General features: G+C 37.9%; 2 protein-coding genes and 2 pseudogenes across 4 annotated transcripts; 2 read left to right on the top strand and 2 right to left on the bottom strand.

Annotated features, from left to right (window-relative positions):
• The first annotated feature begins 12,166 nt into the window (after positions 1-12,166).
• On the top strand, positions 12,167-12,266 carry LOC113325466 (annotated as a pseudogene).
• A 17,280-nt stretch (positions 12,267-29,546) lies between these two features.
• Positions 29,547-32,714, top strand: LOC113320110 (zinc finger CCCH domain-containing protein 14-like). The gene is made up of 3 exons (XM_026568049.1): positions 29,547-29,990; positions 30,824-30,884; positions 31,729-32,714. The coding sequence occupies exons 1-3, from the start codon at positions 29,909-29,911 to the stop codon at positions 32,519-32,521; spliced, it is 936 nt and encodes a 311-aa protein (XP_026423834.1). The 5' UTR covers positions 29,547-29,908; the 3' UTR covers positions 32,522-32,714.
• Positions 32,715-34,263: 1,549 nt separating this feature from the next.
• On the bottom strand, positions 34,264-37,651 carry LOC113322968 (protein NRT1/ PTR FAMILY 7.1-like). 3 transcript variants are annotated; one of them, XM_026571176.1, is made up of 6 exons: positions 37,518-37,651; positions 37,036-37,077; positions 36,456-36,630; positions 36,156-36,373; positions 35,506-36,065; positions 34,264-35,420 (listed from the first exon to the last, which is right to left on the bottom strand). In XM_026571176.1, the coding sequence occupies exons 2-6, from the start codon at positions 37,072-37,074 to the stop codon at positions 34,556-34,558; spliced, it is 1,857 nt and encodes a 618-aa protein (XP_026426961.1). In that variant the 5' UTR covers positions 37,075-37,077; positions 37,518-37,651; the 3' UTR covers positions 34,264-34,555. The 3 variants fall into 3 exon arrangements, with proteins under 3 accessions (XP_026426961.1, XP_026426964.1, XP_026426962.1); XM_026571179.1 differs by having other exon boundaries at positions 37,588-37,640; XM_026571177.1 differs by lacking the exon at positions 37,518-37,651 and adding an exon at positions 37,302-37,427.
• Positions 37,652-47,716: 10,065 nt separating this feature from the next.
• Positions 47,717-50,098, bottom strand: LOC113324402 (annotated as a pseudogene).
• Positions 50,099-72,089: the final 21,991 nt, after the last annotated feature.

The raw sequence follows: 72,089 nt of genomic DNA, 5'->3' as shown, positions 1-72,089 counted from the left end.
TTCGGGGATATAAGTACGGTTTATCAATTGGTTCCTGACACCTTGATTTATCAAAAGACGGAACAAAACTCATAGGTATTTCCGTGGAAAACAGATTTATCTATTCCAATAGACTTTTCTGTGTGAGACAGGTTTGTTTATCAAGTCTTTGACTTTGGGTCGTAGAAACTCTTGGTTGTGGGTGAGATCGTCTAAGGGAATCAAGTGTGTAGTATCCTGCTGGTATCAGAGACGTAAGGAGCACAACTGTACCTTGAATCAGTGTGAGATTGATTAGGGTTCAACTACATTCCAGTCCAAAGTTCATTGGTAGTAGGCTAGTGTCTGTATCGGCTTAATACAGTGTGGTGTTCAAAGCTGGACTAGGTATCGGGGTTTTTCTGCATTTGCGGTTTTCCTCGCTAACAAAATTATGGTGTCTGTATTATTTCTTTTCCGCATTATATTTTGTTATATAGTTGAATTATCACAGGTTGTGCGTTGAATCGATCAATTAGTAAATCCAACCTTTGATTGTTGATTGAAATTGATTGATCCTTGAACATTGGTATTTGGTACCGTTCAAGTTATTTCTCTTATATTCAATCGGGCTCGCAAATTCCTATTTGCTGATTGCAGATTGAATTAAGAGATAGAGATATAAAAACTCTTTGATATACTTTTATCTAGATTGAGTATGACTGTCTAGTTGATTCTCTTGAAAGTATATTGGAGTTTGTCTATTCAGATTGCCGAACGAAATATTGGGTGTGGTTATTAGACCCACGCTTTTTCAATTGGTATCAGAGCAGGCAAACACGTTAAAGACCTTATAAATCTATGTTTGTAGCGATCTGAATATGGACAAAAGTGTTATCTCCATAAACGTACCACCAGTCTTCAATGGATCAATCTTGATATTCTTTCAGAAGAAATCTCAACCGGTCTGGAAGAAAAAATGAATCTACCTGTTTCTACTAGAAACCCTTTTTCTGGTTTTTCATGTTCCACTATGTGTCTAGCTGCCTACACATATCAGGCGTCTGAATCATATTTCATGTTGACATGCTCTTATTGTTCTCTCAAAGGTCATGATCTTTCAAAGTGTTTTAAGTACAACACAAAATGATGTATGTCAACAAACTTCAACAAAGAGCGAATCGATTAGCAAACAAGCTCAAACTTGTTCAAAAATCATCAGGTATGTAAACGCATCTCTTATTCAAAGAATTTAGTTTCCAAAGAAAATACTAGATCATTAGAGGAAAAATTATGTTCTAAACACTCTGGGAAACATGGCTCTATGAATTCCTTTCGAAAAGGTTATGATGGACAGATTATTGTTCACCCCAGCACAACTTAATTTTGTTGGTTAGTGCATCTTGTCTCATGTGCCTGATCAAAATATACAAGATTATGCACACCTCATGCTTTAGGAAAAGCAAATTGTTTTAGTTTGTTTTTATTTTATTTTTTCTCATTTTTTCTCTGCTGAGCTTTGCAAGTCTAGAATTCGTGTCTCTTTTCATATCTAATTGATATTGGAAGGGACTTCCCTGTTTAATCAATAAAAGAGGGTTATTCTCGATAATTATACCCTTTTTAGGGTTGAGAGTTGTGCATGTGTGAACTTGTGTGTTTAAAAGTTTCATAACCCTACATTCCTTTTTTCTTCACTTGAAACTCTTTTTATCATAAAACTGCTTGTTGAGATTATCTTGTGATTTCCTCTCACAATTCCACTCGTATGGATACTCAAAGCATTATGTCTTCTGGTGGAAAAGATGTTAATACGATTGTTAAGCCATCAATCATGAAGGAAAAAGATAAATCTCCGTTACCTCCAACTTTGAAAAGAAAAAGAAGGAATGTGAGGAAGCCAAGAGATGTTCCTTCAAATTCTCAGAAGTTTTCTGGTGTTCTTGAAGAGTTGAAGGAAACAAGGAAGGAGATTCATGAAATAAAGGCTATTGCTTTGAGAACTCTTGAAATTCATAAGGCCCTGGTTCGGCATCATTTCAAAATATTTGTTGGAATTGACTCCTTGCTTCATGAACCTTATGTTCCCATGGATGTTGACAACAAGGAGTTCGGGGACGACAAATAATTTTTCAGAGGTCTCAATGTTTAGGAAACTTCTTATGAGAATTTATTCTTGTGTTTTTAAGAAGGATAACTAGGGATTGGAATAGCTAGTATTGCGAGTAAACATAGCTATTGCCAACATTTTCATCTTGCATTGTTTTTAGATTTACTTGTTTAAATTCTAAAATTGATTTGGAAGATGATTTTTGCAATGTTAATCTTTATGGTTTTATATATTGCGAATTGTTATGGGATATGTTGTTTACGCCCGTGAACCTTGACTGTCCCATATTTGTTCAAAAGTTAACTCTATTTTATGTCATTATGCAAATATTGATGGAAGAAAGGATGAACTTTTGTTTACAAAGATTAAGTCTATTATATGTCATTGTGCAAATAGTGATGAAAAATAGAATGAATCTTTGATTATTCCGCAGTATTGGTCTTTCCATGATCCACATCTTTGTGTATGTACTGTGTAGCTCCGTAAGTTTTCTAATGTTGAGCATGGCCATTTGAATTGATCATTTTCCTTGTGGTTAATTCAATTAATATTTTTTGGATACAAATTCATGTTTCATGTGATTTGTTAATGTCCAAAGAAATCCTTCTTTCCTTGCAAAAGTGAGGTCGCTCTTGTTGTTCTTTCGGGAATGACATTTTATGGGGGAGAGTTTTTAACTAAACTTGTGCTTAATTGCCAAATCTTTGTCGGGAGTGCGGCTGTGTAATAATGTAGGAGTTATCTTGTATCTTTATAAACTCCTTGATGAATACACTAAGTTTCGACTATGTGAAATCATCGAAAAAATTTGGTATGTTGTTCTCTTTTGGTCATGAAGTATCTCTATGAAAATTTCATGAGGATCCCACTAGTTTTCGTACCTTTGCCAATTTATATTGAAAAAAAAGGGGAGAATTAATGTGTAGTTCACACTACAAATACATATGGTTTACGTATCATTATGTAAGGAGGAGTGGTTATCATTGTGAGATGAAGTACTGACTAAGGTGGAGTGATACATATCACCATAGTATTGTTGTCAAAGTTGTGATACAATTGAACTTTGATGCTGTGTAATATACTATGACACTGTATAACAATGATCGTGAGCAACTGTTTTCTCATTGTTATAGCTATGGATCTTCAACAACTATGATGGTGAATTGAACACCTTTAGAATCATTAGAGCACTGCTCGGTCGAACTCGCAAGTGTTGCTATCTCAAGCTTGTTTTTCAATGTTAGTGATCAAAACTATAGATTGTGTAGTTGAGAATTAGACTTCACGGCGTTCAAAAATTGAAGACGAAGAACTAGTAAAGAGAGCTTATGGAACTTCATCAACAAAAGGTATGTGGAGACTAAAACTCATCTATCACTTGGAAAGTCTATTTATACTCTATCTCCTATATTAAGACAAAATTCGTATTACTATATAGTTGTCGATTATACACATTTGAGATTTGGAGTTGAGTTTAACTCGCTTACATATTTCTTGAAATATGTGTTGGTAAGCTTTCGCTTCAACCAAGTTCATCTTATATTCTTGGCGAAAGTCAAAAAATGGTCATGTGAAAATTGACGAGTAACATCTTACATGGTTTGTGTGATACAATCATTTAGTGTAGAATTGGAATGTTTCGTTATGATTATTTCAATAACTTGAAAATTGCTTTGATGCTAATAGTGTGTGAAAACGGTTATTGTCATCCTCTAAGAAAGTTTCAATGACTGAAATAGAGTTTAGAACTATTAGATTATAAACATAGTGTGCATTCTTGCATGTATGTGATCCATGACTGGAACTAAAGTATGCATACCCGTATGCGTACTTGTAGTTGTGGAATTTCGGGTACCAAGTACACGCACCGGTACGCATACTTGCATAAGGTATAGGTCTGGCGAACCCAAACTCAGACCGGCTACTTAGGTATGTGCACCCGTATGCATACTTAAGTGGTTAAAGTTCTAAAATCGATTGGCTCATGAACTAATACATTTATATATTATGGAATGTATTCTTTGCAAACCGTGGCTATAATGTTCATGAATTGATTCGATTAAATCAAACCGATTTTGCTTCTATTGTGTTCTTGTATACTTCTATGAGAATATAGCAATTGAACAACTCTTTAACTAGTTTCATTTGAGTCATTTGAACTAGTTGTAGCTAAGATGAATAAGGTTAATATGAGAGTGTTCATATAGATAACCTCGGTTAACTACTGTTGAGCCAACATGGTATACACGTTTAGGTACGATTACTTAAACCTAAATGAAGGTACATTTCATTTGTGTATAACGAGATAAGTTCGATCTAACGGTCGAAAGATATTAGCTTGAATCTAATCAGGTTTTTATCTAACGATGAATATTGAATGCTTTGTTACTAAGGTAACTTAGATTGCAAACCCTGATTTGAAAACTTTATAAAGGATAACTCTAGCAACTAGGAAACCTAATCCCCACACCTCCTGTGTGATACTAGTTGCAGAATCTAAAGTCGATTCTCCTTTAACATTAGCTTTTTCATGAAACCATGTAGGTTAATGACTTAAAGACTTCATTGGGATTGTGAAGCCAGACCCAACTATTTTCTCTGTAGTTACGTGTTCTGATCTTGCCCCGATCTATCGTATTGAGTACTATCTTCTCTAAGATTTGCTCGATATTGATTCTCCAATAGGCAAGATAAAAAGTAGTCACAAACATCTTCGTCTCATCGTTTGTGACTCCACTATATCTTGTTTCGCTACCATACGATTAAGATTATTGTGAGGTAATTGATAATACTAGGATGTTATTTTGGAATATAAGTCTGGTTTATCAATTGGTTCTTGTGCACCTTGATTTATTAAAAGACGGAACAAAACTCGTAGGTATTTATGTGGGAGACAGATTTATCTATTCCAATAGACTTTTCTATGTGAGACAGATTTTTTTATTAAGTCTTCGACTTTGTGTCGTAGCAACTCTTGGTTGTGGGTGAGATCAGCTAAGGGAATCAAGTGCGTAGTATCCTACTAGGATCAGAGACGTAAGGAGCACAACTGTACCTTGAATAAATGTGAGATTGATTAGGGTTCAACTATATTCCAGTCCTAAGTTCATTGGTAGTAGGCTAGTGTTTGTATCGGATTAATGCAGCGTGGTGTTCAAAGCTGGACTAGGTGCCAGGGTTTTTCTGCATTTGGGGTTTTCCTCGTTAACAAAATTCTGGTGTCTGTGTTATTTCTTTTCTACATTATATTTTGTTATATAATTGAAATATCACAGGTTGTGCATTGAATCGATCAATTGGTAAATCCAACCTTTGGTTGTTGATTGAAATTGATTGATCCTTGAACATTCGTCTTTGGTACCGTTCAAGTTATTTCTCTTAATTCAATCGGGCTCGCAAATTCCTATTTGCTGATTGCAGATTGAATTAAGAGATAGAGATATAAAATTCTTTGATATACTTTCTCTAGATTGAGTCTAACTGTCTAGTTGATTCTCTTGAAAGTATATTGGAGTTTGTCTATTCAGATTTCCGAACGAAATATTGGGTGTGGTTGTTAGACCCCCGCTTTTTCCGATACAAGGGCATAACAACAGATTTGGAATATCTTTTGGGTGTTAAGATATGAATGAAATGGAACTGAAGCATAGTCGACGATGTGATTGTGAAGATGGAATTTCTAGGCTTAATTGCAAGGCGCATATGGTACTAGGAAGAAATATTTGGTAAGAATGTAGGCCAAAAAAGTTTGGTGATTGAGATTGGCTCAGATGCTTACAAGGCCAAGTAGTTTCAGTAGATCCCGAACTGATGTTGCATTCAACGAGGACGTTGAATGGATTGGGTGGGGGAGGTTTGTTAGCGTTCCCAATAGTGAAGCGCCAAGATGGAGCATTATTGAAGTCAGTGGCCTAGACGATGGAGCGCTATCATGGATGACAAGAAAGGCTACTTAGCACATGCAATATTATGCGATAACATTGCATATCCTTGATTCAGAATTAGCCCAGCTCAAGGAAGGAATGAAGGATAAAATGAAAGTTATGGAATGACTTAGGCATTGGCCCAAGCACTGGCCAAGGCTTCGACAATGCATAAGGAACAATGGCGTTTCCAAATGCGACATTGTTGTCTATTGCTCGGAAAAAAGAATACAAGTGATGCACTGATAGACACATTTTTGTGTCTAAGTTGTCCTCAATTTTCTGTATTGTTGGTACTCGATTTCGTACTTATTATGGTGTTTTATGTGTTTGTAGGTATTCTGGGGAAATAAACATTTTTGGAAAATTCGGCTCAAAAAATTGCTCAGGGCACCCCCGTAGGACATTTGCTATACGGACCCCCACTTTTTCTAAGGGGAACCCACAGCTATATGTAGCTGATTTGATTTGTAGATAGTGGTAAAAAGTGATTCGATTCTCGAACTTGTGAAGGATAACTTTAGACTTAAATTCAAAACTAAATATAAAACTCGCTAATAATTATAACAAACACTGACAAAGTTGGTATCAATATTAAAAGAATACTGAGGCTAAGATTCCACTATTTTCCAAGTTCAAAGTGATTTAGTCCAAATATTTATATTCATGCAATTTTCTCGTTTAATTTGATTCTAAAATATTGCAACTAATAGATTTTCAAAAGTAATAATTGTAAATACCAAGTATGAAGCATCAAGAGTCTATAAACTAAGCATACTCCATCAAAATAGATCACAATCACTCAAATAAAAATCATATTCAATAATAGTTCAAGGAAAATAATCATAATAATAATTGCAATAAATTAAATACAACAGATTGTACCGCTTTTTGTTAGAAAAATAGCTTCCTCTATCGCCTCAGCAATGGGGTTTAGCTCCTCATATTAATCATGATCTCAAAATAATTGTTTATGGCTCAAAAGATGATTAAAAAGATGAAAAGTGATAATACAGACGATTCGCAACAGTTTGTTGGTGTTGCAGAATCACTGTTACAGGGAGAAATAGTAGCTAAAGACCAAATGCAACCGCTGTGATGAACGACACATAGGTACTGCTGTGAAACAACGATAGTTTGCTGCGACAGTTGCTTGTGCGTCAATGTTCTTCGTGTTCTTGGTGCAGCAGCAGCAGAAAACAATTTTCAACTCGTGATTTCGGCTCTCTATTCTCCTCTAAACTTCTCCTAAGGTTTCGTACCCTTATATGACTTATCCCCTCTCCTTTAATAGGCCACAGCTCGATTAAATCTCCCCCGAAATCTTGGTTTATCTCCACAGCAAGTTTCGGAGTTTTCTTTCTACCAAACTCCCTTCACGCGTATTTTGACCTCTCCCAATACTTCCAAACTTTTTATTAGATAACTACGAATGTTGGGGAATCTTTTCTAGCCTTTAATCTCCCTGAATTGTCGAAAAATACTCCAACATCAACCCGTGACCACAACACCTCTGTTTGCTTCTCCCGGTCGGTATAACCCAATTCATTCGATCTAATCACATATACCGACCCTGTTATGCTCTAGGAAGTCCAGTCCAAAAAAAATCCGAGATTGAATCTCCTTAAATCTTCCCAAGAATGCAAACCCTAATCTGCATGCATGCTGGTTTGTTTTACCGCCAAATTTGAAATTTGAATTTGTGAAGAAAGGGGGGGCTCCCCCTATCCAGAGTAGGGGTGCCTTTAGCAACTGCCTTAAGGGGTGCCCTTTATCCAAACCGGGGGTCCGAATAGCAAGTGTCCTCCGGGTGCTTTCCGAAAACTTTTCGAGCCAATTTTTTCCAAAAATGTTTATTGGCCAAAAATACCTACAAATAAATAAAACACCATAATAAGTACAAAAATGAGCCCTAACAATATATAGAATCGAGACAAATCGGACACAAAAATGTGTCTATCAAATACCCCCAAACCTATTATTTGCTAGTCCTCGAGCAAAAATAAAATAGAAATAAAATCCTAACTCAATGTCGCAGGCATCGTCGATTGCATTTAGCGTATGCAATAAGCCTTTAAACCCCTATGTGTCTCTAGTGGAGGAGCGTTGTCTCCGGAGGGCTTACCAGAGGTATACCCACAAAACCTTTATACTCAAGACCCTAGCTATCTACACAGAACCTTGGAAGGCACTAAAGAATCTCCTTGGTTGGCATACTTATTGACTACAGGAGGAAGTACCCTGATGCGAAATTCCAATTGCTGTACACGAGTTCGCACTCAAGCATACTAAAATTCATATAAAGTGACATAGCTCTACTCAGATAGTCGCATCCAAACTCAAAATCAAACAAATCACATGGATAGATTAAGAAGATAGATATAGAAAAACATAGATGGTTTTGATGTTGACTAAGGTGAACGGTGTTTCTCATATCTGTCTGAAGGCCACTGCCATAATGAACCTATCTTAATGGACTGAGATACCGGTCTGACTAATATCAACACACTGGCATATACAAGGGTACCAGTGGTCGATAATCCTAACTCTAGGTCAACATAACTGGCATATACAAGGGTTCTAGTGGTCGACTTTATTGAATTTATTCCAGTTGGTCTGATGGTCTGGTCCCAATTTCTCTTCTTTTTTTTTTCAACTTTTTTTTTTCCATTTTTTTTTATTGGCTATCTCAATCACTCTATTTCACCCTAGCAATGGTAACAACTCGAATCGTGAGCCCCACCGAATCACTTAGAGAAACATATTTTAAAAATAAAAAAATAAAAATAAAAGTGAAAAGGACTCAATGAGGCATGGCGAAACTACCATGTTATTTCTAACACCTGAGCTCTGTGCTTTTATGAATAGACTCTTTAGATGTTTCCATCTAATCAGATTGGTCCCTCAACTCCTACAACCAAAATGCTTCCATCCACTTAGATTGGGTAGTGCCATCCTTAATAAGGATAAATTTCTAGGGTCTGGAGTTTATTTATTGTAACGAAAAGGTAACAAAAAGTTCTACCCTACCCCCAAACTTAAATCTAACATTGTCCTCAATGTTGCTAATTAAAGAACAGTACCAAAAATGTAAGTAACATGAGGAAATAGTAAAGAGAGAATTCGGAAAGATAGTACCTGGGTGAAGTGTAACAAAAAACCTACAAAAATAATATACAACATACAAAATCGCCTCGATGGTCAATCAAGGTAAACAGGGTCCTCCAGAGGGACCTCCTCAACATCACCTGTAGGAAAAGGCTCTATAAAGGGATTCAATCGCTGACCGTTAACCTTCGAAGAACTACTACCATCTGGTGTCTCAATCTCAACAGCGCCATGAGAAAAAACAGTACGGACCACAAAAGGACCAGTCCAGCGAGAGCGCAACTTCCCGGGGAATAGATGCAACCGAGTGTCATATAGAAGAACTTTTTGACCTGGAGAAAATGACTTTCGTAAAATATTTCTATCATGCACAAGTTTCATTTTGTTCTTATACTCCTTAGCACTACCGTATGCATCTCTACGAATCTCGTCCAACTCATTGAGCTGGAGCTTTCTTTGAGCTCCTGCCTTGTCAAGTGAAAAGTTTAAGTTCTTAATAGCCCAATAGGCTCGATGCTCTAACTCAATAGGCAGGTGACATGCCTTGCCAAATACTAAACTATAAGGTGACGTTCCAATGGGTGTATTAAACGCAGTACGGTAAGCCCATAAGTCATCAGTAAGCCTCGACGACCAGTCTTTCCTATTTGGATTAACTGTTTTCTCTAGAATACGTTTAATTTCCTTATTGGAAACCTCTACCTGACCACTAGTCTGAGGGTGATATGGGGTTGCTACTTTATGGGTAATACCATATTGTTTCATTAAAAGAGCAAACGATCTATCACAAAAGTGTGAACCTCCATCACTAATTATAGCTCGCGGCATACCAAAACGTGTAAGTATATTCTCTTTCAAAAACTAGACTAAGACCCTGTGGTCATTTGTTTTAAACGGAACCGCCTCAACCCACTTAGACACATAGTCTACAACGAAGTTAGGGTTCAGTCGACGTTGCATCTCCCTAGAAGGTTTGGAGTCTTCCTCTAAATGAATCTGATGCATACACACAGTAGGACTTATACCCTTAATGTCTGCTATAGTCCACCCTAAAGCTTCCTTATTGTCTTGAAGTACTTTTACTAGCCTACTTTCCTGATCACTATCCAAATCGGAAGCTACAATCACAGGTAAAGTCTCAGATGGGCCTAAAAACACATACTTTAGAGTATCGGGTAGTGGTTTAAGGTCCAACTTTGGGGGATCTTCTAAAGATGGAATTAGGGTAGTCTCAGAAACTGGTAACGGTTCGAACCTAGCTTTCCATCTATCAGTGTCTAACACAGGAGTAGAGTCTAATAGAGCATTCACTTGTTCAATAGTGCTATCGTCATCAAAATCTAAACCAAAATGGGATAGACAACTTTCTAATGGGTCTTCAAATAAAATGTTTAGTAATGACTTCTGAACTAAGGCTTCTATCATGTTCACCTCTTCAACACATGTGTCATCTAGCTCATAAGGTAGCTTACTGACATTAAAAATGTCCATCTCTACAGTCATATTACCAAAAGATAAATTCATCACACCATTTCGACAGTTAATGATCGCATTCGACGTAGCTAAAAACGGGTGACCTAAAATCACAGGTATCTGGTTCTCTGGGTCAGGGACAGGTTGAGTATATAGGACCAAGAAATCCACTGGATAGATAAACTTATCGACCTCAATAAGGACATCCTCAATAACACCTCGAGGAATTTTAACAGACCTATCATCTAACTGCAGTGTGATCTGAGTAGGTTTCATTTCATCAAGTCCTAGCTGCAAGTACACATGGTACGGAAGTAGGTTCACACTGGATCCTAAGTAAAGTAAAGCGTTTTCTACCCGGTGTTTACCTATTGTACAAGCAATGGTAAGGGAATCTGGGTCTTTGTACTTTGGAGTTGTAGTGTTTTGAATAATTGAACTTACGTGACTAGCTAAAAAGACTTTCTTATGGACGCTAAGTTTTCTCTTTCGCGTACACATATCCTTAAGGAACTTGGAATAAGCAGGAATTTGCCTAATTGCATCTAATAAAGGAAGGTTTATGGTAACTTGCTTAAAAACCTCCAATATGTCATTAAGGTTCGATTCCTTCTTTGTTGGTACTAATAGCTGAGGAAATGGGGCTCTAGGCACAGAATCATACCTCTCAGGAACTGAGTTGGCATCATCAGAAATTTTATCAGTTTCCTTAGCTAGTGGTCCTGAGGGGTGAATTACAGTATGTTCACTATCGGGCACGGTTACCTGATTGTCTACTATTCTACCACTCCTAAGGGTTCTAATAGCATTCAATTGATTTGATGGTTTTGTACCTACTTCATGAACTCCTCTAGGATTGGGATTAGTCTTACTAGGGAACATACCATTATCTCTCTCACTTAAGGTCTTAGCTATTTGGCTGACTTGAAGTTATAACTTAGCAAGGCTCTGAGCATTAATTTGAAAATTCTGCTTGGTTTCCTGTTGAAAACTAACATGGCTCTGTGCTAACATTTCCTGAGTTTTTGCTAACATATTAATAGATTCCTCTAAGCTAGTCATTTTATTTTCTGGGCCTGATGTATTCCTAGTGTAGCCAAAACCTGGGGGAGCATTAGAATTATTAGACTGACCCTGACTCTGGCCCTTAGACCATGAAAAGTTCGGATGGTTTCTCCAACCAGGATTATAGGTTTCTGAATATGGGTCAAACTTCTGACGATTATCAAACCTAGTGTTATTATATAGAGCATTGGATTTCTCTTCATTATTCTGGCCTTCCCAAAAAGGCTCCATTCTACCACTAGTGTTACCCACTTCTAAAGCTTCTAACCTTTTCGCTATAGCAGCAATTTTGGCATCTGATTCATAGCCTCCTTCTACCCTATTAACGTTTCCTCTGCCAATAAGAATTGTTTTCTGGGGTCCCCTACTACTTTCCCATTGTTGGGTCTTTTCGGTGACTTCATGCAAATATGTCATCGCGTCATCAACTGTTTGGTTCTCAAATCCACCAGTACACATAGATTCTACTGTGGTTGTGGTGGGATAATCTAAACCCTCATAAAGGATCTGAACTAACCTAACCTTCTCTAAACCATGATGAGGACATTGGGCTAATAAATCATTGAACCTTTCCAAATACCTATACAAAGTTTCTCCCTCCTGTTGAGAAAATGTGCAGATTTGCGTCCTAATAGACGATGTTTTGTGCCTAGGGAAAAACTTGTTCAAAAAGGCATATGTAAGTTGTTCATACGTTTCGATTGACCCGGAAGCCAAACTATATAGCCACGATTTAGCTTTATCTTTCAGGGAAAAGGGGAATAACCTAAGTTTCAAAGCATCATCATCTAGGTTTCTAATCCTGAGGGTACTAAGAATTTCCTCAAAGTCCCTAACATGGAAATATGGGTTTTCATTTTCTTTCCCTAAAAAGATTGGGAGCAGCTGTAAGGTCCCAGGTTTTAGTTCATAAGTTGCTTCCGTCTCAGCTAACCTGATACATGAGGGACGAGTAGTCCTAGTTGGATTCAACAAAGCTTTCAAAGTTGCCATTTCTGGCGCTATCGGAGAAACAAGGATTCTCTCCTCAGTCAAAGGACGTTCAAAAACAGACTCTTCAAAAGTCGTACTCTCTAGATTAAGGTAATCGGGACGATTAGAACTACTAGGTTTCTCTTTAACAAATCTACCTAGTGCGTCTCTTTTACGTTCAGACATACAATAGAATTTTCTAAATTGGAAGGGTAAGCAAACACAGATCAAGGACGACTCAACCAAATCAAACCTATTGATTTCTAGCAAACAAAAAGCATGATGGCTCCACTTAGATTGTTTCTAGACCAACTTATAATCCCCTCGAACGGGAATTCATTACAATTTAAGCAAACCCCTCTGGAATTAATCTGAGTTAAAGTAAGTTGAATAGAAGCGAGGGAATTTCGGTGGAGCTTTGATACCCAAGGCCTCACCGATATTACAAGGCGGCGCAGTCATGCATTCAACTTACAGAAACCGTCAAGAACTTTGAAGTATGCTTAAAAGAGTAACCAATATTTTTCGAATGACTTTCCTGTTAAGATCGTTACCCTATCGGTCTCGTTCTAGTCAAAATTATAGGCTTAGGTCGCGTTTGGTGTCGTTTTCCTAAGGCGGGCAAGAAGAGAACGATGATGAAATCCGAACCCTTATCTTGTATGGCCAATCTTTGCCCTTTACTAGGAAATTAAAGCAACCATTTTCAAGTCCTCAACATATATGCATATGAAAGAAGACAGTAACTCGCTGACAGGGGATTCGCGAGTGTTTCGACAAACTTACCTCCCGTACCAGACGGGGGATGAACCTTTGTAGTGGACTCGGGCCATTGACTCTGATGTCAAGTTACGAACCCAAGGTGCAGAGACAATATCGTAATTGTCGTCCTTCTCTGCAAACAGTTTATATTTAAAGTACCCTTCCGTAGGGTAATAAAAAATAATGTCCCAAAGTCCAAAAGTCCAAAAAGAAAAGAAAAATTACAAAAATAATAAACCCTAATACAGTTTTTTTTTTATAAAAGAAAATAATCAAACCCTAAACTAAAATTATCTAAAATAAAATTGTCTTCTTTTCTGTTCTTTTTGCTTTAATCTTTAGCTCCAAGTCTTTATGAAATCACCAAACTATTTGGCTCAGATTTCTTTATGATCCGGAACTTGTAGACACAAGATAAATACCCAAAAGCATAAAAAAGAACAAAAAAACCAAAAAATAAACAAGTAGAATAAATCTAAAACCCTAAAAACAAGTCCGCGTCGGCGGCGCCAAAAATTGATGTGATTTGTAGATAGTGGTAAAAAGTGATTTGATTCTCGAACTTGTGAAGGATAACTTTAGACTTAAATTAAAAACTAAATAGAAAACTCGCTAATAACTATAACAAACACTGACAAAGTTGGTATCAATATTAAAAGAACACTGAGGCTAAGATTCTACTATTTTCCAAGTTCAAAATGATTTGGTCCAAATATTTAGATTCATGCAATTTTCTCGTTTAATTTGATTCTAAAATATTGCAACTAATAGATTTTCAAAAGTAATAATTGTAAATACCAAGTATGAAGCATCAAGAGTCTATAAACTAAGCATACTCCATCAAAATAGATCACAATCACTCAAATAAAAATCATATTCAATAATAGTTTAAGGAAAATAATCATAATAATAATTGCAATAAATTACATACAATAGATTGTACCGCTTTTTGTTGGAAAAATAGCTTCCTCTATCGTCTCAGCAATGGGGTTTAACTCCTCATATTAATCATGATCTCAAAATAATTGTTTATGGCTCAAAAGATGATTAAAAAGATGAAAAGTGATAATACAGACGATTCGCAACAGTTTGTTGGTGTTGCAGAATCACTGTTACAGGAAAAAATAGTAGCTAAAGACCTAATGCAACCTCTGTGATGAACGACACATAGGTACTGCTGTGAAACAACGATAGTTTGCTGCGACAGTTGCTTGTGCGTCAATGTTCTTCGTGTTCTTGGTGCAGCAGCAGCAGAAAACAATTTTCAACTCGTGATTTCGGCTCTCTATTCTCCTCTAAACTTCTCTTAAGGTTTCGTACCCTTATATGACTTATCCCCTCTCCTTTTATAGGCCACAACTCGATTAAATCTCCCCCGAAATCTTGGTTTATCTCCAAAGCAAGTTTCGGAGTTTTCTTTCTACCAATTCTCTTCACGCGTATTTTGACCTCTCCCAATACTTCCAAACTCTTTATTAGATAACTATGAATGTTGGGGAAGCTTTTCTAGCCTTTAATCTCCCTGAATTGTCGAAAAATACTCCAACAACAACCCGTGACCACACCACCTCTGTTTCCTTCTCCCTGTCGATCTAACCCAATTCTTTCGATCTAATCACATATACCGACCCTGTTATGCTCTAGGAAGTCCATCCCAACAAAAATCCGAGATTGAATCTCTTTAAATCTTCCCAAGAATGCGAACCCTAATCTGCATGCATGCTGGTTTGTTTTACCGCCAAATTTGAAATTTGAATTTGTGAAGAAAGGGAGGGTGTCCCCTATCTAGAGTAGGGGTGCCTTTAGCAGCTGCCTTAAGTGGTGTCCTGGGGGTGCCCTTTCTCCAAACCGGGGGTCCGAATAGCAAGTGTCCCCCGGGTGCTTTCCGACAACTTTTCGAGCCAATTTTTTCCAAAAATGTTTATTGACCAAAAATACCTACAAATAAATAAAACACCATAATAAGTACAAAAATGAGCCCTAACAATATATAGAATCGAGACAAATCGGACACAAAAATGTGTCTATCAGTAGCCCATATTTGTCATTAGCACCCACTGGTTATTCGGCACCCAAGATGTTGGATAAGGGCACACCTTCTTCTTACTCGTGAAGAACATCTTTTGGCGGGAAAATAATATTTGAAAACTTGTGGAGTTTGTTGTTTTGAATTTGGAGGAGCTGTGGAGAGATTCAATCACTCCAATCGACTCATGACAGCCTGTTACACTCACACAAGACTGGTAAGTCCTTCAGATTCGAAAAACGGGGGTTGAATACGTGGGTTTCAACACAACAGGGAGTACGTGTGCGGATGGCAATCACGGGATTACATCGAGATAAACGAGTGCTACTCGTGTTTGGATAGATATTTGTCTCTGCAGAAGCATGGAGAGGTTAAGTAAGGAAGACTCGACAGCTACAGACGCGTGAAGAATCAACAAAAGGAAATTATCCCGTGAAAAATATTTGTTATTACTACGGAGATATTTGGGAATTATGACGGAAGATTCTTGTCGCTGTGGAGTATAAAAAGGGTCTTCGGGTATCATATAAAGGAGAGTTTGGAGAAGAACAATGCGTAAATCAGAGCTGCAGAGAAATCTTTTCTGCTGCTGCATAAGCTGAAGAACACGAAAAACATCGACCCCAACAGACAGTCGTTAATCTACAGTGTTAACGACAGAGTACTTGTATCGTTCTTTGTAACAGTTGGTTTGTAACAAATATAATTGTTACAAACCCGATTTTTCATCATTTCTCCCTTATTCATCATTTGTAAACCCTTTGAGCAATAAAGATGATTTTTTAGCGTGTTTCCAACATGATGATGAGCTAATTCTCCCACAACCAAGGCAATGAGGAAGCTATTTACGCATGAATAATTGGTAACTATTTTATTTTCTCTAATTTATAATTTATAATTCACTCAATCACTGCTTTTGCAGAGTTTTAAATTGTTTGCGTAATTTTCTTAATTAGTTGTGATTCAATCTGATAGGTTATACTTTGTTTAGTCAATTGATAATCTATGCTTAGGGAATACAATTAATATTTGAGAATTTTCCTGATTATTTGTGAGTTAAGAAATAAGGGACTTAAAAGATAATTAGAGTTTGTGGTTATTTACCACATTCATTCATGTGTAATAGTGGAATCGGTGTCTTGGTTATTTTTAATATCTTGAAATCAATTTTGCAATAAGTTTTCTTTATTTTTTTTAAGTTTTATAAGTCTAAAATCTATAAAAATCCCATCAATTTTTGGCGCCGCCGACGCGGACTTGTCTTTAGGCTAGAGTTTTTAGATATTTTTTTTAGGTTTTTATTTGTTCTTCTTTACGTTTTTGGGTTTTTGTCTTTTCCTTACAGATTTTAGAATTTGGAGCGAAAGAAAAAGTTGCCAAAGCTTTTGGTGAATACTTAAAGATTTGGAGTAAAAGCAAAGCGAAAGGAGCGAAAGAAAATAAGAAGAAAAATAAATAAATAAAGAGAGACATTTTATTTTGTTTTCATTCTTTAGAGTTTTTATTTTTTTTATTTTTTATTTTTTTTAGACTTTCCTTATCTTTTGCACTATATTTTTGGACTATGGATTGTGGACTTTGGGACTTTATTTTTTTTATTTTTTTTGTTTTAAACCTACGGAAGGGTAGTTTAAATATCAATTGTTTGCAGAGAAGGACGGCGATTACGATATCCTCGGCCCCTCGGGTTCGTACATGTCATAGGAGTCGTGGCCCGAGTCGACTATAACGGTTCATCCCCCGTCTGGTAGGGGAGGTAAGTTTGTCGAAACACTCGGGAATCTCCTGTCAGCGAGTTACTGTATTCCTTTGTTTGCATATATGCTGAGGATTTGAAAACGACTGCTTTAGTTTCCTAGTAAAAGGCAAGGACTGGCCATACAAGATAAGGGTTCAGATTTCATCACCATTCCCTTCTAGCCCGCCTTAGGAAAACAAAACCAAACGCGAACCTAAGCCTAAAATTTGACTAGAACGAGACCTATAGGTTAACGATCTTAATAGGAAAGTCATTCGCAAAATATTGGTTACTCTTTTAAGAATGCTTCAAAGTTCATGATGGTTTCTGTGAGTTGAATACGCCGCCTTGTAACGCCGGTGAGGCCTTGGGTATCAAAGCTCCACTAAGCTTCCCTCGTCTGGATTCAACTTACTTTAACTCGGATTGATTCCAGAGGGGTTTGCTTAAATTGCAACGAATTCCATTCCGAAGGATTAGAAGCTGGTCTAGAAACAATCTAAGTGGAGCCATCATGCTTTTTGTTTGCTAGAAATCAGTAGGTTTGCTGTGGTGGAGTCAGCCTTGTTTGTGTTTTTGCATAAAACTTCCCTTCCTTTTAGGATTTCTTTCTTTTTCTTTTGTATTTCTAGTGTTTGCCCGAGGTTATTAGAGAGCGGGCTTGGAAAAGAAACACTCTAGGTCGTTTGATTAGTGATAAACCTAGTAGTTCTTCTTGTGAAGGCGGGGAGATCGAAGACTCTTCTTTTGAGAGACCTGTCTTTGGAAATTTCAGCTTTGAAAACCTGACAATCAGTAAAGAAAGTACTTCTAGTCCTTTGGTAGTGCCAGAAATGGCAACTTTGAAAGCTTTATTAAACCCAACTAGGACCTCTCGTCTGTCTTGTATCAAGTTAGCTGAAACCGAGGCATATTATGAACTCAAACCTGGGACTTTACAGATGCTCCCAATATTTTTAGGAAAACAGAACGAGAACCCCTATTTTCATGTTAGGGAATTTGAAGAAGTTTGTAGTACTCTGAAAATTAAAAACCTTAGTGATGATGCTTTGAAACTTAGGTTATTCCCCTTTTCCTTAAAAGATAAAGCCAAATCTTGGCTGTATAGTTTGGCTTCTGAGTCAATTGAAACCTATGACCAACTTACATCTGCCTTTATACAGAAGTTTTTCCCAAGGCACAAAACATCGTCTATTAGGACACAAATCTGTACTTTCGCTCAACAAGAGGGAGAATCTTTATATAGGTATTTTGAAAGGTTCAATGACTTAATATCTCAATGTCCTCATCATGGTTTAGAGATGGTTAGGTTAGTTCAGATCCTCTACGAGGATTTAGATTATTCAACAACAACCATGGTTGAGTCCTTATGCACAAGTGGGTTTGAGAATAAAACTGTTGATGAGGCGATGACATTTTTGAATGAAATCGCCGATAAGACCCAATAATGGGAAAATGGTAGGGAACCCCAGAAAACAATTCTTCTAAGTAGAGGAAAGGTCAATAGGGTAGAAGGATCTTATGAGTCAGATGCTAAAATAACAGCCATATCCAAAAGGTTAGAAGCCTTAGAATTAGGTCATTCTAGTGGTAATAGTGGTAGAATAGAGACTTTTTGGGAAGGCCATACTGTTGAGGAGCAAGCCAATGCTCTTTATAACAACACTAGATTCGATAACCGTCATAAGTTTGACCCATATTCAGAAACCTATAACCCTGGATGGAGAAACCATCCCAACCTTTCTTGGTCTAAGGGCCAGAATCAAGGTCAGTCTAGTAACTCCCAGGTTCCCCCAGGTTTTGGCTATACTAAGAATCCTTCAGCTCCGGCACAGTTTCAAATCCCTTCAGATAAGAAAATCATGAGTTTAGAAGAGTCTATTGCCTTGTTAACTCAGAACACTTTAGAATTTCAGCAATCGGTTGCATAAGGATTAGATGAAAATAAAAATATGGTACAAGCTAACTCTCAGGCTATTTCCGAGTTGAAAACCCAGGTTAATCAGATAAATGAGACATTGAGAGAAAAAGGAAAGTTTCCTAGTCAACCACAACCCAACCCTAGGGGAGTCCATCAAATATCTTTAGCTGGTGAGAAATCATCAAACCATGTGAACTCGATAAAAACCCTTAGGAGTGGTAAAACGGTAGAAAATAAGGTATCCATGCCTAGTGGACATACTGTAGTTCCACCTTCTACTTCCCAAGAGGAGCCCGTAGACGAGGAAACTGAAACAGTCTCTAAGGATTCCCAAGAAATTCCTGATAGGTCTACCTTTGTGCCTAGAGCCCCATATCCACATTTTTTATCCCCAACAAAGAAGGAGTCGACTTTCAACGAGATAATGAAAACATTTAAGCAGGTGAACATCAATATTCCATTATTAGAAGCAATTAGGCAGATGGCTGCTTATGCCAAGTTCCTTAAAAATCTTTGTACACGAAAGCGTAAGCTTAATGTCCATAAGAAATCCTTTTTAGCTGGTCAAGTAAGTTCCATTCTTCTGAACCAAACACCCCCTAAGTATAAGGACCATGGATGCCCCACCATATCTTGTACGATTGGTAATCACATGGTCGATAAAGCTTTACTTGACTTAGGAGCTAGTGTTAACTTACTCTCGTATCATGTATACACCCAGCTAGGTCTTGGTAAGTTGAAATCGACTAAAATGACATTACAATTAGCTGATAGGTCTGTCAAAGTCCCTTGTGGTGTCATAGAGGATGTTATGATTGAGGTTGATAAGTTTATTTATCCAGTGGATTTCGTTGTTCTAGACACCCAGCCTGTTCAGGACCCAAGTGCTCAAATCCCAGTTATTTTAGGTCGCCCATTTTTAGCCACAGCTAACGTTGTCATCAACTGTAGGACCGGGGTTATGAACATATCCTTTGGTAATATGACCATTGAACTAAATGTCTTTAATGTTACTAGACAACCTTCTGAGAATGATGAATTAGAAGAAGTGAATATGATTAGCACTTTAGTTCGGGATTTAGTTCAGGATAATTTGCATGATACTCTATTGGGAGATTCTTTAGATGAATTTGAGGAAACCATTCTCTTAGACCAGATGTGTGATCAATCTTTAGAAGAAGCCCTTGAGTATTTTAAAGACTCTACAGACCCAGAAATTCAAGCAATAGTTAGAGGTTTGTATGTGAGTAGTGAAAACCATAAGTTTGGGGGTAGTGATGGTTCTTGTGATCGTCAAGTTTTGATAATTGGAGTCCCTAACTTGGGACTCCATCTTTGTGTGGCTGAGATATTACTTGAGTCTATTCAGACTCTGCAACCCGATCCTCCTGATACTGTCCAGGAGGTGACCCAGTTATTAGAGACCAGTATTTCGGATGAATCTCTTTATCAAGACACACATATGAAGCTTTGTTATGTTCCCCAGATAAACCCAGTTGTCTTGACAGAAATCTTAGATGAGGATGTGCTCCTTCTATTCATTTTTCTGAACCAGTGCAGTTGTCTCATTTTTGTGTTAGCCCTATTTGGTCTTATGGACCCACAATTGTTTCGATTATTGGTATACGATTTTGGAAGGTGACAATTCTGTTTGAAGTATTTGATGTCTAATAAAGCCTTTAAATTTAACATTTTCTGGGACGCACCTACGCTCATGCTTACGGTAATATCCTTCCTTATTTCTTTTCCCTCAAGTGGTAACAATTTCTCTTTGTTCATGTTTTTAATTTCATCTTTAGAACATTGAGGACAATGTTAGATTTAAGTTTGGGGGTAAGGGAGAAAATTCTAGCGTCACATAGTATCCGACTAGCTAAGTTTACATGTTGTTTCTCACCGAAAAGATGGAAATTGGAATGCTAGGGATAACAATCTACTGAGACATTAGAGAAAAAGACATTGAGCTCTTTGACATTCAGGAGAGAACATGTTCCTTTTAGAGGGTAATCGTGATGGATCTAACCATCCATGATGGAGAGACAATTAGGCCAGAAGGAAATGCCAGAAAGATAAAGCAACCTCATAATGTAGTCTTAGTTACTGGATTACGAGTCTCTCTCAGTAGAAACTTATCATCATCAACAAACGGAGCGACATCAAAATCTATGAAGAAAGTTGAAGACGTTTAAGGTTTAGCAGCAACAATAGAAAAGAATAATTCAAAAAATCAAAGTTAGTTACAAGAAGTTATAAGAGCAAAGAAAATCAAACGATATAAGTTGTTGAAGTTCATGATACCAAGACATTAAAAATTGCGAAGATACAAGTTCTAAAGTCCTTCTCTCATGGCCATGTAAATTTTTATCTTGTTTTATTGGAAAAAAAGGAGAAAAATAAAATAAAATAAAAAATCATCGTTACGTTTTGTTCAATAAGGCCATAGGGAAGTAGAAATATATAAGGAAGTTTCAAACAAGAAATTAAGGAGAAAAGTTAAATTGTCAAGGTTTTACGAGGTTCGAGAGTTTATCATCAACAGTTGAAGCCGAATAAGACGTTGTTTCTACTGAGCACTATGAGAGAGTCGAAGAGAGATGCATATTAGTTGCTTTGTTAGCCCGCTTTCCATCCGGCACAAGATCTTTCTAAAACTGGTTCAACTCATCACACGTAATTAGTCCAGCTGTGTAGCAGATATCCCTCTCATTTTTATCTCTCTCCTAATCTTATCCAGCTGTAAAGCGGATGCATCTTACAATGTTTATCTAGTTGTGCAGCGGATATCTCTTTATCCAGCAGTGTTGCGGATGTGTCTCCCTAATTCTTTGTTCAGCTTTAGAGCTGGCACCTTTAATTTCTCTGGTATTCTAGTTACTTGGAGATAGGTTGAGAATATGTATGTCCTCATAGCTCTTTGGATACTTGTGACCATTTAGAAGTCATGGTTTTGTGGGTACACCTCTGGTAAACCCTCCCAAGATTAACTCGGTCACTAGGGCCACCTAGTGAGTTAGGATTTTATTTTCTAAATTAGTTTTGCTCGAGGACTAGCAAATAATAAGTTTGGGGGTATTTGATAGACACATTTTTGTGTCTAAGTTGTCCTCAATTTTCTGTACTGTTGGTACTCGATTTCGTACTTATTATGGTGTTTTATGTGTTTGTAGGTATTCTAGGGAAATAAACATTTTTGGAAAATTCGGCTCGAAAAATTGCTCGGGGCACCCCCGTAGGACATTTGCTATACGGACCCCCATTTTTGCTAAGGGGCACCCACGGCTATGTGTAGCCCATATTTGTCATTAACACCCACTGGTATTCGGCACCCAAATGTTGGATAAGGGAACACCTTCTTCTTACTCGTGAAGAACATCTTTTGGCAGGAAAATAATATTTGAAAACTTGCGGAGTTTGCTATTTTGAATTTGGATGAGCTGTGGCGAGATTCAATCACTCCAATCGACTCATGCCAGCCTGTTACACTCACAGAGGACTGGTAAGTCCTTCAGATTCGAAAAACGTGGGTTGAATACGTGGGTTTTCAACACAACGGGGAGTACGTGTGTGGATGGCAATCACGGGATTACAACGAGATAAACGAGTGCTACTCGTGTTCGGATAGATATTTGTCTCTGCAGAAGCATGGAGAGGTTAAGTAAGGAAGACTCGACAGCTACAGACGCGTGAAGAATCAACAAAAGGAAATTATCCCATGAAAAATATTTTTTATTACTACGGAGATATTTGGGAATTATGAGGGAAGATTCTTGTCGCCGTGGAGTATAAAAAGAGTCTTCCGGTATCATATAAGGGAGAGAAAGGATTGGGAGCAGTTTCGAACATCACATAATCATAAAAATCGATTTGCAGAGAATACCTTCCTGCTGCTGCTGTGAAGAACACGAAGAACATAAGACGCACAAGAACTGTCGTTCATGCTACAGTGGAAAGACAGTCTTATTTGCTACAGTAACAACGACACTTTCTTTGTATCGATCTCTGTAACAGTGGGCTTGCAACACCGGAGAAGTGTTGCAGTTTCCTGGTTTATCCAATTTCTATCCTTTTTATCATTTGTAAACACTTTTGAGCAATGAAATCAACTTTTGAGCGTGTTTCCATGATGAAGAGCTAAACCCGTCCTCCGGGGCGATGGAGGAATCCATTCTTCCAAAAGTTATGTGGTAAAATTTATTTAAATTTATTTATGCAATTCTTTTATGATTATTTTCACTGAATAAAAATTGAATAAATGATTTTTATTAACTAGTTGTGTTTTCTCTTGATGAAGTATGCTTAGTTTAGGGCTTTTGATACTTCATGCTTGCGATTAACAATTGATGTTTTGAAAATCTAATTCAGGCAATGATTAGAATCACAATTTCTTTTGATTAGAGTTATATTTTCTAGAATTGCATGATAAAAATTAACATTAAATGACATGAATTTTGGTGAATGGTGAAATCCGGAACCTCGGTCTCTCTAATATAGTTAGCTTTAATTTGCTTTATTTTATTTAGTCTTAAAATTTAAATCTGAAAGCACAATCTTCACAAGTATTAACGAACTCTATTACTACAACCACTGTAAAAATCCCATCATGCACCTAAAGTATGAAGCTAAACCAAGCAGCAAGACATGACTCGATTGGTATGACTTTACTCGTATGTTGGCATCCAAATGAGCCAAGTACATGGTGAAAATGCAGGGTATACCAAATACACCCAACTTTTTTATTCGACAACCTGTATAAACAAACTTAATACATTTTCAAGTAGACTAACCTATATATATATATATACACACACATATATATAAAGTTAATATCTCTACCTCTGCTCAATCAGTATGTATATATACACAAGGTCCGTGAACCTGATTGTTAAGCAAGAGTACTTGACGATCTCACAAATCAATATCCAAGATCAATTTAGTCGTATCCAAATAATTCAATCAGAATCCTTCCAAGTGATTAAACTTGTTATCTTGCTTCAAGATACAAATTCTACCAGAAACTAGTCTCATAATCGATTACAATTAAGTGGACATAGCTACTTAGATTGAGTACGTACAAACCTGTGTAAACCCAATTACAAAGATAAAAAATATAATACGGAAAAGGAAAAACACAAGACACCAGAATTTTGTTAATGAGGAACCGCAATAGCAGAAAACCCTGGGTCCTCGTTCAGATTGAAAGCCACACGGTATTAAGCCGCTACATACATTAGCTTACTACCATACTGGAATGTAGTTGAGATCGAATACACCCTCCAAGTGATTCAGTTACAGTCGCGCTCCTTACGTCTCTTGAACCTAACAAGGTTCTACGCACTTGATTCCCTTAGCTGGCGTCATTTACAGGCCAAAAGTTGCTTCAGCCAAAGTGAAGAATTTTGATACCCATGTGCCTCTAACAGGTAAGCCTATTTAATTTTCATTTAGATCAACGATCAAGATGTGGAAATCTGTTTGCAATAGACAAGATATCAAACATCACAAATCCGGAACTTACGGCTCCGGAAGAGCAGCCTAGATTCTTAACCATCTCTCAAGAACAATCGTGAAAGATCAACTAAGATCAATCTTTAGATATTTTATGTTGAGGAATCATAAAGTCTGAGACAAAGAAAACTTTGTGATTACTATCTATATTGCCTGAAAGAGATTACGAAAACCTAGATAACAGAAAGCAAGATCAGGATTCACGAACTATCAAGGTAAATATAGTCTGACCTAGCTTCACGAATCCCCAAGTGAAGTCTTTTTAGTCGTAGACCTAAAAGGTCAATAAAGGCGACTCTAGAATCAACTAGGACACAAAATGCCAGGGAATGATTTTCCCAGTTGACAGAGATGCTCTATTTATAGTTTTCAAAGAGCAGGGTTAAATTAGAATTCAAGCTAAGATTACTTGAGAATCAAGCAAACTAATTAGGTATACAAACTACGATAAAAGACTATACATGTTAAGCACTGCTCGGTCGAACTCGCAAGCGTTGCTATCTCAACCTTGTTTGTCAAGTTTAGTTTTCAAAACTATAAGTCTTGATTTCTAGTTTACTTATATCTATGTCTTGGATTAGGATAGAATGTGTAGTTGAGCTCTAGACTTCACGGTGTTCATCGATTGAAGACGAAGAACTACTAAGGAGAGATTGTAGAACTTCATCAACAAAAGGTATGTGGAGACTTGAACTCATCTATCACTCAGAAGTCTATTCTATTATATCCCCGATTGATACAAAAGTCGTATAGCTATATAAACTTTACATTATACACATTTAATATTCCGAGATGAGTTCAACTCGCTTATATCTTTCTCGAAATATGTGCTGGAAAGATTTTTGCTTTAACCACGTTCATCATTATTCTTGACGAAAGTCAAAAGATGATCATGTGAAAATCACCTGGTAACATCTTACATGATTTAGACAGTCATTTGATGTAGGCTCGGAACGTTTCGTACTAATCATTCGATCACTTGAAAATTTCTTATAAGCTAATAGTTTGTGTGATACAACTATTGTCGTCTTCTAAGAATGTTTCAATGATTGAAATGGGAGTTAAGATCTAAAACCCATGTCTGGATACATTACGGTTTGTATACTTTGTGTACGATCTGTTTTGACGGAATTCAGGACCGGAAGTTTGCATACCCGTTCGCAAACTTATTCAACTGTTTAAGTCAGGGTATTTAAGTTTGCATACCCGTTCAAAAACTGATTTAACTGTGAAGTCCGGGAACCAAGTTTGCGTACCCGTTCGTAAACGGTTTCAACCGAATTCTTCTGGAGCTAAAGTTTGCGTACCCGTTTGCAAACTGTCGACTTGTGACCAATGTCCGGAACTTAAGTTCGCGCACCCATTTACAAACTTAAGTGGTTGAAGTTCTTAAATCGGTTAAGTATGATTTCATACTCATGAACAAATACATTTATAAATTAAGGAATGCAATCTTTGCAAACCGTGGCTAAAATGTTCATGAATTGATTCTTTCGAATCAATCCGATTTTGCTTCAATTGTGTCTTGTATACTTCTGTGAGAATATAAACAATTGAACAACTCTATGAGTAACAAAATTAGATTTATTTTATTATCAATTGATCTAAAAGTGTTAAGATGGACAAGGTTAAGATAAAAGTGTTCATATGGCTAACTTCGGTTAATTGTTAATGAGCCAACTAAATATACACGTTTAGGTTCGGTTACCCATGTCTAAATGAAGGTATATTTCATGTGTGTGTAATCAGATAAAGACCATCTAACGGTGGAAATATATTAGCTTGAATCTTGAATCAGGTTTCATCTAACGGTGAATATTGATTGTTTTGTTCCAAAGTTATCAAACCCTAGTTTGAAAACTATATGAGGAAGAAATTTATCAACTGGGAAACCTAATCCCCACACCTTCTGTGTGATACTAGTTACGACTAGAGTCGATTCTCCTTTAACCTAGGTTTTTCCTAAAACCATTATATGTTAACGACTTAAAGACTTCATTGGAATTCTGAAGCCAGACCCAACTATTTTCTTTGTAGTTGTGTGTTCTGATCTTACTTTGTTCTATCGTATTGGGTACTATCTTCTCTAAGATTTGCTCGAGATTTATCTCTGATAGGTAAGATATAAAAAGTAGTCACAAAGATCTTCGTCTCATTCTTTGTGATTCCATAATAACTTGTTCTACTACCATATAGTTAAGTTATTGTGAGATGATTGATATTTCTAGGCTGTTTTTCGGGAATATGATACCGAATCATCAATTGGTTCCTGTTCACCTTGATTTATCAAAATACAGAAAAAAACTTCGTAGGTGTTTCTGAGGAAGACAAATTTATCTATTCTAATAGACTTTTCTGTGTGAGACAGATTTTTTTATCAAGTCTTCTACTTTGGGTCGTAACAACTCTTAGTTATGGGTGAGATCAGCTAAGGGAATCAAGCGCGTAGAGTCCTGTTGGGATTCATAGACCTAAGGAACACGACTGTACCTTAATCAGTATGAGATTGGTTAAGGATAAACTACATTCCAGTCCGAAGTTAACTTGTAGTAGGCTAGAGTCTGTAGCGGCTTAATACAACATGGTGTTCAAATATGGACTAGGTCCCGGGGTTTTTCTGCATTTGCGGTTTCCTCGTTAACAAAACTTCTGGTGTCTGTGTTATTTTTTTTCCGCATTATATTTTCTATATAATTGAAATATCACGGGTTGTGCATAGTTCAATCAATTGGTAAATCCAACCTTTTGTTGTTGATTGAAATTGATTGACACTTGGATATTGGTCTTAGGTACCATCAAAGTTATTTCTCATATTGATTCGGCTCACAGATTTCTATCTATTCGATTGCAGATTGATTTTAGCAATTAAAATATAACTCTTGGATATATTTTCCTTGATTGAGTCTGACTGTCTAGTTGATTCTCTTGGAATTATATTGGAGTTAGTCCATACAGATTTCCTAACTGAAATATTAGGTGTGGTTGTTAGACCACCCCACCCCTTTTTCAATACATATAGGTTCGGTTACTGGACCGTGTATAATGACTGTTCGATTTGGCAAGTTAGCCAATGAACTAAAAGTTATTTGATATTCATGTAAATACCTAAGAAATTAATCATAGTTCACACACATAAGTGTTTAAGTGATAAAAGAAGTCTTAGAAGTGTTTAAGAGAGTTCTAGCAATGCTAAATATATTAAAATAACAAGTCTTTGAGCATCTGATAAACATTATTGAGACAATTGGTACAACGGTTCGCTAACCGTAGGGCTTGTTCACGAGTCAGGGTGCTACAATTCGTGAACCGGGTTCACCAATCCTACTAGACTACCGAACTCAGCTGACCTCGGTTCGTGGACCGGGTTCGCCAACTGCTAGCCAATTAATCCGACTTATAAAATCAGTTTATCAGGGTTTGCCAACCGGGTTCGTGAATTGTTCCCAACTGAACCTGTGGTTTGCGAACAGGTTCGCAAACCTTCCCATATTTTTGTATTTCAGATATCTATGGTTTACAACCTGATTTCGCTGACCTACCATGAGTAGAAATCCCAGTAAGTTCATACTTCTCTCGTATGATGTTTGAAACATTCCCAAGTGATATAATCATTTATATGGCAATTTTCAATTGTTCCACAAATTAATTCATAGAACTAGTATTGTTAAGGACCTTTGAACATCTAATCGCTAAATCTTGTTTCGAGATTTTTCATCAGACAAGCTTGACTTAAAACATATTCTTTGTGAATCTACCATAAGTCATACGATATAGTCTCAATAGATAGAATGATGGTATAGTGAGTAAAATAGAATGGTTCAGTCTTCACATACCTGATACAAAAGTTCTCCAAATGTCTTCGTCGATCTTCAGTCTTCAAGGGTGATCTTTGATAATCAACTACAATTCTAACCTAATCCTAAAGTTGACTTAATAGATTAGAAATCAAGATATAGTTTTGATCAGCTAACATTGATAACAAGCTTGAAATAACAAAATTTGTGGATTCAACTAAACAATACTCTAACACATGGTCGGGATAAATGTAGCGAAATCATAGTTGTACATTGGCAGAGGCCAAGTTGGATGTAGCGCAATCATAGTTGTACATTGGCAGAGGCCAAGTTGGATGTAGCGCAATCATAGTTGTACTTTGGTTCTGGCCAAGTTGAGTGCAGCGCAATATTTGCTGGTTATTGGATCATGCAGTTATGAGTTGTATGTGCATTACACGCATGCCAAAGCAAAGGAGTTGGTTGAGACGTTTATAAAGAGGTTTTACAACTGATTTTTCCATTCCCTAACTATTGAAGACAATTGTGGCATAATTTTGAAGCCAGCACAAAAGCTAGCAGTCAGAAAGGCATTGTTGCAGTTAGGATAACTATCTATGGACAAATGGTTGTTCATAGGCCCTGCACTTGGTTGCACACAGATTGGCTTGGTTCTTGGCACTATAAATAGTCCATAGAACTTCTGCAAGTGTAGGTTTTCAAGGATGGAGGCATCACATTTTAGTAGAGAGTGTGTTTTAGGCTTATGAAGAGAATAAGCTTGTAAGTCCACTGGTTGGACAGAATTTTGTAATCTTCCTATAAGCTAATGAAAGAAAATTTATTGGCTCAAAGATTTGTCTATGTGTTATATTTATTTAAAAGTACTCCCCAAATTCTTTCAAGCATAAACATGACATTAACCCCTCTTTATAGTATGTGCTACAGTTGAAGGAAAAAAGAAAATTTAAGTAAATCTTCGATTGCATAATTCATGATGGTGATGCTGTTTGCACAAATGCAAATTTATACGGCTGAAATACGAATGAATGATAAAAAATCACTACACCACTATATTGTCGGGTTCATACTTGTGCAAAAAATTTACTTTGAGTATTTGCAGGTGTGACACCAGCTAAGTGGGTTGTTAACATAGGTAATTGGGTTGTTAACATACAACCGCAGTAATGGAACACGTGAATGAACTAAGAAACAGAAGAACGACTTTTTAGGGGACTCACTTCTGGATGAGGTCCTCTAGCTAACCAGCTCCCATCCGTATAGGCAGAAGGATCCATTTTTGTTTTCTTAAATTAAATCCTTATTTGTTTCTGAAGTTCGTGTTTCCTTCTTCGGTTCCTCCCCCTTGCTTGCCTTCCCCCTTTCCCAATTTCAGATCTTTCCTCTTTGTCTCTCGTTCGTTTCTTCTCTTATACAAGACTAGGTTTCACTTCCTGTTTCCCAATACCTTATTCTGGGTTTTTCTTTATTTTCTTAGGGTTTTTACAATTCCACAATCTCTTTTCTCTCTGGTATAATTCTCCTTAATAATTTCTAGCTATCAGTTATCACCCATGGATTTTGGTGGAGCTCGAAAAAGAGGTAGACCTAACGCTGCCTTAAATTCTAATGGTGGATTCAAACGGAATAAACAAGGTACCTCTTTCCTTCCTCTTTAATTTCTTGTTTTAGTTTCTTTGTTTTGTTCTTAGGGTTAGTGTTAGCACTGAAACAACTAGGGAATTTCAATATTTTGCTTTGCATTCCTGGGAGTTTGATCTTTAGGGTTAGTTGAAACTATGTTAAACTTTCTCATGATCCCTATGTGTTTAGTACAAGGGCTTATCATATACTGCCATTCCTCTCATAATAATTTGAATTTTGGTGCTTCTTTCCCTAAGTGCAAACCTTATCATTGTAATAGATGGTTTGGAGGTTCAAGTTTTATTCCCAATACCCTTTGTCACTCATATAGTCTCGAATTTAAGATTCTATGCAGTACAAGAACCTTTTATATATCCTCCATTGACAATGTATTCACAAAAGCCTGAGATTCACAAGCAGAATGAGAACTCATTGAGGAGGCACCCTTAAGCTATTCTATTATGATGTGCTATGCCACTTTGTTCATGGTGCAAGACTGCAAGGACATTCAGTATCATTAAGATGAGAATGGCCAATTTTAAGCTATTGCGCGATGAAATTATTCTAAAACATGTGTTTGAAAGGGCTTATGTTTACTAATCGGTTTCATGTTTACATGTAACCTACACTTGTAAACAAACAAAGAAACAAAAATCTCTTTAAAGAAATTGTTGTTGTAGGTAGAGATCAGTGTCTATTTATTTAAATGAGCAATGTTATTTCTCTCAAAGGGGAATTTTGCTCGACAGTGTTAACTAGTAATGCGTTTAAAATATTCACCAAGTACAAAAATTAATAACTCACTGAAGTATAGCTGAGATTAAGTAATTAATGTTCTGTAACAGAAACGGAGACCTGTACACCTGGTATAGGAAGCAAATCAAAGCCATGCACCAAGTTTTTCAGGTTCTAATCCTAAACTGTAAACTATGCAAGTTAACTTAAATTGTTGTCTCCTTCAAAAGTATATAAATCCTAAGCAATGTTCCATTGTACTATGATTATGAAATCTAAGATAGTTTATCAAGGCTAATGAATTTGGTATCTTAAGTTGTGAAACAGGTTTCATATCTCATCTGCGTTAATCAAATTAACACAGTAAATTGCACAGATAAATGATTGATTTTCAAGATTGAAACCACATTTAAACAAATGCTGAATCAATATCAGCTCAAAAGCAATTGTATATGGAGGGAAATTGTTTTCCTCTTTTTTAAGTTTTGTCTTATGTTGTGGAGTTTGGTTGAAAAACTTGGTAATATACTGCGCTCAGATATTTTGATGAATTAAGTTTAGATATAGTTGGTATCCTTGTGCTGGTAATTAAAGACATCCGACTTGTTAATTATTGTGAAAATATTCTCACGTGGCCATTTTAAATTGTTCTGTCACCATAATCAAGTTTGCAACTGTATACAATTTTGTAACTTTAGTACTTTACACATCTAAACTTAGTAATCTGAACTTTAAAGATTTTTCAATCATCATATTTTAGTATCAGAGTTATAGATGTAGTTTCTGATATAAATTAGTTTAGTTCAGGTTAGTCTTAACTGGATCCAAGCTCAGGTGGAAAAGTTTGTTGCTAATATCATTAGCATAAATATGTGCGATATGGTTAAATGTTCACTAGCAATAATGAAAGTTGTTTATGCTGTTTTTTTAGCATGCTAGTATATTGAAAATTAAGCCTCTCTCTTTAATTCAACATTAAGTCTTGTCATGATTTTGGGAATGCTTCTGGATGCAGCACTTCTGGGTGTCCCTTTGGTGAAGGATGCCACTTCTTACACTATGTTCCTGGGGGTATCCATGCTGTGGCCCAGATGACCAACTTGGGTGGAAACCAATCTCATCAGCCACCTTCTAGAAACCCACTAGGCCCACCACCAATGATGGCGGACGTTACATCTCCATCTTCTGCAAGAACAAAAATGTGCTCCAAGTATAATTCAGCTGAAGGTTGTAACTTCGGGGACAAATGCCGATTTTCTCATGGAGATAGGGAATTTGGTAAATTGATTGGTTCACCCTATGAAGATCCACGTGTTATGGGTATTCCTCCACATTTGATGGGCAGGATGCCTAACAGGTACGAGCAGCAACCTCCACCGCCTCAAAGCCTTGCTGCAGCAGCAAGTTTTGGTGCCTCGGCAACTGCCAAGATCAGCGTAGATGCGTCCCTAGCCGGAGCTATAATTGGGAAAGGAGGTGTGAATTCAAAGCACATCTGTCATTTAACCGGAGCCAAGCTTGCAATACGGGAACATGAGTCAGATCCTAGCTTGAGGAACATTGAGTTAGAGGGAACCTTCGATCAGATCAAACAGGCTAGCGCAATGGTTCGTGAACTAATTGTTAATGTTGGTGCTGCTACAGCACCTATGAAGAATCGCCAACCCCATGCTGCAACAGCACCTGCGCCATCAGCGAACAACTTCAAGACAAAACTATGTGAGAACTTCTCAAAGGGTTCTTGCACTTTTGGTGACAGGTGCCATTTTGCACATGGCGCAAGTGAGTTGCGCAAGTCTGGAGTGTGAGTATCTTGTCTCTCTGTATCATCGAATTTTTGCTCTTTCTTTTCACTTGCGTAAACAATCAGGGGATCTTCAAATGCTAGTTTTGTAGTCGTATATATCTTTATTTGTGGTTGTTATTTGGAACACAACTAACTGTAAAGAACATTATCGTGTTATAAGAAATTTAGAGGCCTTTTCATTTTTCTTTTTGGAATCGGCTCTTTGTTTCTTGCAGCTTAATAAATCTTGTCTGGGGTGTCAAAATTCATAGTTTTGATAGTTTAGATTAGAGTTCTTTGCTTTTTCACAACTTCCAAACCAGAGCTTTTCCCCGTACATCGCTGTATCCCCACTATAACTTCATGTAGATGATACCAACTAGGAGTGCAGTCAAGAATCCCAATGCTTCAGCTTGCTCTGTATTTCTGGCTGGGGTTATTGCTGCAGGATGAAGAATGAGCTGACGCATTAGTTTTGATTTTTATCCTCCACCACCACGTCAGATATTTTTGCTTTCTTCACTGTAGAGAGTTTAAAAGGGAACTTATCTTTGTGAGAGAAATCAGCGTCATTTGCATCACATTCACACCTTGAAAATAACGAAAATCCCCACCATTTTTGTTGTTGTCAAAGCAGTGGTTCAGAGGCTTATTTTAGAACCAAACCTTGTTGTCTCGTCCTTGGATTAGAAATGAAGAACCAAAAGAAAGAGTGGAGAAACAGACACCATTACACTTTTTCTTTTTTGTTCCTTCCTAATTTCGAAAAGAATGGCCGAGTGGCATTTCAATAGAAATAAAACAACCAAATACTATATTAAAAAAAAAAAAAAAAAAAAACACTAATTCACACTAGATTTTGGTGGTAATAGTGAAATATTCCCTTACTTTAACCCCCACGCCTTGCCGTTCTTTTTTTTTTACTCGCCAGCCAAATTCGTCAAAAGATGCACTTGGAAGAAGCAACAAGTAGAACTAGTAAGATAAATCACGAGGATAAAAGAGGCAAATTCAGCCAACTCTGTTTGTTACCCAGGATAATGTCCTGGTTATACACACAAGTAATATTCTAGAAATGACAAGGCCCTAACGCGTGCAACAGTATTTCCACCCGAGAAAGAAAGGAATATTGCAATGCACAAGCAGAACAAACATATATTTTTCTGGTTGTGTTTGAGTTTCAGGTCATCAAAATAGGCCGGTTGTGAGTGTACATAAAGAGACACCGGGGGTCGTAGTCATATCCCCCGTCATATTTGTAACCAGCTGGTTAGCAATAAAAAGTACCTAAAAAGTTCAATTTATGTATTCGATTATATGTAGTTACTTTTTGATTTGCGCAACTCATTCTCAATTTGGAGTAAGAGATGTCCTACTTCATGGTGTCACCTCTTCAAAATTGATGAAGCTAATTGAGATGAACCCTACGCCAATAATGGAAAAGACATTAAGGACGTCAACACAGAAGGCCCCGCGGCATTACATCATTCGGGAATATTTAAGTGCACGTGCACAATTTAATCTTATGGGTTTAACATTATTAATCTGGATCATGTGAACACAAGGCAGAAAGATGATGATGCTAATCGACATAGCAAAGAAAGACATCCGTCAATGTAAACTTTGGTGGCTAGCTAAAGAAGCCGGAAATGCATGAGTTGTTGGGGATGTTCTCTGTTGTTGTCTGTCAGTCTTGTTTCAATATATTCTTTCTTTATCGAACAAAAGATAATAGTTGCGAATTGAAACACATAAGAAGTGGAATATCATATAAGTTGCAACTTGCAACGATGTATTAAAAACAGTCTTCTTTCAGTACAACAAGTTACAAGTCTTTAGAGTTTAAACTCATGAACCTAACTACTAAGACCTACGAAAACATGCAAAACCTAGTAATTAAACATCATAAAGAAGATCAGAGAGGCAATAACAAGCAATCACCCCCACGTCATGTTTATAGAGTACATGAATTATTAAAATTTAAAAACTATAACGGAGTTGAACAAGTTTTCAGCTAAAACTAAACTTTTCTAAGGATATTATTAGTATTACCACCTCACTGTACTTGTTCTTCCAATTCACTATCTTCTTCCTCCTCTACGTCATTTGTTTCAAGATTGATGCCTTTGTACCACTTAGCGAGAAATAGATAGATCACAAAATCAACTGCTGCTAGAATCGCGATAAGGAAGTAAAATCTGTGAAGGTGACCCATGTTCAGATTGTCTGGAATCCAACCTGGTCTGTTTCTTGTAGTTGTGATGGTCATTACTATGTTAACGAGTAAACTGCTAACATAGTTCCCAACAGACATTGAAGCCATGCAAAGTGAGCTTCCAAAACTTTTAATCCCGTCTGGAGCTTGATTGTTAAAAAACTCCAACTGGCCCACGTACATAAACACCTCCGAGGCTCCAACTAATGTGTATTGCGGTATTTGCCAAAATATGCTTAATGAACTAGTGCTTTCAGTGGAGGTAATTCTCTTCAGCCTTTCCATTTCTGTAACTCCTGCTGCAACCATAGCTAATAATCCAATTAATATTCCAATTCCCATTCGTTGGAGCTCCGTCAAGCCTTTGGGATTCCTTGTGAATCTGCTGGTTATTGGTACCACAAACCGACCATAAATACCGGTAAATATAAGAACACTGACTATATCGAAAGCCGACATACTAGCTGCAGGCAAGTTGAAGCTACCAGTGCCTGTGTCCATGACTTCCCCTTGCTCAACAAAAAGTGAGGCCATCTGGGTGAAAATGACGGAATAAATGATGGTGCAAAGCCAAATAGGTAACATTTTCAGCACACACTTCACTTCTTCTACTTGTGTTACTGTACAGAGCCTCCATGGGTTTATAGTTATACTGGTTTGATCGGATAAATCTTTCTCGCTTATCGTTGCCGCCTTATCTAAGAACCTGAAAAATAATTGTATCAGATATTTTTGACCAAATTAAATAGCCTTGTCATACCATATGAAATTATGATAGTTAAGTTACTTACCCAAACTTATCACTATGAAGGATTTTCCTACACCCTTTGATAGCAGACTCCCCTTCCATTTCGTAGAGCTTATCACCATTTGAAGGAGGAAGAACATTCCATTTTCTCATGGCTGCAACAATTACTTGAGCTACACGTTTCAATGGATTTCCACTAGGTTGAAAGTATCGATAATTTGGTGTTCCTACATAGAACAAAGCAAGTCCAATAACAGCAGAACCCATAGAAGCCAAGAATCCTAAAGTCCATTGTCCTGAATCCTCAAAATAGACAAGAATCGTATTTGAGAAGAGTGATCCAAAGTTTAATGCGAAGTAAAAGTAACCGAAAAAGACAGCTTTGGATTGTCTTTCTTTTGGGTCCAATTCATTAAACTGATCTGATCCAAATGTTGCAATAGTTGGTTGGTATCCACCATAGCCAAATGCTATCAAGTAAATCGACAAGTAAAAGACTGCAACACCAAGTGAAGAAGGTTTCGAGCATAATAATATTTTATCTCCACAACCTACTGGCTTGATCAAGAGTAACCAAGTTGTCAATGACAGCGATACCAGCCCCTGTGTATCAAAGAATAATCCAATAAATCAAAATTTTAATGATCTAAGATGTATGAATTAATAAAAAAATTTGGCTATTTGTATTATTACCAGTACAAGAATGAACTGAAAGATTGCGCAAGTTAAGTATCTTCCCCAATAAGAATCACTGAGGAATGCGCCAACTAAGGAGAACAAGTAAACAGTTCCTGTCCATTTGCTAATGTTGTTTGCAGCTTCAGCACTATCTTGATCTAGAACCCTTGTTAAGAACAGAACAAGGTTTACACTGACACCAAAGAAAGCAAGTGTTGCCAGACCTTGATTCACTGTGGTACCAATAAATAACTATTAATCACCTAAAAATCATATGCCGAATATGTTAAATTTTGTATGTTATCATGGTTTTACCTAATAAGAGATTAGCTATCTTCCATCCTCCACAGTTTGATTTCAAAGCAGGATTTCCTTTTCTATCTAACGACCCATCACTTGCAACGGAAATCATCTTTCCTTCATTTCGACACGATTCTTCTTCTTCATATGCAGATGTTGTTCCACGAGAAAAGCACAATTGTTTCTTAACCTGATAATATAATTAGCTTATTTAGTTATTAATTGTTTGATGATTAATAGTAATAATAACATGAGATTAAAAATTAACTAACAATTTGACGTATCCTATAACCGTAAGTAGTGGGGAATATGGGAAGTTAATTTGGTGGTTATCTGATTTATTACTAGTTCTCAAAACCAAATTATATAAATTCTCAAAATAGAAAAATTGAATAATTGAATTCTTCAGAATTAATTTTAAATAATTTTCAAACAGAAGAAAGAAATAAAAATAACAATGGTAATAATACTATAAAGCCGAAACTTTCCAAATTAATGAATAAATTTATCCAAAAGAAAATATTAAAATCAAAACAACTTTTTGAAGAAAAGAAATTAAGTAATTTGAATTTCATCTTCATGACGACTAACTTACCTTTGTTGCCACATGGTTGAACCCAAATTTCAAAGCCATCCTCTACAAAAATAAGAAACAAGAAATTTTTATTTTCATTATGCCTCATGAAATTATTTACAAGAAAATAAATAAATCACAATTAAGTACGGATAGTTTCAAGTGTTTTGATATCAAAGTGGGAATTGCTTCAAAAAAAATATCAGAGGGGGAATGGACGGAATAACAAAAGTGAGTAATGGAGCTTTCGTTTGCAATGTAACAAAACCAATATTACTCTGACGTACGTTTCCTCGAATGAAAAAAGAATTTTCGGCTTCAAAATGTAGGTGAAGATGAATTTTGCTTTGAAATTCAGTAGAAGTTTGGATTTAAAATGATATTAGTAAACAGAAAGAAAATAAAACAACGTATATTTCTCAAAACAGACAAACATTTGCGGAAAATTTTTCTACAGATGAGGAATGATTAAACGTGCATTTATATATATCCGGAGCTCTTACGTCTTAGAAGACATGCAATAGCTTACACGAAAACCAGTGTTCTACAATTGGACTATCAGAGAGTACGTACTGAGAAAGAAGGAATAATGAGGAAGTTATCAGAATAAGGTAAGAGGAAAAAGAAGAGGAAAAAGGAATGATTTAAGAAGAAACGAGTGAGAAGCAGTTGCTTATATAGGAAATGTTGATGGATATTTTTGAGAAAGATAATTTGTTATTTACCTCGAAAAGGTAGGAGGACGCTAGTGCCTGGTTTCATTTTCAAAAATAAAGTTTTACTAGCGACTTTGTTTTTCTTTTCTTTTTAGTTCCAAATTATCATAGTGATGTACTATCGTAAAAACTCCCATTTACAGCCCTATTATAGTGATGTTGATGCACTATCAGTATATATACATTCATTTACTTGATGATCATGATGCTGTTTGTGGTTATGGTGGATCCGGTGGTTGCGTATGTGGATTCAATCAAAAACCATACACTGTAAAAGGTGCTGTGCTGTGCTGGCATGACACACAGAGTAGAATGCCTAATGTGTTGTGTGCCGTGCAGTTAATGATCGGGACGGTCTAAGTTCCAGGATCCGGTGGTAGTCGGATTTGTTGTCATGTATTGTCAAAAATTGGCTGTTGAATAAATATCTCACGATTTTGTTGTCAGATATATAGTACAAATGTGAACTGGCTCCATGGGCTAAAAACACCACCACGATCACAGCATCAACAAGAACAAAAATACCTGACGACAGAGTCAGGCTTTTTATCTAAATTGAGGGTGAAATATGCTATCCTTGATCATTGCATGGACCATTACTGATTGCATCACGTTTCTGCAGGAAAAGAAACCATCACTATGGTTAACGTCACGAAAGATGTTTCATGTAGCTAACTACACAAGAGACGACAAATTAGGAGGAGAATTGGGTAATACAGGTAAAAATGAAGAGAATGATGAACAATATTGGTTGTCCTGGGAGTGCAGGACCATGACTTCTGTCGGTATCCGTATGCATCAACCTTAGCCAGATACCTGTAGTATAGTACGTGTTTATATGTAGGAACATTTGTGAATAGGTTAAGTTGTCAACATTAAATATCAACAGTGAAAAGTAGCTAAGGTCATGGAATGGCACATCCGCACAAAATCCTGGTGAAACTAAGTTACCACCACAGCACCACTAACAGTACGGAAGCAGCTAATATTCAAATACGAATCAGACTCTGATTTTTGTTTTGTTTTTCTGAAGCATAGACTCTGATGTTTCCTCACAGTTTCCGCCGACTGATATCAATAACAAGAGTTCTGGAATAATAGTACAAAGACGTCGTATTTTATTCCAAGGTTGCTTACTAAAGTACGATTTCCCGTGTATTTATGATCTTCGTATGATCTGATGTTTCTTAAACCTCTCCCACACATGATGGAGATCTTCATCCGATCTAATTATGGAGCTTCCACTGATAGCTATCGGGTAACTTCAGCATCACATGTGTTTTCCTTCATTTTTTTTATTTTAATTATTGTTATTATTAAAAGAAAATTTTGAGCAGATATTGGTTGCCTCGCGCATATATATATATATATATTGATATTGGATCTTCGGAGCCATTATTGATAGGGCTATTTAGATTTTGGGTCCCGATTTTATGACCGGTTTTGAGTTTGGGTCCTAGCAAAATTTTAATTAGAGTTTGAGTCTCATGACTTAAGTTGACCGTCTTGACTGTTATAAAAATAATTTTATTTTTTAGTTGAGTTATATTCGTTAACACCGTTAGTTAGTGTTAACACGTGAGTTGAACGTGTAATTTGAAAATACATCTAATACTTTGAGGAATAAAACCAAACACCCGATACCCATCAACTGAAACAACATTTCAAGATCAACATCAAGTGTATAACGAGCAGGTAACTCTACTATTGTTGCTGCTACAAGCATACACATCGCACAAACTTCAACCACCGAAAAAGGTAACAATTTTATCCGGAAACTACAAGGGACGAAGATGAAGGTACATCTCAATTGCGTAATACAGTTTACGTCTTGACCCAACAGCATTAGTATCCATATTTTTAATATCATCCAATCTATTACGCTAATTTTGAACAACATCTTCGATAATAACCGCGGCATCAATTTCTTTATCACCATCACCATCAGATTGCCCAATCACATAACCCCTAATTTGTTTCACTAGTAACACCTAATTCCTTCAAAGGGGTCTCAGAATCCTTATCCAAGTCTCTAACTCCATCATTAGATACCCAATTGGATCGAACACTTATAATCCCCACTTTGTATGGTTATTCAACTTTCCATCACCACCATCTAAGGTTTCTTCTTTACTGCCGTTAAATTCTAATCTTTGATGATTTAGGATTTTTAAGAAAATGAGAAGGACGATGATATTGGAAATTGTTTTGCGCATTATTATGATGATTTTTCCCTTGTTGTTTTGCTGTTCTACTTAGATAACACTCATACCTGGATAGATGCTCGTTCGAAACACCAAAAGCAGTAACTTCTAACAGAGTAGAAAGGGGTAGCGTTAGTAAATAAAACGAATCCAAGATTTTAGTTGGTCATTTCCATATTTAACCAACATTTATAACCGTCAACACGGTAAACTCAAGTCCTGAGACCCAAATTCTAATTAAAAAATTTCCAGGACCCAAATTCAAAGCCGGTCACAAAGTCGGGACCCAAAGTCTAAATATTCCTTATTGATATAGATTTTTTATCCAAAAATGTTTTATGAACTGAGGTAAAAAAATGCCAAAACAAAAGAAAAACCGACTGACACAAAAGTGGATCCCTTGTTGGTTTTTGGGAGTGCGGACCCACCAAAACCCACAAGGTGGTATTTTTTTCAATGATTCTAGATCCATTGGGATGAAAATCCCATGGAATCCACCGCGTGACACACAAAAAGTGGGGTCCATGGTAAATAAAAATCTTAGCGGTATAGTTTCATGCTACAGCCATGTCGGCCAATAATATCCCCCATTTTGACATGCATGCCAACATTGTCTTCAACCAAAAACGACATGCTGGTAGAGAAGTTACTTTTTACCTATCACGTAATATTACACGAAATACGCTAAAGGCATGGTACCATACCAAAGTTACCATGTCGGTACCTCAAGAATACCATACAGGAAGCATTGACTTCCCAAGTGAAATATCGGTGTGGTTGGTTATTTATCGACCACGCCGGCACAATGTACTGGCGTTGAACCATATTTAAAGAGCATGCTGGCAAACAAGGTTCCGACGTTGATTTCAAATTTGGTCATGATTGTCGGTTCAGTTCAAACATATGTCGGCAATGCCGGAAAAAATGTCGAGCATGCCGGAACTGTAGTCCGGCATAGTTTTTTTTTTCTTTCCTTTCATTAATTTAATTTCATTTTCTTCCGTTTCTTAGATTGTGACATAAAATGATCCAACAAATGCAAGACCGCTTGGTCGAGATACGTCGGAATACTATAACATTCCTCATGTATGTTACCAAAGGATACTTTTCACCTAGTATTTTGAACTTCACTTAGGGATTGCTTATAATGAACCTTATAATATTCTGTGGTTGTCCTTATGTAGGGAATAAATTCTAAACAAGAAGCAATTGATTGGGCTAAAGAGACGGCTCGTAAGAACATGTGTGTGTTAGTGAGGAATACCCAAGGTTCAGATATTCGGTTTGAGATGGCTTGCGAGAGAAGTGGGTCGTACAAGGAGAATAGTAGCCACAAGAGAAAGGGTTATGTATATCCAAAGAAGACTAATAGGGTATACAAGACTCATACGAGGAAGGATAATTCCCCCTTTAAGCTTGTCTTCAATTTAAGAGACGGTGAATGGAAATATTGGGTGTGGTTCGACCGCCATAACCACGAGTGTTAGATCACTGCTCAGTCGAACTCGCAAGCATTTATATCTAAAGCTTGTTTGTCAAGTTTAGTTTCCAAAACTATAAGTCTTGATTTCTAGTCTATTTATAGCTAAGTCTCGGATTAAGATAGTAAGTGTAGTTGAGTATTAGACTTCACGGCGTTCATCGATTGAAGACGAAGAACTACTAAGGGGAGCTTGTCGAAATTCATCAACAAAAGGTATGTGAAGACTTGAACTCATCTATCACTCAAAAGTCTATCTACGCTATCTCCTATTTGAGACAAAAGTCGTATAGCTGTATAGACTTTGATTATACACATTTGATATTTCGAGCTGAGTTTAACTCGTTTACATATTTCTCGAAATATGTGCTGGTAAGCTTTCTCTTTAATCAAGTTCATCTTATATTCTTGACGAAAGTCAAAAGATGATCATGTGAAATCGCCTGGCAACATCTTACATGATTTGTGTGAGAAAGTCATTTGATGTAGACTCGGAATGTTTCGTATTGATCATTCGATCACTTGAAAATCGCTTTCAAGCTAATAGTTTGTGTGAGACATCTATTGTCGTCTTCTAAGAACGTTTCAATGATTGAAATGGGAGTTTAGAAAAATTAACCATGATTGGATATAGCACAGTACGCGTACTTGTATGCTAAACTGTTGCATGTTATTCCAAGTCCAGGAACCATAGTATGCATACCCGTATGCGTACTGGTTGGTTAATGAAAGTATGGGAACCTAGTATGCACACCCATATGCGTACCGGCGTAAATTTCATGTCTGGAAATTCAACTGAGTTTGGAGGTATGCGTACCCGTTCGCATACTGGCGAACCCAAACTTAGTCCGGCCACTTAGGTATGCGTACTCTTTTGATTCTGTTAGCTGATTTCACCCACAATTAGGAGTTGTTACGACCCAAAGACGAAGACTTATAAACAAATATGTCTCCCACAAATATGTTTATCCTTTATTCTGTTTGTTCCGTCTTTTGATACAAAGATCAAGGTGAACGGGAACCAACTAATAATCAGGTCTTATACTCTCGAAGATCAGCCTAGCTAGAAATATTAGTCACCTCACAATAACATAACTGACTAACAGAAGAAGTTATTGTAGAATCACAAGAGTCTGAGACGAAGAACCGTTGTGATTACTTTTTATATCTTACCTACCGGAGATAAATCTCAATTAAATCTTAGAGAAGATAAAACTCAATAAGATTAAACAAGTAAGATCAGAATACACAACTACATAGAAAATAGTTGGATCTGGCTTCACGAATCCCAAATGAAGCCTTCAAGTCGTCAACCTAATAATGGTTTTGGATACGTAGGTTAAAGGAGAATCGGCTCTAGTTTGCAACTAGGACACAGTTAAGTGTTGGGATTAGGTTTTCCAGTTTTTAGAGTTCTCTCTTATATAGTCTTTCAAATCATGGTTGCTTACAATCAGAGCTAAGATAGCACAAAGCATTCAATATTCACCGTTAGATGAAATCCTGATTTAAGATTCGAGCCAAGTCTGCTTAGAAATAAAGAAATCAATCTCCACCGTTAGATGGTCTTAGCTTGTTACCCCACAAATAAAATATACTTATATTTAGATATGGGTTACCGTACCTTAACGTGTATACTGGTTTGGCTCAATAATAGTTAACCGAAGTAATCCATATGCACACTTTTGTCTTAGCCGTATTCATCTAACACTTCTACATCAAAAATGAAGATCAATGAATCATGATAGATAATCAAATGAATCTAATTGTGTTTCAAATTGAGTTGTTTAATTTTTCTTTATCTCATATAAATATATATGAAAAAATTGAATAAAAATAGGTTTGATTCATAATCGTACAAAGTACTTATACAAGAATCAATTCATGAACATTAAGCCACGGTTTTCAAAGTTAATTTGCATTCCTTATATCATAAATGCTTTAGTTCATGAGTATGAGAATCATATATAACCGATTTTATAACTTCACCACTGTGTTCGCAAACAAGGTGCGCGAACAGCAGCTCCGGACTTTGGCCTAGTCAATCCGTTCGCAAACCGGTTCGCGAACAACTATTTTGGATCCAACTCAGGTAAACCCGTTCGCATACTAGGTACGAAAATAAGAGTTCCGGACCTTCTCAGGTAAACCCGTTCGCATACTAGGTACACAAACAAGAGTTCTGGACCTGAATCACCACAATACAGTTCGCATACTAGGTATGGATACCGTGTTGTATTCAGACATGGGTAATTGTTCTAAACTCTAATTTCAATTATTTAAACATTCTTGGAAGACGACAATGGTAATCTCACACATACCATTAGCTTCAATTAATTTTCACGTGATCGAATGATCAATACGAAATCTCCCAAGCTAACATCAAATGACAGTCTCACACAAATCATATAAGATGTTCAAGGTAATTTTCACATGGTCATCTTTTGACTTAATATTTAGTTTCCAACAAATAGATTGTTTCCAACTAAACTCGTCGAGAATATGATGAACATAGCTAAAGCAAAAAGCTTCCAACACATATTTCGAGAAATAGATAAGTGAGATAAACTCGGACCGAAATATCAAATGTATATAATGTAAAAGTCTCTATAGCTATACGACTTAGTCTCATTAGAAGATAGAATAGAATAGACTTCTGAGTGATAGATAATTAGTCTCCACATACCATTTTGTTGATGAAGTTCCTCCAAGCTCCTTAGTAAATCTTCTTCTTCAATTGGTGAACGTCGTGAAGTCTAAAGCTCAACTACACATTCTATCATAATCCAAGACATAGCTATAAGTAGACTAGAAATCAAGTATATAGTTTTGATCAACTAAACTTGACAAACAAGCTTGAGATAACAACACTTGCGAGTTCGACCGAGCAGTGCTCTAACAGTTAGAAAACATGGTCTCGCAAGAAGATGAAGGCATACTTAGTAAATAAATCAAATATTAGGTAGATCTAAATTATTGGTTTCACTTATCTAACTATCATTTGGATGGTCAAGACATGGAGCTCGAGTCCTGAAACCCAAATTATAATTAAGAAAAAGTTATAACTTAAATTAAAATATGGTCACAAAGTTGTGTGATCTGAAGTCCAAACAACCCAAAATCATTTATACTAAAAATAAACTTAAATGGTTAACACGAAAAATTAATGGTGAATGAAGATTTCCAACTGAAACAACAAGATCAATCTGAACACCTTCGAAAGTTAATAAGATAACATAATGGTGGACTTGATTATAAAGACTATTTCATCTGTAGTCTTAGCTCTGCCTCCAAAAGCGATCATATTCATTTCCTTCCAAATCATCCAACAAATAACAAAAAAATAAAATGGGCCAAAGGTTTTCATTCTTATCCACCAGCTTATTCTGACGCCAAGCAATCTTTTTTTTTTGTTTTTTTTTTTTGTTTTTTTTCTTTTTGATGGAAAGTATTCGAAAAGACCCATTTTATCTTGAAATCCCTTAAGAATAAATGTCAAATCCCCTCGAAAGGGGACTATGAAAAAAACACAGATCAACTGTTTCCTCCTCACTACTGCAAAACTTACAATTCACATCAATTTTGAATTGTAATACCCCTGGCCTGAAGAATTGTTATAATATGTAAAGAATTGTGATGGAAAGCCTCTCCCAGAGTTCCCTCCCTTGAGAAATATATGCATTTATGTTGTAAAAATTGCCTGCGCGTCTATAGAAATGCCTTTACCTTAAAATTGCGATTATTCAATCAAATTATTTCAATTGAATTGATTTAATAATTCATACTTATTTCAGGATTTATGATTATCTGTCACTTACATCTGATGGTGGAAAAATTAAATCATGAATTTATGTCAATGGATCCACTCCCATTAATAATGTATATAATGATATTATCAATCTTAACAATTTGTGGGGCCGACTATCCTCGAAAACCCCATTTGTAAAAATAGAATAATTGCATCAAGTTACTGGGTTGTAAAATACATGTACTAAGGACTTAGGGAGTGCGATACTATCTCTAACATTCTAAAATGGAAGGATTATTTAAATTCTCGTCGTTTTTCAGGATTGTTCACAAATTCTCGGAAGGGTATATCTTAAGTGGATAATGATAATGAGTATTTTTCTGGATAACAAAACTGAACTAATATGTTATTGACACGTGAAACATTAACCTAATCTGGGACTTAATGTAATTTTTAGACATGCCAAAAACTAAAACTCTAAAAACTTTAAATATATTTTTTAGGGATACTGCGAAGAATCCAGAAAATGAGGAGCATTCACTCAGTTTCCACTTCTAAATACACTCTTGACTAATGATGGAACAGTAGTATAAAGAAGTCATGAAAAACTTGTGAACCAAAGTCGAGTATTAAAATTTCGTGGTCCATAGAACATGTTATCCTAACTTCCGTCATAGTCTAAGTCAACGAGTGTAGTCATTTCCACACATTACATCTCATACCATATGTTCTTTTGTCATGCATACAACTTGGTTGGTTATGAGTGTTAGGCTTTAACCAAGCTTAGGACGTTCGCTGTTATATGTCAAGCCTGTACCGCTCACTCGTCAAAGGAGCAGACAATTTCCAATTATATTCGAATAAATTGATTCCCAAAGGTTCAAAACTACTTCGATTCTTCAAAGGCCAGTTTGTGGTTTACTGGGAAATAATTCTAGTAAAACGCGACAGTGCATTCTCAAGATGGTATGCAGATATAGCTACTGTTTAAGGCACTTTTGTATGGTAGGAAAAGAAAAGAAAAATATAATGAAATAATTTCCTTTTGTTGGATTTGGATTGAACCAACTGCATGAACGGTACTCGTTACTTTGTTTTCTAATATTATATTGTTGTATCCGGTTAACCTGAAAGCTGTTTGTCAATTCGGACCCTGACATTTATTCTTCTTTTAAGGAAGATAAGAAATCCGAATCCATATGAACATCGAATGAATACGAGAAGAAAAAGAATAAGACTGGAGAGTGTCACTGCTTATCAAACTGTAGACTGCTTATCCGTTTTTTTCAAATCACAAATTAAAACTGTACTCATTGTCTGCCATTTAGGTTGATGGGTAGATGGTGATGATACTTGGTCAACTTGAATGACCTCAACCTGAGTTACTTTTAATAATGAATGAATTCAGGCCGGTGTGACATGTATCCTTTGGCTAAGAGTCTGAGACTGAGACTGCCAAGAACTTAGTTGTTTTCAATCACCTCAAGCCTACTTTCTTATAGGATATTCTTGTGTTAAAAAAAATAAATGTTTAGGTCTACGCACAAGAATAAATATTGGGTCTCATTTTTGTGAACAACATTTATAGATTATCATTTTGATGCGTAGCAACCAGCATATAATCCATCAAATCTTATCTTTGGAAATAAGAAGAAAAAAAGAAATATTCTGTGTTCATTGGTGTTTATTTCATTACAGGAAAGGTCCGTTCAAAAATAAGAAAGAAAAAAAATGTGAAGTCCTAATAAAAAGTGATAGTACTGATCACCAATGTACTGTTTAAATGAGGCATGACTTATCATAAGGAAAACGAGAGGAGTGTACGTCCCTTTCTAGTTACATCTGCAATTCCATTTCTTTACATCAAGTGGTCTGCCACTCGGTAGCTATAACATCTTCCAGTCTTTCTCATCAACACTGTTAAGATATTTTAGCGTAAAAAGACAACTTTTCATATAATGTAATTACCATGTAGAAGATGGTGACACTTGGCCCAACCTTTTAGTATACGTCGTGTGCCAAAAGCACGCAAATGAACTCTGATGAGATGACTACCCTCAACAGTCCCGGCATAGACCATGTTTTGCAGTATATCTTAAGAAACGTGATACTTCATCTCATTTAAGAGCGTCATAGGGTTTTTAGTTTATGCTTTTACACGCAAGCTGCACATAAGCAAATAGTATAGCAGCCATTGATTAAGAAGACAATGGCTCTTTATCAAGTACTGGCGAACTATGTAGGGTAATAACAACCGTTGGCTGTGCGCGTTTTCGCGTTTCCATAATCAACTTTTCTTTGAATCGTCTCTACCAAGTTAATCATTTTCTCTGTTACCATTGTGGTAAAGGATTGAGGTCTACATCCCATAACCATTCCTGAAACGACAAAGAAACAACTTAGTGCGATTGTATGCGATGACGTAAATGAATTTATCCTCTCTTCTTTTCTCTCCACACGCACCTAATCTCTTCGTATCTCAGGTAATTTGTAACATTTCCAAGTATACATTTTGTTGGAAATTTTGCTTTTTATTAATTACACAAAATACAGACTAATTAACTGAAGTATTGGTGATCGTCAGGACTGTTTCCCGTTGTTCTTCCGATGGATTTCTTTCTTCCTCTTCAATGACGTCCTCCGAGTGGTTACCTTCCTCCTCTTGGATGCTCTTCTTCTCAAGATTGATGCCTTTGTACCACTTGGCCAAAAATATGTAAATCACAAAATCTATTGCGGTTAGGATGACAATAAGAAAGTAAAACCTTTCCAAGTGACCCTTGTTAAGATCATTTGGAATCCAACCCGGTCTGTTTTCCGTAGTGGTAATGCTCATTACAATGCTAACGAGTAAACTACTTAGATAATTCCCCAGATACATTGAAGCCATACAAAGTGAGCTTCCAAAACTTTTAATCCCATCCGGAGCTTGATTGTTAAAAAATTCCAATTGGCCCACGTACATAAACACCTCTGAGACTCCAACCAGTGCGTACTGGGGAATCTGCCAAAATATGCTTAACGAACTTGAACTTGTTTCGGGATTTAATCTTTTGAGTCTTGCAATTTCTGTTATTCCTGCAGCCACCACAGCTACTAAGCCTATTACTAGTCCTGTTCCTATACGCTGCAGTTCTGTTAAACCATCAGGGTTTCCTGTGAATCTAGCGATAAATGGGACAAGCGTCAATAAACAAAAGTGAAGACAAGAACACTTATAATGTTGAAAACCGACATACTTGCAGCTGGTAATTTTAAGTGAAAGAAAGGGGTTCTTGTACTCATGACTGCTCCTTGCTCAACAAAAAGCGAGTCCGTTTGGGTGTATATCACAGAATATATTATGGTGCAGAGCCAAATGGGTAACATTTTTAGCACACATTTAACTTCTTCTACTTGAGTTACTGTACAAAGCCGCCATGGATTTATACTGTTTTCTTCACACAAGTTATCCTTCTCATTTACCGTTGCTGCCTTGTCTAAGAACCTGAAATTAGTTGAGATAATTTATATTAGTATGTAACTAGATATTAATCCAGCATGTGTCCAATTTATTGCTCTTAGGCACGCACAAGGTCATGCAAATTACGCAACGGGGCTACAGATTTTGGAAATGACCATCAAATGCCTCCCAGGTACTGTATATTACTTACCCAAATTCATTACTATGGAGAATCTTCCTACACCCTTTAATAGCAGACTCGCCCTCCATTTCATAGAGCCCGTCGCCATTTGGTGGAAGAGGTATAATCCATTTTCTCATGGAAGCAACGAACACTTGAGCTACTCGTGTCAATGGATTTCCACTTGGCTGAAAATAGCGATAATTTGGAGTTCCTAGCCAGAACAAAAGAAGACCAATAATAGCAGAACCCATTGAGATCATGAACCCAAAGGTCCAATGACCAGAATCCTCAAAAAACACTAAAACGGTGTCTGAAAAGAGGCATCCTAAGTTTAGTGCGCAGTAAAAGTAACCGAAAAAGACAGCCTTGGATTGTCTTTCATCTGGGTCCAACTCATTAAATTGATCTGCTCCAAATGTAGCTATAGTTGGTTGATATCCACCATAGCCTAGTGCAATTAGGTAGATGGAAAAATAAAAGATTGTGATGCCAACCGAAGAAGGTTGCGCACAAGGTAATGTTACATCACCACAACCTACTGCCTTGATCAGTAATAACCAAGATGTTAATGACAATGAAAACAAACCCTGAAAATAAAAATCAAAAGAAGTTAAATAAAAAAAAATAGATTAAAAAACTTGTTCTGCTAGTTAGTATTATTACCACTATGAAGATGAGCTGAAAGATTGCACAAGTTAAGTGTCTTCCAAAATAAGAATCGCTAAGGAATGCCCCAACTAATGAGAACAAATAAACGGTTCCTGCCCAATTAGTAATGCTGGTTGCAGCTTTGGCACTATCTTGATCTAGTACCCTTGTTAAGAACAGAACAAGGTTTAAATTCACTCCATAGAAAGCAAGTGTCACTAGTCCTTGATTCACTGTAAAACACGAACAAATGTAAGAATTAGAAAACCAGCTTAGCTTATGATTTTTAATGCATTATTTTATAACAGTTTTACCTAGTAAGAGATTGGCTATTTTCCATCCTCCAGAGCGTGCTTTCAAAGCAGGATTCCCCTTACTATCTAACGAGCCATCACTTGCAACAGAAATTATATTTCCTTCCGGTCTAGACTTTCTTGGCTCACCACTACCAGATAAGCATAATCGTTTTTTAGCCTGTTAAGAAAGAATAATGCGGCAGGCCCAGTTGTCAATCTCAGCCTTATAAATATGGAGCACATAACAAATAAAACTAAGTTCGAACAGAAAATTTATGTATTATAAAATCGAGAGTCTTTGAATTTCAAGATACTGCTAATTATCACCTTTGCTGCCATATGGTACAATCCGTATTTCAAAGCCATCCCTCTACGACTGCAAGAGATAAAGATGGAGTCCATTATTATCTAAGACCCTGATAATACGTAAGTATATTAAAGCTTAAATCCTGTTTTAATATTTGATCATGGGGACGATAAAAAAACTCGCGTTTTCAGGGGCCACCCGAAAGGATTTAGGGGCCATCAATTTATTCCCTCGTTCTTATGTTCAACCGAAACATCGCCGCGAATCGTAAAATCAAAACATCGTCGATTCGTTTATAAAACAATGGATAAGGGAAATGAAACCCACATACCTAGAACCAAAAACGTTGCTCGGGGTATCGATCCAAAGATTGGGATTTTAGCAAGAAATAAAGAAATTCTTGCTGCAAATGAAGAAGAACGCGAAGAAGAAGTACCCGTCAATGTAGTCGGTGGTGGCGATTCCGATAGTCAAACAATTCGTCAACTTCAAATGGCCCCAATTAGGTAAGAATCTATCATTTTTGGGGTTTATTTCGCTTTAATTCGACGAATCGAGAAAAAAAAATTCTAGGGTTTTCGGTTATTTATCCATATTCGGGCGATATTCATGCTTATTTACTTCCGAATGTAGTCGTGTTCTTCATTTCTCAAGAACATCGACAGTATTCGGGAGAAATATTTGATGGTTATCGGCCGAATACTGTTGGCCATATCTTCCTGGATACAAACTGGTAATAATCGGTAGTTTAAAGAATTTTTTGGCTCCCGAATATATTTAAGTAGACACACAGTATTCGGAAGTACACTCACTACCGAATATATACATATATATTGAAAAAATCTCAAAATTTCTGATATAGGAAAAATCCCATTTTGGGGCCAGTATTTATTCGGAAGACAATATAATGTTTTATACCTCCGATTGTGTAGGATAAAATTTTAGAGTTTCTGAACTCCAGTTGATGAATATTCGGTTGTAAACATGTTTAGTTATTTTACGATTGTTTTTCATTCGGGAAAAATATGTGTCTTCTTATTTCCGAATTTGTTTATTCGGGTTATAGTTTTGTACTTTTGCTTCCGATTGTGTAGGATGAAAAATTTAGAGCTTCTGAACTCCAATTGATGCATATTCGGTTGTAAATATGTTTAGTTAGCTTTCGATTGTTTTGTATTCGGGAAAAGTATGTGTCTTTTTACGTCCGAATGTGTACACTCGGGTTATATTTCCATACTTTGTCTTCCGATTGTATAGTTTGTAAATATTGTTCATTTCTTTGTTGTTTAGACAAAGTCGAGAAAGGAGGAAGAAAGTGACAACTAGTGCTAGGAGGGAAAGGAGTGCCAAAGATAATTCAAGTGCTCAACAAAGCTTACAAGAACAAAGCAGTCAACAAGGAGTGCAACCAAGTGCTGAACAAAGTGTAGAACAACAAGGCAGTGAACAAGGGGTGCAACCAAGTGCTCAACAAAGTGCAGAACCAACTGCTCCACAAGTTACGCCCCACCATGAAATTGAACCAGTTGATCCAGTGCCAAGAGTAGAAGAAGAAGGACAAGCAAGTGGTACCCAAAAAGCCAAAAAAGGAAAAGATGGTGTAAAGAAGGATATTGTTAAGAAAGCATCACATCTTGTCCCTCAGCACTTGAAGAAGAAGGGTATTCCAGCAGGCACAATCCTTGGGCTACCGGCGGATGGAGGAAAATTGCTATTTGGATACAAAGACTCATGGGCCAGAGAAATATACGAAACCGAGGTAATAAAATTACTATTTTTTATTAATGTATTGTCTATGTGTTATATCGTAATGTTTGTATTAAGGATTTTTTTTATGTACTTTAATAGGATCATCAAGATGCGGTCCGTCTATTCAAACCTACCGCCGCACCAACAAAAATGCTTGCGTGGCCTTTATCCGGTGAATGTGAAAGGTTCAAGTCAATTGTTTCCAACTCAGGGTTATCTAATGCCGCCGAGAATTCATTGTTGGAACATGATCGTGTGGCCATATCGGCGTTCGTGGAGAGAATGTATCCTGAGACCGATACTTTCCATATGCCGTTTGGGGAGATGACGATTACTCCGGATGATGTTGTGCAGATTCTTAACCTTCCTGACCAAGGCACAGCTGTGAAGTTTAACTACACAAAGCAGTTAAGTTGGGCACAACTTTATGCTCTAACTAAAAAGTTCTTAGGTTGGTATGAAGAGACAACAACAACAGAGTTTAGGAGGCATGCAAGTTACAGAACAAGACAGATCAACATTACAACTTTGATGAATATGTTCCGAGGCACCTTGGAGAAGGAAAAGAATGGAACGTTAACTGATGAGCAAGTGAACCACGCTGCCACCGCATATCTCCTTTGTGTATTGGGATGTGTCATATTCCCCAATACTTCTGGCAACCGGATCGACGCCAACCTTATACAACTTTTGGATCCTCTCCATGAAGTCGGGGACTATTCTTGGGGCACGGCATGCCTAGCATTCTTGATGGAAGAGTTGAGAAAGTCTTCGAAGCTAGTAACCTGCCAAGTTGCCGGGAACGTGGCTCTATTGCAGGTTTTTTCTTTAACTCTATAACTCACTCTATAGTTATTCGGTAGACAATACATATGATGCATATTCATAACTCCAAATGACGCATATTCGGTAGGAAATGATCCATCTCTTTTTCGAATGTTGGTTATTCGGTGGCTAGGTACTTAATTTGTTTTCCGATTATATATAATAGGAAATATTCTTTTGATATTAGAACCGAATATACAGGCCAGAAAAACTATAGGTTACTGAACTCCAAATGACGCATATTCGGTAGGAAATGATCCATCTCTTTTTCCGAATGTTGGTTATTCGGTGGCTAGGTACTTAGTTTTATTTCCGATTATATATAATCGGAAATATTCTTTTGATATTACTACCGAATATACAGGCCAGAAAAACTATAGGTTACTGAACTCCAAATGACGCATATTCGTTAGGAAATTATCCATATCTATTTCCGAATGTTTGGTATTCGGTGGATAGGTACTCAGTTGTATTTCCGATTATGTATAATCGGAAATAATGTTTGGAACTTACTACCGAATATACACAGTGTATTTACTAAAACTTGGTTTCTTATGTATATAGGCATGGATCTATGACCACTTCCCTATCCTGAAGTTGGCCGGAGAGAACCCGGGGTGGTGCAAAGGTACTCCTAGAGGAACAAAGTATATATTTGAAGACAACCGTTCTAGGACAAAAGAGCAGCAGTTGATTCGGATGAAGGAGATTTTGGACCAATTGAAGTCCTCGGACGTATGCTTTGATCCATACGAGGAGGCTCGAGCCAGTGGGCATATAAATGTTCGATCGGACTTGTCCCTTTATTTTGGACCATTGTGGTACCCCACAGGATATGTGATGTATAACCCCTCTAGGGTGATGCGACAACACGGGTATATACAACATCAACCTGTGGAGAAAATGGGGGATTACTACAAATTGGAGTTGGAGTTGTGCTCTTCTAGTGGTGATAATCTCACGATTGTTCACACAGGCCCACCTACTGTTCTTGATAACTGGGATAAGAGGAATGACTTCATTATCGACACTGGTAGACGAACCACCCGAGGTGATGAAAATTCTCCAGACTATATGAGTTGGTATAACAAGGTATCACATCCTTTGGTTATCTGTGAAATCAAATCCAACACTACTGCGGCGGGTTCAAGTTATAATTGTATCATCAAAGACAAACCAGCTGGTTATGATAGACTGGTGCGTGTTCTTATATTTTTGTTCATTTTATATTGTTCCTATAAATCTTAGGTAATTACCGTTTGATGTTATGTCATTACGTATAAAAAACAGGTGAATAGGTTCAAGCGTGTTTCCAAAATGTTAACTGCATGCCTGAAGAGCGGAGATCCCATGCCAGCTGAGAAGATCAAAGAGGCTAGAGATCTAGTTGATAATATGGATAACGAAGATTATGCTGCCCAGTTTGGGGAGAAAGTCACGAAGAGGCATCCTCCCAAGGTGGCAGTATCAAAGACGGGTAAAAGAACTCGAGCTTCATCGAGCGCTGAAGGTGCTCCAACTGAAGCTGCTCCAACTGAAGGTTCTCAAACCCGTGGTCGTGCAGGACTGGGAGGTAGTCACGGTCGTAAAGTAAAGAAGAGCAGATAAATGACAATGATTTGTGTTGTACATTCGGAAGTTTGGGTAACTAAGTTAGACAAGTTCAAATGACAATGATTTGTGTTGTTAGACAACCCATATTTGGAAGTTTGGGTAACTAAGTTAACTTTCGATTAATTTGAAAAGTATCAGTTTTTCCCAAATTCTGATTTTTGGGCCATCGTACATTCGGGACTTTACAAAAAAAAAAATTCCTCTGAATATAACAAGTTCAAAACAAACCATGCCATGGCTCTAGGTGGTTCCAAGGGCCAATATAGAAGGTTAGACAACCCATATTCGGAAGTTCGGGTAACTAAGTTAACTTCCGATTATTTCAAGTTCAAAATTTGAAAAGTATCAGTTTTTCTCAAATTCTGATTTTTGGGTCATCGTACATTCGGGACATTACAAAAAAAATTATCCTCCGAATATAACAAGTTCAAAGCAAACCATGTCATGGCTCTAGGTGCTTCCAAGGGACAATATAGAAGGTTAGACAACCCATATTCGGAAGTTCGGGTAACTAAGTTAACTTCCGATTATTTCAAGTTCAAAATTTGAAAAGTATCAGTTTTTCCCAAATTCTGATTTTTGGGCCATCGTACATTCGGGACATTACAAAAAAAATTATCCTCCTAATATAACAAGTTTAAAACAAACCATGCCATGGCTATAGGTGGTTCCAAGGGCCAATATAGAAGGTTAGACAACCCATATTCGGAAGTTCGGGTAATTAAGTTAACTTCCGATTATTTCAAGTTCAAAATTTGAAAAGTATCAGTTTTTCCCAAAATCTGATTTTTGGGCCATCGTACATTCGGGACATTACAAAAAAAATTATCCTCCGAATATAACAAGTTCAAAACAAACCATGCCATGGCTCTAGGTGGTTCCAAGGGCCAATATAGAAGGTTAGACAACCCATATTCGGAAGTTCGGGTAACTAAGTTAACTTCCGATTATTTCAAGTTCAAAATTTGAAAAGTATCAGTTTTTCCCAAATTCTGATTTTTGGGCCATCGTACATTCGGGACATTACAAAAAAAATTATCCTCTGAATATAACAAGTTCAAAACAAACCATGTCATGGCTCTAGGTGGTTCCAAGGGCCAATACAGAAGGTTAGACAACCCATATTCGGAAGTTCGGGTAACTAAGTTAACTTCCGATTATTTCAAGTTCAAAATTTGAAAAGTATCAGTTTTTCCCAAATTCTGATTTTTGGGCCATCGTACATTCGGGACATTACAAAAAAAATTATCCTCCGAATATAACAAGTTCAAAACAAACCATGCCATGGCTCTAGGTGGTTCCAAGGGCCAATATAGAAGGTTAGACAACCCATATTCGGAAGTTCGGGTAACTAAGTTAACTTCCGATTATTTCAAGTTCAAAATTTGAAAAGTATCAGTTTTTCCCAAATTCTGATTTTTGGGCCATAGTACATTCGGGACTTTACAAAAAAAATTATCCTCCGAATATTACAAGTTCAAAACAAACCATGCCATGTCTCTAGGTGGTTCCAAGGGCCAATATAGAAGGTTAGACAACCCATATTCGGAAGTTCTGGTAACTAAGTTAACTTCCGATTATTTCAAGTTCAAAATTTGAAAAGTATCAGTTTTTCCCAAATTCTGATTTTTGGGCCATCGTACATTCGGGACTTTACAAAAAAAAATATCCTCTGAATATTACAAGTTCAAAACAAACCATGCCATGGCTCTAGGTGGTTCCAAGGGCCAATATAGAAGGTTAGACAACCCATATTCGGAAGTTCGGGTAACTAAGTTAACTTCCGATTATTTCAAGTTCAAAATTTGAAAAGTATCAGTTTTTCCCAAATTCTGATTTTTGGGCCATCGTACATTCGGGACATTGCAAAAAAAATTATCCTCCGAAAATAACAAGTTCAAAACAAACCATGCCATGGATCTAGGTGGTTCCAAGGGCCAATATAGAAGGTTAGACAACCCATATTCGGAAGTTCGGGTAACTAAGTTAACTTCCGATTATTTCAAGTTCAAAATTTGAAAAGTATCAGTTTTTCCCAAATTCTGATTTTTGGGCCATCGTACATTCGGGACTTTACAAAAAAAATTTATCCTCCGAATATTACAAGTTCAAAACAAACCATGCCATGGCTCTAGGTGGTTTCAAGGGCCAATATAGAAGGTTAGACAACCCATATTCGGAAGTTCGGGTAACTAAGTTAACTTCCGATTATTTCAAGTTCAAAATTTGAAAAGTATCAGTTTTTCCCAAATTCTGATTTTTGGGCCATCGTACATTCGGGACTTTACAAAAAAAATTATCCTCCGAATATAACAAGTTCAAAACAAACCATGCCATGACTCTAGGTGGTTCCAAGGGCCAATATAGAAGGTTAGACAACCCATATTTGGAAGTTCGGGTAACTAAGTTAACTTCCGATTATTTCAAGTTCAAAATTTGAAAAGTATCAGTTTTTCCCAAATTCTGATTTTTGGGCCATCATACATTCGGGACTTTACAAAAAAAAATCATCCTCCGAATAATATAGTCGTTTTTAGAAATACCAACTTAATCGGTAGATAAAAATTTAAGTTCGCTACCGAATGTTTTGTTCGGAGGGAATACGTGTATCGTTAACAACCGATTGTGGTGCATCATTGATATGAAACCTCAACGGCCATATTTTCAGAAACCTCAACGGCCATATTTTCAAAAATTAGCCGTTGGAACTCTAATCTATATAAGGAGGGTAACCCCTCTCAGTTATTATTGAGTAAAAAATCAGAATGAAAAACCTTTTCAATGGCAAGTCCATCATCAATCGACAACATACTTCGAAGATGCAAGCGAACAACTACATCAATTGCAGCAATGGAAGAAGAAATACAAAAAAGGAACAAACAACCCAAAAAAAGTAAACCATCGTTAGTGGCAACCAAGGAGGAAGAAGAGGAAATCAAGGCTAAGAAGCGAGGTGAAGAAAAATTCCATCATAGAGAAAGATTAAAACAAGTTTAGGAAGAGACCGAATGGATAAAAAATTATTATATTGTGAAAGATCTACCCAAAGAACAGCAGGACGATCGTATATTTTGGATTAACGTTTCGTTGGGTCCTTTTGTTGGTAAGTACAAGAAGCCACGCCACAATTATTAACCATCTCATGTTTCTTCAAGGGTGCACCATGTTATAAAATTGTGCACCGAGTACAACCGTATTCTTTCTAGGCATAGAGACGACATGTTTGCGGCACAAGATGCTTATTCCAAGTGTAGAGGAGAGTCGTTTCTACATTTCGAAGCCGCGTTGATTGTTGCATCTCGGACTGGGAAAAAAGAATAACATGTGATGTTTGAGTGCTGTAAATTCAAATTTTTAATATTAATCGGCGGTTTGATAAAATATGGAATTCCCGAATATGATTAATCGGATTGAAGTGTTATAATACTGTTGTTCCGATTACATAGTTTCAAAAAAAATTATAGCCGTGCCTCGAAATACCCACCAAATCGGTAGATAGATATTTAAGAGTTCTACCGATTATAATATTCAGAATCAAAACGTGTATCATTACCAACCGATTATAATATTCGGAATCAAAACGTGTATCAAAGAGCCTGATTCCTACATTCGGAATCAAAACGTGTATCATTACCAGTCGATTATAATATTGCGACCGATTAAATCATATACCTTCACAAAAAAAATTCCAAAAAACTTGTACAAATTACATGTTCGAAAAAAAAACGATCAAACATCGTCATCATCCGAGGGGATCAATTCGAGTAACTCTGCGGGAAAGTTGTTGTCCATAACGCGATCCCAATCAACCATGTTGGACTCATATTGTTTCACCCAATCCTTGCAATGGTTCATTGGGAAGTAATCGTGCCACTTACTCAACGGAGGTAACGGTCTTTACTCTTAAACCGATAAAATGCATTTCATTCACAAATGCTATCACGATTCTTCTATCTTTAACCGACTCGTCGCAAGCCGTTCTTGTGGGTGCAAACGTCATGCTAAGTCCATACATAGGAGGAACAAAGAAATGTACCACACAATTCAAAACGTCCGCTAGGAGATATCCAAATTTAGGCATTGTCATCCAATACTTGGATCTGATTGTCTTCAATCCCTTTCGGCACTTCACACGCGCAACTAAGTCTTTGAACTCTTGTTCTTTGTCGTATCTATCTCCTCGCCTCATCATCTCCATATAAAAACCCTTGTCCTTCACTAGTTGTACCGCCATCTTATTTCTTAAATATTGGCATTGGGTGACATCTTCGATATCCGCCTCTCTAAAGTAACCCATTTGTTCCGTAGCAACGTGAAACCCACAATTTCCATCCCCATCAACCTCGTCAGTCGACAAAACAAATGGAATGATAAGTGGAGGGAGTTGTTCCAAATACTCTTTGTATATTGTATATGTGGATTGATTTGGTCTTCCATTAAGATCTCTAGGGAAACGAAGAGTACCTTTGTCCTCTTTTATAGTAAGAATTTCCATTGGTTGGGTTTGTTGTGAGGCGTTCATTTGCTCAACAACTTCTTCGACAACATTGGGTTGACTTACTTGAGAAGGCTCTGTAGAGATCTTTGGCCTTACTTGTCGGGTGGTTGGTCCACTTTGATCATTTCTTGGACGACCTCTTTTCTTAGGTTCCGGCTCATCTTCAAATTCCGCTTCCGAACGCTCGTGCCTAGACAATATTCTTTTATTAGACAAATACTCCTTCAACTCTTTTCTTTGGATGGTCCTCGACACTTCGGTGTTCGGCCTACCGGTGTTCTTTTGCTTAATAGGTTCATCAACCTCCCTTAAACAAGGGTGAAGGGCTTCCTCCAAATTATGCATCAATATTTGCTTTTTGGTGCCGTTTGATGTAGCGTAACGCTCGGCTATTCGTGCACACAATTCGGACTCAAAGAAAGACGGACCATCAACTACCGGGGTGTTCGGAGTGAAATTTAATTGCTTCCAAAATGGATGAATATCATTGATGTCAATCACTTCAACATACCTACCCAACTTATGACGACACGGGAGTTCAATACCTATCATATCCTTGCAAACACAAACTGTATTCTCGTCATCATAAGTTTTATATAACTTCAATTGTTTCATCATGCGATTTATTGCCTATCTTGAAACTTTATGAACAACTCCCCTTAGAAGCAATTTTTCCTTAATATGTTCCATAGGGAATTGGTGTACACTAAATTGCATACATTTCCTAATCTTTACGAGATCACGATTGGTGAATTCATGGATTTCTTATTGGATGGACACAACTCCATTTTGACTACCAATTAGTATTTTCTTTAGTCGACCATGAGATCCCTCCGCAATGCTTGTCGCCTCGTTCTTGAACTTACGATATTCATATGTCCATGCAAACACAAACCTCTCCTTAATCGTTAACCATTGTTTTTTACAATACTCAACCGGTTTTGGGTAGTCCGTGCCGTATTCATCCTCAAATTTCTTCAAGTTACATTCTTAAATTTCCTCGGTCATCGACCAAACGATTTTGTCCTATGCTTTCATGAACATTTTCCAAATAATTCCATCCTCCTTCCACTTTTCTTCAAATAACCTATCATCTTCCTTACGTTCTTCCACGGTTAATTTACTAATGCGCTCATCCTATTCCTTTGAGCTCTTGATACCCTTCCTTGGTCTTTTAGCTTGGAAATGATGATGGCAATTGGTTTTGAGATTGCATTGAATGTGCCACGTACATTGCAAGTTTTGGGCTTCCGGAAACACTACCGCTATTGCATGTATTAAGGCTTGATCGTTATCCGTTACAATAACCCTTGGAAAATTATCACCGTTATAAATGGACCTCAACGTCTCCAACATCCAAATGAAACTCACATTGTTCTCATGATCCATTAAACCCCATGCAATCGTAAACGTGTTTTTGTCCGAAGTATGGCAAGCAATGTTCAACAACGGCATGTTATACTTGTTTGTTTTATAAGTAGCATCTATCAACAAAATTTGATGAAAGCATTGAGTCAATTGGATCATTTCGGGATGTGCCAAGAAAATACGAACCACTATACCATCCTTTTCTTCCCTTCTCAAGGTGTAGCCGTGTAACTCCGCTAACCACTCCGATTGTTGCATGACCTTTCTACCATCCCATTTAGTCCTTTTGATCGTAGCTAGGGCCGACTTAATTGTAGACAAAGAAGACAAGTTGTCGGGGTCATCCGCCTTTATTTTACTTAAGATCGCACTCGCTTTTTGGATCCGCATAGACCTCACCGTCTGCATTTGATGGTTTTAACTTGGAAACCATTACATGTCCAATTAAATCCAACGGATCATCATGGTTGTGACAACCGTTATCAACTTTATACATTTTATACTCTTTACCTTTAATACCATCGGGCTTATAGAAGACAATCTTAAATGGGCATCGTATCTTCTTGGTATTGCTTCGGTATTTCTTATTCGTCTTTCGTACGTACTTACTATTCTTTCCCTCGTGACTATTTCGCGTCCCACCTCGCTCACAAATCATTTCAAATCGAGTGTCACTAACATGATTATTTTGAACTACCACGCACATGTTATCTTTTGCCTTGTTCATAAGCCATTCGTTTGCCTCCTTCTTACTTCCAAATGTCTAAATGTGCATAAAACAAAACAAATCTAATAAGCATAACCATTTAACATATAAATTTTGAAAAAAAAGAAAAGTAGTAACGAGTATACCAAATCGTTTGCATAATATAGGGAAGTGTCGGGCCTCAAATAGAAATCATCAACAAACTCTTCAACGGCCTGCATATGAAAGCAACAAATTATTATACAATAATCGGAGGTTATTAAATAAGTCAAACTGCTGAATATACTATATTCGGAATCCTATCGGTTACCCAAAACACCCGATTTATGCAAATGAATGTACACAGTTTACTGAGTGCAAAAAATGATATAATCGGAATCTAAAATATATAGTAAAACAGCCGAATATAAATAATCGGGAGATAACTTTAATCGATAAACATCTGATTTTCAAGTTTTCGGAAATTTTATTTTGAGGCCACTGTTATATTCGGCAGTCAAATAATGTTAAACTATTACCGATTGTAAAGGATAAGAATACTGAGTTTTGAAATTTTTCGAGGAATTCGTTTTTGGGGCCATTCGGAGGTAAATAAATCTACATAACTACCGAATGTAGATTTTTTTGGAAAACCAGTTTGGGGTTTTTTCTCATATTCGGCAGTAAACTACTATCTTGGAACTACCGAATATACATATTTGGTACTCAGTGTGTTATATTCGTAAGTTTATTCGAGAAATTATCTACCGAATCTGGGTAGTTCATGGCATTCAATGCATGCAATAATCGGTTTCTTGTTTACAAAAGCACACAAACGCATGCAAATCGAGTATTTGAGTTTCTTAACACAATACCTGTGTTTTACATGCATCGTTAGCTTCAATATCAGGCGATTCTCCATTTTCTTCCACGAAAGGGTCGTCTAGGTTTTCCTCTCCACAAAAGTTTGGATCATTCAACATATACCCCAAATCGTCTTCTCTAAACGGTCGTGAACCCTCAACATTTTGTTCTTCACCATGATTCTCACCTTCTTCTTCATATCCATCCATTTTTGTAGTGATAAAATGGGTTTTCCCTTTTTTCCTTCACCTTCTTCTCTATAACTCTAACAACTCAAAAATGAAAAAGAAATGGAAAAAATGAAACAGAAATCATTCTAATACTGCACCGACTAAAATCGGAAGTCTGGGTAATATTTTGGCTTCCGATTGTAATCGGAGGATAAAAATGTTATCATATCCTCCGAATATATAAGGGTAATTTTGCCATTACGAATTACGCGAGATAAGGGCTGGCTATATTTTCCCTTTGGGTGACCTTTTTTGTTTTATTGTTGACCCTAAATCCTTTTAAGTGGCCCCTAAAAACGCGAGGATAAAAAATACACAATTCTAATTTCTTAATGGGCTGTCAAATTGAATGAATAAAAATAAATAATTAATAATCACAACTGCAATCTTTGTATTTTGTTATTTGTCGACCATAAATACTGGTAAAGCAAATAATCATGGATTAGTAAATATTTACGCTCGCAAGCAAAAGCATAATAATAAGAAGCATGAAAGCATTACATCTTGATTACTCTTGTCTCTAAAAATTTTCTTCAATATATCTCAGCAATTCCGGCAATATAGAGAGGTCTGAAAACACAGTGACGTAAATGGCAAGAAATACATAATGTTGAAATAACAATTATAACACGTGATAAATGATAAACTTTCCTATCACAGTTATCATCTCTGTGCTTTGGTATCTTTGATGCCATCACATGCATATTGTGTGATTAATGAAAGAAGTAATAGACGAAACACTGAAACAGAGTGAATAACTTGATGAAAAACTTACAGAGTATCTAAGTACAAAGATGATGTTGAGAAATGTTATTTGCTTTGGCAATAAGTATGTGAGAGCCCATTCAAGAGATAACAGGAGAACTTGAAAACTGTGTACTTGCCCTAGTTATTTATGAGCTCCGCGATGACAAAATTGGAGATTCCACCAGAAGAATATTTGGCTTGCTTTGCAAAACCAGAATTTTGTATCAAAATGAGAAAGGAGGTGGGGAATGGATGAGTAATGTCGTATTCATGACTCCAACATGTAACAACTACTATAAAACAGAGTCGAATCAAGTTTCCTATTTGAAACAACCATGCTATTTTGGTGTAGCTACACATACACTACCCACAGTTCTCATCCTTACGTTTTTCTACAAATAATATAAATGTTAACAACAAGGGTAGACAAAAGTATATAGAAAACACGAAAGTACTGTGTATACATATATCTCACTATCAGACACGTGTATATAAAAAGATACGTGGAAAGCATGCAGGCCAAAACATCAAAACATGATGCGTCACGAAACACCAAATAAACCCCGAGGAGTTACTTTATCTCATCCCCAAAAGAGAAGCTAAGATCAACGGTGGAGAGAAAGTTAGCTGACACGAACTGACAGGGGCAGAAGACACTTGTCTGACACGAGCAGACCCCTCAACTACCCGCATTAAACACTCTGAGCAGTGTACGTGTCGACCAACCTGTGGAACGAGCGAGGATGCCTCTGCGGGATCAAGGGGCAAACGCAGACCTCCGCGTGATGGACGCAAGGACACAAGAAGATAAGGTTCCAACGGTCTTCAGAGATGGGTCCCACATTCTAACCTTATAAATACCCCATCTCCACCAAGAGGAAGGGAGATTGGAAAAATCAGGAAGAGAAGGAGAGAGAGAGAGATTGCAAGGGTAAGTTAATCACTTAGAGGAGAGAAACATGTAAACCCAAAAGTCATTCGACTATTCGTGTAACCGTGAAGAACATAGTAAAACAACAAACCCCGTGGACGTAGGCCTTAGTGCTGAACCACGTAAACCTTGGTCTTATTTACATTTCAGCACTTTACATTTATTTAGCTCCATGGATGTTTACTTATATGTTTTGTTTTCCTTAATACTTATATCCCATGCGCAAACGCCTCGCATGGAGTTGTTATATGAGGCCATGATAAACCCGAAGGTTTTGAGCCAATGAATCAACACCAGGATATCATCATCACAATCTATTTAGATGATAATGATTGATTGTGAGCGTTCGGACCCCCTCGTGGTTTGTGTGCTCACAATTTGGCGCTAGAAACAGGGACTTCGTCCCGGTAAAAGATTTATCTTGTCCTGTGATTTCATTTTAAATTGGCATATGATTGCTCTGATTTATCAGCTCGGACCGTATAGATCATTCGTTAACTGTATTATGTTCAAAAACCCACCTTTTATCTTCGATAAGAGTTATTGTTCTAATCCGCGGATTTATAATTTTCGTAGTTTTTATACTAAGGATCTCCTTTAATAAAACTTTAACCCGTATATTATAACTTGCGTGTATTAATTCTCTCCTGGAAGATTGTATTTCGCCAACTAACCCGCTTCACGCGGATATTCCCGTTTTTGTTGTTTGAAATAACTTATGCAGAAAGAAACGTATTGTGATTAAAGAAGGCAAGTTTCGGCGAGATTTCATTATCAACAAAAGGGCATGTGATGGAAAAGACGCAGGAAGCAGGAAAATCCAAAGCTTTGTCAAAAGAAACACCCAGGACAACCCCGGTCATCACCCGAAGCAAGCAGAAAGGAGATAAAGCTAAAATGACCAATCGAAGGCAAGATATTGCGGAAATCACTTCACCTATGAACGCTAATTCAGTTGCAGCGGCGGCTCTCAGAGCAGCAGCGACAAAGTACGGGGAGGCTGCGGTAGTCCCGAAGGCTGCGGAGGCTAGCAATACCTTCGCCATGAGTCAACTTAATCAACCAAGAGAAAGGGTGGATGAATCCAGAACATTCCAACCCGCGCACATTCTAACTTTTGGAATGCCACCAACAAATGATCAAAATCAAACCATAACGGCGGCTCTAGCACCGCAGAGGGGCGCTCACCCCAATTTGGAAATACCAGCAACCGAAGCTGAACCCCTGCCACCTTTAGTACAGACCATGGAGGAGGGCGGCACCATGGCTGTAGTAGCACGCGCTGGGACTCCCAATCAGGGGTCCAACCAATCACACCGACTAATGGCTGAGCTTGAGGAACTGAGGAAGAGCCAGCAGGTTTACGCAGAAGCTGTAGCCCTGTTGGCCAGAGAGAATCAAGATTTAAAGGAGCGGATTGCTCTAAGCACGAAGACCAGCCAACAACTTGATGAAGCAAGCTCCAAAGCACCAGAGCCAAACCGAGACTGTAGAGTCGTCATAGCGGCTAATGAAGACGCGACAAGGGGACGTAGCGTATCCGACCCGGATTATGACGATGGAGAGTCAGACGGTAATGAGCCGAAGAATTTAGAGCACCAACGCGCAATGGAGGAACTACGAGATGAGATGATGGCCGAGATCAGGCAATTAAAAAATAAACAAGGCGGGGGGAGGTTAGAAGAGGTCATGAGAGAAGCTAACTCCACGCCCTTAACTCATCGCTTGGCCAACACCCCTATTCCACTGAAATGCCCTGTCCCAACGTTCGAATGCTATGATGGATCCAGCGACCCTGCTGCACATATTCGGTACTACAGCCGTGTCTTAGCTAGATGGGGTCAGAACGACGCCGTACTCTGCAGATACTTCCCGTCAAGCCTGAAGGGATCGGCGTTATCATGGTTCGATAATCTGCCACCAAACTCCATCCACTCATACGACCAACTCGCAGAGAAATTCCTAAGAACATACATGTACAACAAGACTGTAAACACCGGAATGGATAAGCTCTTTTCACTAGCAATTGGCTACAAGGAAACCACGAGGGAGTACACTAACAGATGGCACAAGATCTGCCAGGCCATAGGGAGCGTGGACCCAGTGGTAAGCATCAATTGCTACAAATGGGGCTTAGACCGAATGAGTCCCCTATTTGTTGAAATTCATGGGAGTGTGCCCAAGACAGAGGGAGATCTTCGAATAATTATCGAAAAGCACGATCGACTTGAAGAAATTCAACGGGAAAACCCGAGGGCATATCCGCAGAGGTCTCACCGCGCCAATTCAGCGGAACAAACCAATGGGGCCAAAAGGAGTTGCTCAGGGGAGAGACCTCACGAAGATAGGAAGGAACGAAGGGATGAACGAAGAACAGGTGACCGAAAATTCGAAGATCAAGTTTACACGAAACTCAACGCTAGCTATGCTCGTATCCTACGAGAGATCAAAGGGAGGGAAAACTTAGAGTGGCCATGGTCTAAGGGAAATCAGCCCCCGAGATCCGAGAAGTCTAAAGATTACTGTGAATATCACTGTTTCAACGGACACCAGACCGAAAAGTGCAAGAACCTTAAAATAATGATCCAAAAATTAATTGATGCGGGAGAGCTCAAACATTACATACGAAAGGATGTTACCGAGGACAGATCCAAGCGAACCAAACCAGTCCAACTTCCGGAAGGAAACCGAACAATCAACACCATCTCGTGTTCCGAAGCCACATGACCCTCACTCACAGTGCAGATTGGAAAAAGGTTACGGAAGCAATTCGAAGACCGCTGCGAGTTATATAAGGTCGACGGGATAGCGGTGGACGAACACGAAGAATGGATGGAATCTCCTATCATCTTCGATGCCGAGGATATCGAAGAAGATATGGAAGACCATAACGATCCCTTGGTCCTAACACTACCAGTAGCTGGATGTAACCTCAAAAAGATCCTCATAGACGGGGGAAGCTCTGTAAACGTCCTTTTCTATGATGCATTCAAACGGATGAAGCTCCATGATGAACAGTTAATGACCTCTTATCACACCATCTACGGATTCAATGGAGCAGCCACGAAGCCCTTGGGAGACATCGTGTTGCAGGTTAACGCAGGGCCCATGAAACTGGAAACTCGATTCAGTGTGGTGGACACCCCTTCCCCCTACAACGCTATTATTGGACGAAAATGGATACATAAGCTCAAAGGAGTTGCGGCAACATACCACCAATATCTCAGATTTCCAACACCTGAGGGAATAATGGAAATCAAGGGAGATCGGATCACTACGCGAGAGTGCCAGGCCACTCAGGATCATATCAACAATGAGCAAGAAGAGCAGCGAAAAATCCGAAGAGTAAAAAATCAAGAAACCGCGAAAGAGAAGGCCGTAGACCTGTTCCTTAAGGAAACTACAGGAAAGGGCTTGACGAAAGATGGTAATGTCGAAAGCACAGAAACAAGTACCTCAACAACCAGCGAAGAACAGAAACACGCTAAATAGCAATTAAAGAGCGTCCCAGTCCTCGGAAACCCGAAGCCTGTGTTCACACCAGTATAACCCGTAAAGGAAATCAACATAGGAATGGAAGAAGACCCGAAGATGATCAAAATTGGGACCATAATGGACGAAGGAAGAGAACATTCCTTAACCAAATTACTTAAGGAATATGCGGATGTGTTCTCCTGGAAGTTAGGAGATATGCCGGGGATTGACCCAAAAGTAATCCAACATGAACTATGCATCAAACCGGGCACGCCCCCGTTCAGGCAGAAAATACGAAAAGTGGCTCCAGAGTATCATGAGGCAGTAGAAACAGAACTTCGGAAGCTACTAGACGCAGGATTTATCAAGGAAGTCAAGTATCCTACCTGGATCTCCAACATGGTCATTGTTCCTAAGAAAAATGGAGGGGTTAGAATATGCATCGACTTTACTAATCTCAACAAGGCATGTCCAAAGGACATCTATCCCCTACCGAGCATAGACCAGCTGGTAGAAGCAGTAGAAGGATACGAAGAACTATCATTCATGGATGGACATTCTGGCTACAACCAAGTAGCCCTGGCAGAAGAAGATCAGCCACACACAGCGTTCTATACCCCACATGGCCTTTATTGCTATACCAGAATGCCTTTCGGACTTCGAAACGCAGGGGCAACATACCAAAGGATGGTCGATGCTATCTTCAAGCCATGGATTGGAGGAACCCTAGAGGTCTACGTGGACGACATGCTCGTCAAAAGCAAGCTACGTAAAAATTACCACCAGGACCTGAGGAATATCTTCGAAGCAATGAGACAGCATCACATGAAAGTGAATCCGGAGAAATGTACTTTCGGTGTCACCTCGGGGAAGTTCCTCGGGTATCTGGTAACAAAAAGGGGCATCGAGGTAGACCCAGCAAAGATTCAAGCCATAGTAGAGATGCCGTCCCCAAAGAATCTAAAGGAAGTGCAGAAGCTCAACGGGTCTATAGCAGCGTTGGGCAGATTTATTGCACGGTCTTCGGACAAATGCAAACATTTCTTCAATATTCTCAAAAAAGGGAGCAGGTTCGAATGGACCGCTGAATGCGAGGAAGCATTCCAAAAAATCAAAGAACATCTAGCCTCAATCCCGATCCTGCAGAAGCCAGACCCTGATGAGGTTTTGGCACTGTACATAGTAGCAACAGAGGACGCAGTCAGCGCGGTATTAGTCAAAACCAATACAAAGGTAGAACAGCCTATCTATTACGTCAGCAAGACCCTCAATTCTGCGGAAAGAAATTATACTAAGATTGAACAACTCATCCTCGCACTGGTATGGGCTACCCAAAAACTGAAAACCTACTTCCTAACTCACTTCGTCAGGGTACCATGCAAAGCACCATTGGAAGCAGTCCTCAAAAGCACGGGAAAAGTGGGTCGAATAGCCAAATGGAACACCCATCTGGACCAATTCAACATCATTCATGAAATTCAACATTCTCAGAAGTCCCAAGTTCTGGCAGATTTCTTAGCAGACCTCCCCCTTGACAACGACGAAGAGATTAAGGGAATACCAGAAGCCGAGGAAGAAATCAAGGATCCAAGGGATATCCTCGAACCTGCGAGTCAAAGACAATGGGAAGTCTTTGTCGACGGATCTAAAAATAAGGAAGGAGCAGGAATAGGCATTGTCATTATCACCCCAACTGGAGAAAGGATTATACAGACACTTAGATTGGAATTCAAAGAGCATACCAACAACATTGTTGAATACGAAGCTGTCGTACACGCCCTACGTATAATAATAGAGATGGGGGTAACCGATGTAAGGCTGACAAGTGATTCGCAGCTTGTCATACGGCAAATAGGGCTCGAGTATAATGTGTACGATGACACCCTCTCAGCTTACATGGCCTTGGTCCAAACATTGGCATCACAAATCCCGAACATTAAGTTCCGGCACTTATGCAGAAGGGACCTCAGGCACGCGGATGCCCTAGCATATATATCATCCATTCTGAGGGATAAAAATGCCGAAGCTATTAAAATAGCAAGGGTATACGAGCCTTCGATTGCATCTCAATTCTCCTTTGCTAACAATCAAGATACGGTGGAATAAAATATCGAAGACCAGGTAGGAGAAGACATCCATAATGACTTTGACGAAGAGGATATCCTGTCAATAGCAAATCAAGACGAAGACTTCAGCAATGAAGATGACTGGAGGGTGACAATACATGCCTTTCTCGAAAAAGGAAGCTTACCTGCGGATCAGAAACAAGCTAGGAAGATACTCTCCAAAGTGGGAAGATATGATCTTCAGGATGGGGTCCTGTATAGGAAATCCTTCCTTGGACCATTACTATGTTGCTTGTCCCGGAAAGAGGGGCATCGAATTCTAAATGATATCCATTATGGTGATGCGGGGAATCATAGCGGCATGATATCACTAGCTGACAAAGCAAAAACGCAAGGATATTACTGGCCGACAATGATACAAGATGCCGCGAGGATGTCCCGACGATGTGAAGAATGTCAGCGCTTCGCAAAAAAGATCCACGCGCCGGCAACAATGTTAAACTCCGTCGATAGCCCGTGGCCATTTGCAAAATGGGGCGTAGACATCGTCGGGCCTTTCATCGAAGGATCAGGGAAGAGACGATTTTTGATAGTAGCCACGGACTAATTCAGTAAATGGGTGGAGGCTAAGGCCTTGGACAGGATCAGAGACGCGGATGTGTTTACTTTCATATTCCAGAACATCATTTGCAGATTTGGTATACCCGCTGAAATTGTATCTGATAACGGCAAGCAATTACAGGGGAAAAATATAGACATGTTCTTCGACACTTTCAAAATAAGAAAGAACAAGTCCACCCCCATATACCCCCAAAGCAACGGACAAGCGGAAGCTACCAACAAGACCCTCGCCCTTATACTCAAAAAACAATTAGACGAGCATAAGGGAAGATGGTGCGAACAACTGCACAATGTGTTATGGGCATACAGGACAACACGAAGATCCGCCACCGGGGAATCCCCGTTTCTTCTAACTTATGGAGCTGAAGCAGTCATACCTACGGAAATCCTCATGCCAACCACGAAGACCGAAGCTTGGGAGAAAAACCTCACAACAGATATGATGTTAGAAAGGTTGGACGACTTGGAAGGAAGAAGGGAAGTAGCATTACAAAAGATGGAAAATTATCAACGAAGACTAGCAAGGGAGTACAACAAAAAGGTAAAGCTGCGGAATTTTGTAGAGGGGAGGTATGTGTTGAGAACAATCCCACGGTATCAGCAAGAAAAGAAATGGGGAAAGTTAGCATCCACGTGGGGAGGACCTTTTATAATACACGACGTTGCGGGTAACGGTTCCTACTACCTTCGTAATCTAAAAGGCGAAGTCCTCCGGCATCCTTGGAATGCTAAGTGGCTCAAACCATACTTCCCATAGGAGCAACGCAGATTTGAATCTGCTTGGAGTGTACCAGAAGAAGAAGGGAGCCTGACCGCTCCACATGTTTCTATCTCTGGAAGAGGAATTGCAGGCCTCAACTTATCAATCAAACAAGCTTTCAAATTATCAAGTCAGCGGAATCTACCGACAATATTGGGGAAAGTAGTTAATCTACAATCTCTCAGGGTTCCCCATCAGTGTCCATAAGTGTAGGACCAGGGGGAAGGCACCCAGCAGAAAGAGATACCCAACCAATCTTAAGGCAACGGGTCGACGGAATGGGTGTGTAAATATTTTAATCCCATATCCTAGAACGTTGCCCCGGCCCCCACCGTCTGGGAATCCTCTGGCCCAGGATTCGCCAGCGGGGTGACAGGTCTCAAGACGATCACGAAGGTACCTTCCTTCAGTATCGCACCCAAACACTTAAAAACTTTTGTTTTGTTTTTTCACAAATGCTTAAAGTAAAAACAAACCAACATTGCAGGTATATCAAGAAGAGGATTCATTTCATAATGGATGATTACAAGAGGTGAAAGACCAATTCAAGGATACACATCAAAAAATATTCCTTTTACAGGATATTAGCAAAAAATATTCTTGTTACATGATTACAAAAAGGGAAGGATAAGGATGCCGCGGACCCTACAAAATGTTGCGGTCTCTACCTAGATTGTTGCCCCATCGGCAGGATTATTCCGAAGACTTGAAGGGACACTCCCACCAGAAGAAGGTCCCGAGGAGCCGGACAAGGCAGAAGGAACGGGACGACGAGGATAGTTCTTCACGAGACCATGCTCGTTCTTTAAGCCAAGTTCTATCCTCTCCAGAATCTTGTTCGTCTCCTCGGCCAATTGACAACGAGCCTTGTGCTTAATAACTGTTGTCCGCTGTTGGGCTTGGGATAATAACGAAGATAGCCGATTCATTTCTCTAGAAGCAGCACCAACGGCCTCTTCGCGGGTTGTGCTAAATTCTTGAAGTGATTGGTCTGTTCTTCCTGCTGCGCTAAGGAAGATTGAGCCTTTTCAAGTTTTTCATTTGTGACGCGAAGGCGTCCCTCGAGCTCTGAAAAAGACAACACCACGGAGTTAGCGTAGAGAAAAAACATGGTCACACTCGATGAAATGGGATTATACCTTCGACACAAGCCGAAGCCTCTTCATACTCATTAACAACCGCATCTCGCGCTTCATCAAGATGATCATATTCCGCGGATAATTTCTTATAGTCTAGTTGAAGGTTGGTGAGAGTAAATTGACAGGCATCTAATTCTACCTGCTTCATCGAGTCCATATGACGAAGGTGGTCGACCTCTTTATTTATCTCTGAGACCCCTTTGCTAAGTCTGTACATGCACACTTCAAGATTCCTCTCAGACTCGGCATGACGAGCTACGTCGGCACGGGACGCGGCAAGAGCATTGCTGAGAGCGTAGACTTCGGCACGAGCATCATCTCTTTCTATGGCAAGATAGAGCATATTATCCTGGACTCCTGAAAGAGGAATGGATCGAGCCGTCTGTAATTCTTCTTCCAGCAGCTGAATCCTAGATTCCAACAAGGAAGTACGCTCACGGACTTCCCGCAGATTATCACGTGTCCACAGCAGTGTGCCA

This window comes from Papaver somniferum, chromosome 11 (genome assembly GCF_003573695.1).
Source record: "Papaver somniferum cultivar HN1 chromosome 11, ASM357369v1, whole genome shotgun sequence".
Lineage (NCBI taxonomy): Eukaryota > Viridiplantae > Streptophyta > Magnoliopsida > Ranunculales > Papaveraceae > Papaver > Papaver somniferum.
Note: the sequence above shows the minus strand (reverse complement) of the source record. Positions and strands in the feature narration are given on the sequence as shown.

What these genes read in the sequence shown, in the direction of transcription:
- LOC113322968 (XM_026571176.1), bottom strand. Translation starts at nt 37,074, where the DNA reads ATGGCTTTGAAATTTGGGTTCAACCATGTGGCAACAAAG. An exon ending in TCAACCATGTGGCAACAAAG is followed by an intron (nt 36,631 to 37,035) that starts GTAAGTTAGTCG and finishes TTATATTATCAG; the next exon opens with GTTAAGAAACAATTGTGCTT. An exon ending in TTCAGTTCATTCTTGTACTG is followed by an intron (nt 36,066 to 36,155) that starts GTAATAATACAA and finishes TTTGATACACAG; the next exon opens with GGGCTGGTATCGCTGTCATT.
- LOC113320110 (XM_026568049.1), top strand. Translation starts at nt 29,909, where the DNA reads ATGGATTTTGGTGGAGCTCGAAAAAGAGGTAGACCTAACGCTGCCTTA. An exon ending in ATTCAAACGGAATAAACAAG is followed by an intron (nt 29,991 to 30,823) that starts GTACCTCTTTCC and finishes GTTCTGTAACAG; the next exon opens with AAACGGAGACCTGTACACCT. An exon ending in CCATGCACCAAGTTTTTCAG is followed by an intron (nt 30,885 to 31,728) that starts GTTCTAATCCTA and finishes TTCTGGATGCAG; the next exon opens with CACTTCTGGGTGTCCCTTTG.